General features: G+C 33.4%; 4 protein-coding genes across 10 annotated transcripts; 3 read left to right on the top strand and 1 right to left on the bottom strand.

The window, feature by feature from the left end:
- Nucleotides 1–30,114: 30,114 nt before the first annotated feature.
- On the top strand, nt 30,115–36,810 carry LOC132293387 (uncharacterized). 3 transcript variants are annotated; one of them, XM_059790849.1, is made up of 6 exons: nt 30,115–30,401; nt 33,796–33,896; nt 34,889–35,002; nt 35,087–35,188; nt 35,274–35,349; nt 36,399–36,533. In XM_059790849.1, exons 1-5 carry the CDS (start codon nt 30,155–30,157, stop codon nt 35,307–35,309), a joined length of 600 nt encoding a protein of 199 aa, XP_059646832.1. In that variant the 5' UTR covers nt 30,115–30,154; the 3' UTR covers nt 35,310–35,349; nt 36,399–36,533. The 3 variants fall into 3 exon arrangements, with proteins under 3 accessions (XP_059646832.1, XP_059646831.1, XP_059646830.1); XM_059790847.1 differs by lacking the exon at nt 35,274–35,349 and having other exon boundaries at nt 30,116–30,401; nt 36,399–36,810; XM_059790848.1 differs by lacking the exons at nt 34,889–35,002; nt 35,274–35,349 and having other exon boundaries at nt 36,399–36,810.
- A 4,822-nt stretch (nt 36,811–41,632) lies between these two features.
- On the bottom strand, nt 41,633–43,757 carry LOC132293386 (transcription factor RAX2). The gene is made up of 3 exons (XM_059790846.1): nt 43,189–43,757; nt 42,914–43,043; nt 41,633–42,600 (listed from the first exon to the last, which is right to left on the bottom strand). Exons 1-3 carry the CDS (start codon nt 43,322–43,324, stop codon nt 41,859–41,861), a joined length of 1,008 nt encoding a protein of 335 aa, XP_059646829.1. The 5' UTR covers nt 43,325–43,757; the 3' UTR covers nt 41,633–41,858.
- Nucleotides 43,758–52,825: 9,068 nt separating this feature from the next.
- On the top strand, nt 52,826–67,941 carry LOC132293384 (protein PTST homolog 3, chloroplastic). 5 transcript variants are annotated; one of them, XM_059790842.1, is made up of 13 exons: nt 52,833–53,191; nt 53,317–53,436; nt 55,284–55,435; nt 55,586–55,804; nt 57,426–57,630; nt 58,334–58,391; nt 58,490–58,540; nt 58,666–58,719; nt 60,544–60,663; nt 62,406–62,530; nt 65,257–65,317; nt 66,936–67,081; nt 67,625–67,941. In XM_059790842.1, exons 1-12 carry the CDS (start codon nt 53,049–53,051, stop codon nt 67,032–67,034), a joined length of 1,407 nt encoding a protein of 468 aa, XP_059646825.1. In that variant the 5' UTR covers nt 52,833–53,048; the 3' UTR covers nt 67,035–67,081; nt 67,625–67,941. The 5 variants fall into 5 exon arrangements, with proteins under 5 accessions (XP_059646827.1, XP_059646826.1, XP_059646825.1 ...); XM_059790840.1 differs by having other exon boundaries at nt 58,334–58,397; nt 67,650–67,941; XM_059790839.1 differs by having other exon boundaries at nt 52,834–53,191; nt 58,334–58,397.
- Nucleotides 67,942–68,968: 1,027 nt separating this feature from the next.
- LOC132293385 (uncharacterized) lies at nt 68,969–71,795 on the top strand. Its single transcript, XM_059790845.1, has 6 exons — nt 68,969–69,360; nt 70,494–70,591; nt 70,710–70,781; nt 70,875–70,999; nt 71,145–71,217; nt 71,327–71,795. Exons 1-6 carry the CDS (start codon nt 69,069–69,071, stop codon nt 71,429–71,431), a joined length of 765 nt encoding a protein of 254 aa, XP_059646828.1. The 5' UTR covers nt 68,969–69,068; the 3' UTR covers nt 71,432–71,795.
- The last annotated feature ends 294 nt before the right edge of the window (nt 71,796–72,089 follow it).

The raw sequence follows: 72,089 nt of genomic DNA, 5'->3' as shown, positions 1-72,089 counted from the left end.
ATGACTCCATTTTCTTGGTCGCTTGCAAGCGCTCATCGATATGTCAAGAACTATTGGCCTTATTGTTTTTTACCCTGTTATCTATCGAGTAAGATCTGAATCCCATTTTACCTAGTTTCCAATCAGACTAGAAAGAGTACCATTTTATGAATTGGATTCTCATTCTCTCGATGCTTTGGTTGTTGAGCAAGCTCATCCGTATACGCAACCTAATTTGAATATGGAAGTTTCCTTATGACTGCCTTATCCAAAGAGCTAGCATCTCTAAAGGAAGCAGTCTCGTACGGACCGTGGGGCAATAGGAAGGCCTATCAACAATCTGGATTCGGTTAGAGCTACAGCGAGACCTCGGCTCGTAGAATTGACAGTGTCCTTCCTTACATGACACAATGTAGGAATGGCGGGAAAGTAAAGGCGTACAATTGAATTTAGCGAGAATTTTTCGGCCAGAAAAGGGCAAGTCTCATCTTAAAACGTTCCACCACCGAATCCCATATTACCCTAACTAAACTAAAGGTAGTGCCTTCGGCCCTGACTCCATAATAAATACAGTTCCAGTGACGAAAAAGGTTTTTAGTCTGAACCGATTTGACTTTAAAAAGTTAAATATAATAGACGCAATGACATGACATATCTTAGAAAAGATTAGAGACATATAATTTATATGATCAATCTTATTAAGGCAAAAATGAAGACAATGATTCTGATATCTCAAAGGCTCGTGTAAATAAAATTAAGATGAAGAATTGAAAATTTGGACATTGTAAGTAGAATAAAAGTACTTGCAAAAATGATAAAAGAAAAGCAACAAATAGACTGAGACTTGTGGCACATAAGGTACAAGTTTGGTTGAGGGTGAGAAGACAAAATAATGTAAACAAGACTTGGTAGGGCAGTCCATTGGAGGTGAGGGAGGGTGTGGTGTCCTTAATTGAACCAAGGCGGTAGTGGGGACATGAAATGGACCCATATAGGTTTTGATGAAAGTTGACCTCCATTGGGCAAATGACAAAAAGCAGTGTGTGTTGTGTTCTAATGATGGATGCTGAATTATTACTTCGGTTTTCTATAGTGGGAGTTGGCTTCCATGTGTGCAAGTTAGTGATCATATACATGCATGTGGTTTCTTATGTGTCACCACTTTTAGTACATCTTCCATTTGTCTGGCCCCTTACCCTTTTTGTCCTTTTCAGTATTTTTGCTTTTTTCTCTTTTAAAAATATAGATGTATTTATATATATATATCAATTATTTCCCTCCTTTTTTTTTTTTTTCTCATGCTTTGTTTTTCAATATTAGTCTCACTTTTTCTTTTTGTCAAAGCATCACACACGCAACTCAAATTTGATTGTACGGATAGAAATGGTCCTGCTTTCTTCAAAGGAAAACACGCTCTGGTGATCCCCCTCACACAGCACAAATGCTTTCACTTCTGGTTTTTAGCACTTTTAGCATGATGTGGCCATTATATATCTTGGTGTACTTGAATAATTAATTAAAACACCACCATACCTACATATAAAAGCTACAATATTCGTTTTCTAGAAAATTAAATTATAATATTCAGTTTAGTACGAGACAATTATTTTTCTAAACAAAGGTAAGTTATATATGGCAATATTAAATATACAGAATAAAAATTACATAATACAAAATTCCCTTTTTAACTTGAGAATGAATAATAAATAATCAGTTGCTTTCAACGGTTAGGCTTATTGGGGTATGACCGTATGAGCCATGCCATGGATATCATGCCCTTACCTTCTCACTCATGAGCCATGTATGACCCCATTATCCATCATGTTCAAAAACATTGAATATATATATATATTTTCTTAAAAAGTTCAAGTAATTTAAGTAAATACACACCCTCACTGTATATTTAGGCTAGAACTCATTGGCCAAAAAAGTTTTTTTTTTTTTTTTTTTTTTCATTAACAAGAAATACACTTGCGCATACTTTTTCTTCTAAGGAAACTTCGACCTTCTACTTTAAAAGGTGAAACAGAAAATAAAAAATATTTAGGGCCAGTTTGACATGCGTTTTGTTTTAGGCGTTTTTTTTTTTGCTAAAATAGAAATAATGTTTTTAATGTAGGAGTGTTTTGGAAAAAATCAGAAGCACGCTTAGAAACGATATTTTAAGCGTTTTGTTTTTGGCCCATGTTGCACTACTGTTATGGTTTTGAGCTATGAACAATTGTCAAAATAAGAAAAAATAATTTTTTTGTGTTTTAGTTTTGGACTACTGTTTACGAATTATTTTAACATTGTGTAAAATAAAATGAGATCGCATCAAACATGATTTTGTTGCCAAAATTGACACTATAGTAGTCCAAAAATAAAAACACCAAAAACACTATAAATAAAACGCATGCCAAATGGGCTTTAACATTGTTTCTGATATATGAATAAAAAAACCCATAAAAAGGAGGAAACGAAAAACTATATAAATGGAAAATCAATGATAAAATAAATATATCAAAATCTTAAAAATATGTATATAAATGCAAAAACTGAAGTAGCATTGTTCCATGCATTAGGGGGGGTTCAATGTTGTGTTTTAAGATCGAACTAGGCCTGGAGGGCCAGTGTGGGCCGTTGTTGTATTGACAATTGGTCCATTGACATATTGCCACCATATTTTCTGTTATGAGATATGGGTAAATTCAATTCGGAATTAGGCATTTGTTACATCATCAGTTACCAAAAAGCAAAAACAAGACCTGGCCCTTGGCACGTGCTAAACTTGTTCTGCTACCAATCACAATTAATTGGTGAAAACTATAGATCAAACACAAACAAAAGAAGTCTTGTTTTGGTAGCAACAAAAGTAGACATCTTGCTTTTGTGATTTGATCATTTGTTTTTAAAAAACATTTTAAATTTCATATCAAGAATGCAAAACTCCGTGAAAGTAATAATAATAAAAAAAAGTGTTTCTTTTTTAAAAAATTGCCATTTGCAGCATTGAAAAAGATGGTCTCCAAATGTAGGGTTAGAGGTCAGCTCTTATGGCCATTGAAGTGATGAAGTGACAATATATTGAACTCTTAGTTAGAAGAGTATTGAATTCAAAGTCTAAAAGAAAGTGACAACAAACTTGGGAGGAAAGGATAAGAAAGAAACGTTGATTGAAAGATAATTTGTAATCGACTCATTGTCCACTAGAGGTGATGGGTGCTTACACTTCTTTGATCAACCCAAACATGATAAACTTGTTTACTAAAATTTGGCCTTTGCTGGAACTCGATCCCAATATCGTTTATTTTTTAAAAGGTCAAACATGCACACATTAAATATTTTTGTTAGGGTCAAGTATAGAAAATATCTTTAAAATATGTTTACAATGCATATCACATTTTTTACGTGTAAAAAATACTCATAAAATTTCAATTTGGGTATCAAATAGACTCCTGACAAAGTTAAACTCTAAGTTGACTAAATTACCTTACTGAATCATTTTATAAAATATATAAAAATAAATAATTTTATAAAATGACCGAAAATGACACTATTAGAAGATGCCCATCTTATGTAAAAAAACACCTTTAAAGTTTCAATCTGGTACAAATAGGTCCTTCTGACAAATTTAAACACTAAGTTGACTAAATTACACTTACGGAATCATTTTATAAAATATACAAAAATAAATAATTTTATAAAATGATCGTAAATGACAATATTGGAGGACGCCGGCAATGGACAAGTAAAGATAAAAATAGAAAATAAAAAACAAAAATAAAGTCTAAACTAAAGAAAACAAAATTTTTCCAATCTCCGAAAATAACTACACAATTATATTGCGACCTTTTTTTTTTAACAGTGTTGGTACGAAAAAAAATAAAAAAAATAAAAAAAAAAAATTAATAGAAAAGAGTAAACTGGAATCTCAAAAAATTCAAATCCTTATTCTACAAATTCTCAAAGTTTTTTTTAAAAAAATGATTAGAGATATATATAGAGAAAAAAATTTAAAAAAAATATATTTACAAGGTAATTTGCACATAACACCCTTATACTATGAGATTAGTAGCATATATATCCCTTGAGCATTTCCAAAAGTGTAAAAGGGCAAAATGGGTATTATATCACTAATTCATGTCAGAGGGGATATTTTTGCATAATGTGAAAAGATTATGGATGTTTTTTGCACATTTTTTAAAATAAAGAATAAAAATATTACGCAAGTATACTTTAGAGGTGTTTTATGAACTTTTCCATTTTTGTTCCCATCGTACTTAACATTTCCAAAGAGACATGATAACTTATACTACTATCTAAGGTAAAGTCTGTCAGCAATTTGTGGTAAATACTGCTCACTTCAATATCATAGTTTTCAAAATGTAAACTGCGATTGAATTGGATATTGAAAAAAGCGGATTAAGAAACCAACTATATTTTTGTTTATGGATGGTCCTATACAATGGAAATTAGGATTTTTTTTTATGGGCTAACTACCAATACATGGGCACAAGGGTTCTATACTACACCTTGATGATGTCAAAGTCATGAAGTTTAAATAAATGGATGGACCACCAAATTATTTTTATAAAATGAACTCCACTATATGCTTTATACCCCACAATAAATTATGTTACTATAATGACCCAAAAATAACTACTATTATATCATAAAAACCTTAAAACATGAAATAAGCTTACGAAAAGATCATTGAAAAAATTATTTAATATTTTTAAATATTTTTAAAGTGTTTCACAATAAATTAAAATATCACAATAGGTTAATATGGACTTATAAACTTCTTTAGACAAAAGATCCTATATATAAATTAAATTTAACGAAACAGTATAGGCTCTGATACCAAAATTAAATCAAATACCACCAAGATAGAAACATGCAATAACATAGAGATAAATTTAACAATTAAATCATAGTAATGACCTTCTTTAATAGATGTATTACATTATTTACAATTATAAGATGAAAAATGAAAATTGACTAAACTATATTGACATGATGGATTGCTTATAGTGTAAACGAAATCTTCCATTGAATGAATTCCTTGTTCAAAGTCTTCATCATTATCAAAGTTGCTATCTAAGCTTTCGATACTATATATATTTTCATTATCATCGTCGGAATCATAAATACTTTCTAATTCATACAAATCTTCTATCTGTTCTTCAATATCTTCAAGTATATTGATATTTTCTTGTATCCTTTTGATAGGATTATGTTTGTATCTATAAGGGCAATTTGGTCTTATATGTCATGGATCTCCACAAATAAAACATTTACATTTTCTTTCTTTTGTCAGTAATGTGTTTACTTTATTATCCTTGTTATCTTTACTATCCTTTTTATTATTATATTTATTTATTTTTTTCTTTTTATACCAAGGCCGCTTTCTGAATTGTTTAGGGTTATTTTTGAAATAGGGTTTTTTATTACGATAGTTCTTGTAGGTCTTACTTTTGCTTAGATTATATTTTTTTGGTTTATTATGCTTATAATTATAATTTTTTTGAGGCATACAACCATACTGTGGTGGAAAATCTATTTGCCTACATGTATAATAAAATTATTTTTTGATTTGTTTGGATTTTTTACGTTGTCTATATTCTGCTTTTAACATATTATACACGTGATTTACTCTATCTCCTATGGTTAACCTTTCGCGTTTGGGATTTTCTAACCATTTTCCCCATATTTTAGTTCCTACATTTTCAGGTAATTTCTGAATACCTATCGAGTAATGTTCTATCACCTGTTTTACCAGTGGCTGTGAAATACTCGAAAAACTTATTAGTATAGTCCCTTATATATCTAAAATCACAAATCTGTAATAATTCTAAATTACGTAATGCTTCATTTTGCTTTATTAAGGTTTCGTCTAATAATCTGTCTTCGCCAACTAACACCTTTCTTATTAGGCTAGTAAAACCTTGAATTGTAAAATTATCACGTAAGATGATATAATCATTGGGATAAGTAACTTTGTAAGATTGCCACCAGTCGTGGATGGTTCCCCTTAATAAAGTTTCACAATAAATTAGGGCCTAAGTTTTATTATCAAAATTGTTTAGAATGGATTGCCTAATACAATCCTGTTTCCAATTTTCGATCACTTTCACCTAATCTTGGGGATCATGTCGTGCTATGTCTAATATTGTTCCTGTTTGTTGTGCTGGTATATTATTGTAATGTTTACAATATTGTGTCCATGTGTACATATCTGGTATATTTCGATTTTTTACGTAGGTTTCTTGTGTTGGATTTAACCTTTGTCCAGTGGTATAGTCGTCATTTATGGTATTACTACATGAGGCATTAGTCCTTCTTTGGTCAGTCATTTCTTGGTCAGCTGATTGAGATGCTGATTCTTTTCCTTCTCTATGTTCTATTACATTCAATTCTTCTTTTAATGTGTTTAACTCAGATGCTATATAGAAGATTCAAATCCTATGTTTAGAATATTTTTCTTAATATCATCATTATTTCCTTATCCTAAGTAAATACTTTTTATAAGTTTGTATTTAGGTTCTGAATACTTATCTTGCAAGGCTTCTAATTCCAAATTATTAAAATCGTATATTATTTTATCTAAAATTTCATCTTTTAGTCTATCATAAAGGACATTTATTTTTTCGAGAGATTTTATTTCTACTAAAGTAATAAAATTCTTCTTCGATATCATCTGTTAAATTATCTTGTCTTTTATAGTTACTAAACCTTATACTAGTTTCTCCACTATGTTTTACATATATCATATTGTTTTCAGGAACTTTTTTTTGTTGTTTTAGTAAGATTTGGCAATTCCCAATCGGTTCCTTCATGGGTTATAATGCTTACTTTTCTAACTTCTATCATCTGGACATATTTCCTACTAAAAGGTTTAACTCTTTCACTGAATTGAGCTTTGAACTTTAAATTATATTTGATTCACTGTTTTTTCCCATGAATAAAGTATTAATTAATAAGTTTTCATACTCCTTTTGTGTATATATATCTATTTTTATATGTTTACTAAATTCTCTAATGGTCATCGTGAAATTAGGAATACATCCTACAATGGTTGCGTTGGCTGTTATATCTATTTCTACGCTAGCTATTTGTGCTTGTTGATGGTTATTCCATCGATCATCATAAATATATGCGAGTGTTTTGGTTCCTACTTCTGATCTATTTAATCCTACTATTCCGATCATTATTACACCTAAATGCATAAGCTCTAAATTACTTTTTTCCAACTCTTGACAAGCCTCTGGTGTTACGAGATCTAAAATTACCTGGTTATTTACTACACTTATCCTTTGCTGGTTAAGATGATTGTATATCTTGTTCTGGAAATTTAATAAATTATTAGAATAAAGATTAACTTTATTAGATACTTTTTTCATTCATTTTTTGATATATTTTTGAGCATCATGCTCATTATCATATAAATCTTCTATCCTCATTATTTCTTTGACTTTTCTAAGGACAATGACCATTTTCTATATGGTTGTAAAATGTTTGCACGCTTGGTTTTAGTTGGGAAGGAATTGGTTGATGTAATACCCTTAATATTTAAAGGACAGACCTGGAATTTAATTAATTATTTAATTTGTATTTTTATTTGATTAATTAATTTAAATTGTATTTTTATTTGATCAATTGCTGTTAATTTAATTATTTTGTGTGCATTTTTAATTAGTTAATTGTTTTAATTGTTTGTATGTACGTAGTTGATTAAATTGTTTCCTTTGATTGTTAATTGTTTATTTGATTTGTGGTAACTGTTTAATTAATTATTATGTTGGTTTAATTATGGAATATCTTAAGCTAGGCTTTTATGGTTGAACGTAGCCGACATATAGAAACCCTATAAATATAAGCATACGTCTGCCAAGGGTTTGTTAACCCTATTCACGTAACAGAGTCATACAGAGAGTTGTGACGGCAGAGAAATAGAGAGGGAGCTTGAGTAATTTACAGAGAGAACCTTAGGAGATTAAGGGAGGGATTCAAGGAGGAGTTCTAGATTTAACTAGGAGCGGCAGAGGTTGATAACAATAAGTTGACGTTGCCGGAGTTGATAGAGATGACAGTTAGAGATTTTAATTCAAACTCTCAAAGGCAAGTCTTTATTCTTCTCTTTCTTTTTAATTCGTATTATGTGCATACCTAGTTAGACTCCAGGGACTTAATAAAAGCTAAAACGAATGTAATCAAACATATTAACATGTCTTTGATGCAAATATAAACTCTGTTTAGTCTCGTGTATTAACTGTTGTATAACTTTTGATATTCTGTTATTTGGTCCTACTGTGGTGTTTATGTTTTAAGCTTTGATGAAATTGGGATCATAAGTATGTGTGGATGATTTGTAATTGATCTAGGTCTAAAATTAAACCCTAGAACAAGTTCAAAACCCATGTACAATACATGTTATGAATGGATATCTGTGGTTTAAGATGAACCTAGGACTAAGGTGGAACCTAGAACAAGGATTAAAAACATCACAGAGGGTCTAGGAAAACACCGGAGTTGAAGAAGATGAAGCAGGAACGGATAACGGCATGCAAGGGAGCAAGAGCAGGCTCCAAAAAGGGAAAGAGCCAGCTCTAATATTCTTAGAGCCGGCTCTTAGCTGTTTAGAGCAGGCTCTTAGAGCCATAGAGCCGGCTCAATCCATTAAAGAGCAGGCTCTACTTTGTTTTGAGCCTGCTCTAGTCCAGAACTCTCACAGTATGTTGTTTTTTGATTTTTTTGTGCGTAGTTTGAGTTGTACAGTGTATAGTATATTTTTTAAACTATTTTAATTGATGTGTTGGGACTATAATAGACTTAATCTAATATAGAAAACGTTAATCCATGACTGAGCTAAGGAATGGAGCAAAATAAATCTAAAGAAAAACGGTAGATTGCAAACTGGGTTTTTGTGCGTCGTTTTGACTATTCTGAGTATTTCTATTGTGTTTAAACTGTTTTAAATATTGGATGGAACTGTTTTAGACCTAAACTTAGTATGGAAGAGCATTAATCTATAATGGGATTAATTGAAGGAGCAATATAAGGTTTAAGAAAAACTTAGACGATGCACACCGTTTTGCTAGTTTATGTTCCGGAACTTTGCAAGGTTTTTATTATGTGATTTAATGATATATATAAATCATGTTTTTACAGTGTTTTAAGTATGGTGACTTAATGAAATATAACTATACTTAGGTTGGACTTAAATTGGTACTTAAATTGTATTTAATTGTATCAATTCATGGATTATGTTGGAGAATGTAAATGTGTGCAAATTGTATAGCAATTTACATTATTGGAGTTGGATTTTAGGTTCTATATTGAATGCCTAATATTTATATATATAGATTAACTTATCTTGTGCATATTGTGGAATGTGGTTGATGACTATTTAATATTGTTTTGTCAACTATGTTAACTGGAGGATGGTATGTACCGGTATGAGACGGTGACATACTAGGTATGGATTAGTTCAAGCACTAAATCCTACCTAATATGGAATGAGTTGGATTAACCATAAAAAGGTTAAGTTCTACCTATATGGATGTATATCAACCGGTATGGGACGGTATCATATTAGGGATGGCTTAGTTCAAAACACTAAGACCTACTTATATTGGGAATGGATTAGTTCAAAACATTACGTCCTACCTAATTTGGATTAAGGTATGGATTAACCATAAATGTTAAGTCCATCACCTACTTGTGTCATGTCAATCAAATAAATTGAATGACCTATTATGGTTTTAGGATGGATTTGTTATACATATATCAGACCACTATATAGATGGATGATATTTTGTATTAGGAGTATGGACTTTATATATTTATTATATGTGTCATGGTATGAGCTTGAGTCTCAGGACCATGGTTAGGGCGCGTATATCGCCTAGGATGGATAACTGGACATAGGTGTTGTTCCCTGGTAGGTCTAGGTACTCATGCCCACCTTCGGGTGCGTATTCACATGTTGCCTTCTATTAAGGCTGAGACGGATTTACTGGACTAGCGAGCGTCCTATAGTGTGTATTATATACATATATGGACTACTCTAGATATTATTGAGTCTTCCTAGGATGTATTTGCGTATCGGATTACTGTTTGGATTGTAATAGATCAGGACTTGCATGTGGGCCTGACCCATTCCTTTATTTTTTAGGTGTTCGTCAGTTCCAGGGTTAGAGCTTGGACGTGCAGAGCAGATACAGATATTCATTCCTCCGATTATGTAAGAACCTTCTCTATGTTAGCTTTGGATTTTATTCCTATTATTTCAGTTTTGGTTTGAGAATTTTAATAAGGGGTCAAATGGATTGATTCCCGAGTTGTAAACTTATAGAGTTTTGGATTATCGGATTTGATTAATTATGATACAAGGATTTCCTTTTAGTTTCTTTCAGCTTATTATATTATTTCGTATTTCACTTTGTATTCCGTGTTTGATTTAAAATACTTTAATTGTTCGATATCCCTCGGGTTTGGGCCTGGGCCTGATCAATCCGTGTCTCGGATCCGAGGGGTATCACAGTTGGTATCAGAGCACTTCAGGTTCAAGTGTCTCTAGGATTCTATCGTTTAAGTCTTCCGCGTAGCGTTATCTCGTGATTAGAGCTTAAGTTTAGAATTCGTTGAATTCCTTTACGATTCGTTAAGAACGTACTGAGGTCAAGTTTATTCTGTAATTTCAGAATGTTTGGCACTAGGAGAAGGATGTGGTCCGCGATGAAGGCAAAGAAGGACCTAAAGAAGATGAAGATTACTCCGACGATTCTTTTGCGAAGGCCGACCAAGAAAGCAAAGCTGGAGACCCAGGACTTGTATCCAGTCAGTGTTGTCTCAGAGTATAAGGCAAGGAAGGTTTCTTATGTGCGGGATTGGCCACTATACTGTGGACCGAACACAATTTCGGTGGTACTCGAAGCTGAGCCAAGTAGAGAGGAAGACCCCGAAGAAGTTCAGGATGGAGGAGATACCGGAGCATCCAAGGTGGAAGGCACCGGAGCTCATAGATGACTGTTCTTTTAAGAGTAATTTTGATTACTAGTAGTAGAGGAAGGATTACTTAAAGTGTAGTCTGGATTTGATCAAATACACTAGTTTTGTTAAAGAATATTTTATGAATATTCTTTTGAAAGTTTATGGTTTGGAAAAATTTTAATAAAGTAAATTGGTGGTTTTGGTTATCTCTTTTGTGGTTTATGATGGTATTGTTGGATTTATACACATATGGTTTATTTAAACTATGTTGGATTGTGTGTGAGGTGATGATTAAGGAATATCACAGTAGAGTGATTGTATTGAAGCAAGCACACAAAGCTTTGCTCATAGGTTCATTGTGTTAAAATGGTATGATTACCGAGGAGTTTATAAAAGAACTTGTGTAATCAATATGGTAGGTACGGTTTTAAAGGCGGAATTCCCAGGATAGAACAATAATCTAAAAGTGGGTCATTTTCTGATTATTTTGTTTACTTTACATGTTTTATTTTGCGGGATATTTCGCGTACCTTCTGTGTTTTGCTCTACGGAGTTTTTAGAATTTTGGTTTGGATAGTTTGGTTGGGACAATAGATTTTTGCAGACTCAGATTTCTAGCCAGTCTTTTGGTCCTAGACATGCACCTATATGATGTGATGCATGGGATGGATTGGTACCATGCCCAAGTTAACTGTTATGATAGGTCTATTCTGTTCACCATACCTGGTCAGGAGTTGTATGTTGTAGCTATGCCACGTTCTCATGGAGGCACTAGCACGTATTTGTTCTATATGGAGAAAGAAACGGAGGAGGAGGTTACTGTATCATTGGATCATATACCAATTGTACAGGATTTTTCGGATGTTTTTCAGGAGATTCCAGGGTTATTAACTAGTCATAAAATCAATTTTGTTATTGACTTAGTTCCAAGCACTACGCCTATTGCTAGGGCACCCTATAGGATGGCACCAGTGGAGATGAGGGAGTTGTGGGATCAAATTCAGCAATTACTCAGCCAGGGTTTTATTCGCATGAGTACTTCACCCTGGGGAGTACCGGTTCTGTTTGTGAAGAAGAAGGATGGTTCGCTTCGCCTGTGTATAGATTACAGGGAGTTGAATAAGGTGACTATTCGGAATAAGTACCCTTTACCTAGGATCGATGATTTGTTTGATCAGTTAAGGGGAGCCACATATTTCTCTAAGATTGATCTGCGTTCTGGGTATCATCAGCTGAGGGTTAGGGAACAGGATATTTCCTAAGTCAGCGTTTTCACGAGATATGGTTCTTATGAGTTTTGGGTCATGCCGTTTGGGACGACTAACGCACCAACAGTGTTCATGGATTTAATGAATAGAGTTTTCCGGATTTATTTGGATCAGTTTGTCATTATTTTTATTGATGATATCTTGATCTATTCTCGGTCGGAGGATGACCATGCGCGATATCTTTGAATAGTGTTGCGGACACTTCGTGCACACCAGTTATATGCCAAGTTCGAGAAATGTGTATTTTGGCTGCGGGAAGTGAAGTTTCTGGGTCACGTAGTGTCAGAAAGGGGGATCGCAGTAGATCCAGCCAAGGTTGCAGCTGTGGTTGAGTGGGGACAACTTACTTCACCTACCGAGATTTGGAGTTTCCTTGGTTTGGCGGAATATTATTGGAGATTCATTTAGGGATTTTCCAAGATAGCAGGACCACTCACTCATCTGACCAAGAAGGGTGTACAGTTCGTGCTGGATGACCATTGTCAGCGAGCTTTTGATGAGCTCAAAAGGAAGTTGACTTCTGCACCGGTTCTGGCTACTCCACAGAGCGGGATAGAGTATCTTGTCTACACAGATGCTTCGTTGCAGGGTCTTGGATGTATCTTGATACAAGAGGAGCAACCGATTTCTTATGGATCTCGGAAGCTCAAGCCTCATGAGCTTAATTATCCAACACATGATTTGGAGTTGGCAGCGGTGGTCTTTGCTTTACGCATTTGGAGGCATTATCTGTTGGGTGAGTCCTTCAAATTATTTCAAGACCACAAGAGTCTGCAGTATTTGTTCATTCAGCGGGAGCTGAATATAAGACAGCGCAGGTGGTTGGAATTCGTGAAAGACTATCACTTCTTTATACAGTATTATCCAGGGAAAGCGAATGTGGTCGCAGATGCACTCAGCCGCCGACCTGTTGGTAGTATTTCTGCTCTGTTCGCTACTGAGTGGAATGCTTTGAGGACAGTGGATGAGTTGTCGGATGCTTTCATGACTTGTATGGTAGTTACACCTTCTATCATTCAAAAGATTTTGAAGGCACAACTTACGGATCAGCAATGCATTGATAAGGTTGCAGAGATAGCTTTCGGAGAGGTTTCATTCTACTATGTTGGGGCTGATGGAGGTTTGAGGTACAAGGGACGGTTAGTGGTACCTTCTGCTGATGATTTGAGGAAGGATGTGATGACTGAGACTCACTACTCTGAGTTTTTTGGTCATCCGGGAGGCGACAAGATGTATCAGGATATGAAGCGGCAGTTTTGGTGGGCAGGTATGAAAAGGGACATTACTCTTTTTGTCTCCCGATGTAGTACTTGTTAGATGGTCAAGATTGATCATCAGAGGCCGCCAGGAGCTCTACAGCCACTACCGATACTAGAGTGGAATTAGGAGAGCATTTCTATGGATTTTGTGGAAGGATTGCCAAATTCCTTCAAGGATCACAATTCCATTTGGGTTATCGTGGAGAGACTGACGAAATCAGCTCATTTCTGGCCTATTCGCACTGACTACACTTCGGAGCAGTTGGCGAGACTTTACATTTCAGAGATTGTAAAGTTACATGGCATTTCATTGTCTATTATATCAGACATTCGTATTTTTATGCTGCTGAAATTTTCTACGAGATGAAGATCGGTATCAACATATCGATGTTAGGGAGATTGAGTTACAGTCGGATACAACTTATCTGGAGCCACCGGGTCGTATTGTCGATTGTAGGGATCAGATCCTCCGTAATAAGGTTCTCCCTTTGGTGCGTGTGATACCCCCGGATCTCCGGATGCGAGTTGGCTAGGTCCACGCCTGATTACCCGAGGATATCAAACCAATTAGCAATAATTGAACACAGAATACAATTAAGACAAATGAGATAAATAAAATTTTGCTGAAATGAAAACTAAAATGATAATCCAATAATTGAAACCTCAGAATAAATAATTCAATTGATAAATAAAACTATTTTGTTACAACTGATCCTCCATGAATACAAATCGTTCTCCAAATTATACAACTCGGGAATCCATCTAGTGGACCCCTAAAATATCCCACTGAACTCAAATGACAGGAAGTAAAACCAAAGCCTAAAACATGAAACAAAATCCTACAGCATCAGTGGAGTGAATGACTATATCTGCTCAGCACAATCTAGCTCTAAGACTGGAACTAACGAACACCTGTAAAAATAAGAGTGGGTCAGGCCCACATGCAAATTCTTCTCTAACTGCAATCCAAACAGTGACCCGATACGCAGATACACCCTAGATATCTCAACCATAGCTATCTAGTCCATACATATATATATATCCATACTAAGGGACATTCACTGGACTATAATAGTGGTCTCAACCTGAATAGAAGGCAACATGCGAAAACGCACCCAAAGGTGGGCATGAGTACCTAGACCTAACAAGGTACGCCTCAACCTATTATAACCAGCTACGCATCCACTGCATATACGCACCCTAACTAACGAGTCTAAGACTCAAGCTCATCTCGTGGTACTATAAACATATATATAAAGTCCGTCCAAAACCAGGGTATGTAATTCAAATATTTATTAAACTGACATACAATAAACCAACTAGTTAGTCACTCAACTTATTCAGTTGATATGACTTAACTACCATCCATTAATCTAGGAAGTCATCCAACTTAGTTGCAGTTGATTTGACTTAGTCACAATTAGGATTCACTATCTTTCAATCCATTCCATTAATCCATTAGGTTAGGTTTATGCATTTTGAGCTAAACCGTCCCCAATATGTCACCATCCCATACCGGTGCATACAATCCCCCATATCCATGTAAATTACAAAACATAAATGTTAAGCTAGTAATTTACAGTCTAAAACCAATATCCAAATCATTGCAGAAAAGTGTTTAAAGTTTCAGCAATTTAAATCCAAGAATTAAACCACGTAATTGCTGGAAACGGTTTAATAATTCACAACTAGCATCCAAAGCAGGCATAGATCAAATCTAATATATCAATGACTCTATCATGCATTTAAATTGAATTCTATAATCATATTATAGTCCAATAAATTGCTAAACTAATTTAAGCAACTTAGTTCTTTCTATCCGGTAACAGCGTACTAAGTTATACACTAGTTCCACTAATTTTCTACTGTTTGTACCAAGTGCTTAGAACTGACTTTTAATTAATTTAGAGTCTTAATGATACCCAAAACCACTCTTTTAATCATTCTGTACAGTCCCAAAAAAATCAGAAATCTCCATGCTCCAAACAGTAACACACAGTACGTAGAAAAACTAAAAAAAAATAAATCAGAATGTAAATTGAAGAGGGAGCCTGCTCCAAATTTTGGGAGCAGGCTCTTTTATCCTGGAGCCGGCTCTACTTGTGTGCGAGCCGGCTCCCACATCTAGGGAGCTGGCTCTCACCCCTTTTGAGAGCTTTCGGCCTCCTACTGCTCTGTTCTAGTCCGTCTGCTTCATGTCTGAACCATTCCTACCACTCTGTTAGCTTCCAAAACTCATCTTCAGAGTCTTATAACACCCTAGTAACATTCTCATGATTTGTTTCAATCATTGGAATCAATTACTGGAATTTAAGTTTGAATTAAATTTGCTACTGAACTGAAACATGCTTAAGGAACTAAACTGAAATTAATTTGCAACAACAGTTCCATTCCAACCCCTCTGTTCTTCCTCTAATTTAAATTTTTAAAGGTTTTAAATCTCATCTAGTATTAATTTAGACCTTCGTTTATAGCAGTCAAACTCAATACCACGTTAAAACAGTGACGACCTTTTTACTCTAAAACAGAGACGATGCAACTATACATGATACAACTATTACAGATAAATTTTACGGATAACAGATAATCAAACTTAACATATAATAGTCGTGCATGGTTAAATTAATGTCCAATTAATCCCTAGAGATTATCTAGGTGCACATAACACAAGCTAAAGGGAAGGAGAAAGAAAAGAACTTGCCTCTTTAAGGTTTCGATCTGAAACCTTTCACCGTCTTCTTCCTAGGTTTTTCTGGCGACCTTAGTTCCATTGAACCTCCTCTGCCACTCTTGGTTTAACCCACAAACATCCCTCAACCTTCCTCCTTGGTCCGGCCTACAATCCTTGGCCAAAACCTTAACTACTATTGTTCAATTTTCTCACGTTCAGTTTTCTCACAAGTCTCTGTTATGATGTTCTACCTTCACTGTGTCATGAATAGGGTTCTCAAACCCTAGAGACGTATAAGTTATATATTTATAACTAATTCCAAATCCTAAGTCAATAAAAACCCTAAACTTAAAACCTAATTAATTATGTCGGCAAGCCCATAAAAATACCAAAACCCTAATACTATTATTACAATTAACAATACTAATAAAAATCCAATTAATTTCATTTACTCCATTAAAAATAACAAATAAATCCTTAACAAATAAAACAAGAAATTCCAAAAATAAAAAAATGCAATTAGCATGAAAAAAATGCCATTTATCAAGTGATTTAATTAAATAAAACAATTAACTCAATAAATAATAAAACACTTAAAACAACCAATTTAATTCAATTCAAAACACATCATGAAAATCACCAATCACCTAACCACATAAGCACCCAAAAACAATAAAATAAATAATAAAATTCCACTTTTATCATTTTTTTAAAACTAGGGGTATTACAGTGCGTGTTTAGTGGAGTCATCACAATGAAGCTGAGTCCACTTGGGAACGGGAGGATGTCATTCGTTCGCAATTTCCTGAATTCAGGGACGAAGGTAAGAGCGAATTCCGAGGATGGAATTCCTTTTGTGAGGGGGGAAGAATGTAATACCCCTAATATTTAAAGGACAAACCTGGAATTTAATTAAGTATTTAATTTGTATTTGTGACACCCCCACATTTTTCACGCATAAGTTGATCAGGCTTATACATGAAAAACGAGGGATATCAAAAACAATTGGCAATATACAAGCATGGAATACAAAATGATGATAATAAAAAAATTTAGACAGGAAATGAACACTAAATAATACAACATCCATCCATCCTTTATTTAAATACAGTACTTCATTACAACTTGGAAATCCTATGTCAAGGATCCCTAAATATAAACCTGAGAGTTCAACGTCAAAAGTAAATAAAACTGAAACTGAAGTAATACGTAAAACTTCTACCCTGAACTGGATCGTAAGAGTAGATGAGTTCGGATGGTGGTCCCTCACTGCTAACCTCAACCTTGGAACGGGTACTGACCGTATCCTGAAATAACAACAATGGTAGGTCAACCCCACGAGCAAGTCCTCTCTACTATGACCCAAATCAGAGAATCAAATAAATTAATCATTTATATCCGGATGAGTACTATGTCTGTATACATCCTAAGGGAACCATCCAATGTATAACATGACCTCAACCAGAATAGACGGTGATCACTTAGACTCACACTAGGTGGTTAAGTGTCGCCTTTCCCTACCCGGGAAATCAGCTATTATACATGGTGCACGATACTGACAACACAGACTATAACGAACTACACAGTGATAACACCTCTCAAAGTACTGATGAATATACTGAGCATACAAATTAGGCAACACATGCCAATAATATTACTAAATATATTGAGCATGTCCATTAGGCAACACATGCCAATAATATTAAACCACATACCCCGACAGCCACACATCTGTCTATAGCAACGAATGCATAAGGTATAAATGAGTCTAAACTTATTAGCCAGCTCACATGGTTCTATATGGCAACACATCCATATAATATAAATGCGACATAATAAACAGTCCATTTATTCCCTGAAATGCACACAGCATAATAATCATGGTTGATATATGATTAACAGTATAAATATCCTATAATATAATGGATAATTTATATGACGATAACCGTGACATTATTATATTTGAACAGTAATAATGAATACCATTTAATAACATAATAATACCATCTATAGTAATGTGGTCAAATGAGTCACATTCATATACGTACGGTAAACGGGCCAATTAAGGTTTAGAAATATTAATCGGCCATAATAATACTTAACGGGTATTAAAATAATAATTTCGTGGCCCGTTAAACCCGTAAATACCAACGCAGTACCTAAAAATCCAAGTTTAAGGTTCTGGAATTTACAAAACAGGCCTTAGGGGTATTCTGGTAATTTCCAGCAGCTGTAGAGACCCCACACGCGCCTCCCAGAGCCTCCCCACGCGCAGCCCAACCTTCCCCACTCTCCCACGTGCCTCCACGCGCGTCTGGCATCAGCCACGCGCGCGCACGCGCTCCCACGAGCGTCTGGAGAGTTCCAAGCGCGCGCACGCGCTCCCACGCGCGCGTTGATGGCTTCCTGCTGACGTGGCGTCCTCCGGTTGGTTGGCTGCTTTCCTACATGCGGGCCACACAGGATCAATCCACCTACCTTCCCTCCATCCAACGCTCATGGATCCGGGTGTACCGCGGTAACATGGACCGCGGTGCACCGGATCAATCGCTGCTGTGTAATGGTCCAGATGTGCGCGCATACCCTCCTATGGTGCGTCGCATCACACCGGATCACTCCGGTCATCTCCCCCATTGCCGGCGACCGGAAAACTCGCCGGAAGGTCGCCGAAAATTGCAGAAAAGCCCCGGAAAAATCTAGAAAATTCTAGAAAAATCCCTAAAGCTTTATTTAATTATTTTCGGCCATTATTAATTTCATAGGATATTAAATAAATATATACCATCCTATATAATTAAAATTTCATTAATTTAATAAGATAAAATTTATAATTTAATAATCTACTAACCTTGGCTCTATGCATACAAATAAACTAAACAATTAATTTATTAATTCAAAGGGGAAAAGTAGATAATAACTTGCCTTTTTGGATTTAAAATAAATCCGCCGGTTGCGCGTAGTCGGGTAAATTTCTCCTACACCGGTCCAAGCTCCTTTCTTTCTCTCTCACCTTTCTTCTCTTTCTTTCCTCTAACAACAACTCTCTACTATTTTAAATTGGTTTCTAATTTACCTTCTCATCAAACTAACTAATATTTATACAAATTAAAATAATATAAATATTACAAATATCTAAATTTACATTAAACTCACCACATTCCCAACCATATGGCTTCAAGTCCTACCTATAAATATTAATGAAATCCTATCCTAATCTCTAATTTCATCATGACTTATGATTTAATACTATTATTATTATTATAACTATTATTATTATTATAACTATTAATAAACTATTATAATTAATATTATTATATTATTATTATTATTAATAACTATTATAATAATAATTATTATTACATAAGAATACATTATATCATCATAATACTTTATAACATAAATATAATACTTTAATTTACATGCACCATTAAATGAACTTAATATAACAATGTAGCATGCACAATAATAGGTAAAAAAATCCACACATAAATGAATTTAAATAAACTAAACTCTTTTATAAAATACGGGGTATTACAGTATTTTTATTTGATTATTTGATTAATTAATTTAAATTGTATTTTTCTTTGATCAATTGCTGTTAATTTAATTATTTTGTGTGCATTTTTAATTAGTTAATTGTTTTAATTGTTTGTATGTACATAGTTGATTAAATTGTTTCCTTTGATTGTTAATTATTTATTTGATTTGTGGTAACTGTTTAATTAATTATTATGCTGGTTTAATTATGGAATATATTAAGCTAGGGTTTTATGGTTGAACGTAGCCGACATATAGTTGGTTTAGGATTTAATTTAGGGTTTCACGTAAAACCTATAAATTTAAGCATACGTCTGCCAAGGTTTTCTTAACCCTATTCACGTAACAGAGTCATACAGAGAGTTGTGAGGGCTTAGAAACAGAGAGGGAGCTTGAGTAATTTACAGAGAGAACCTTAGGAGATTAAGGGAGGGATTGTGATACCCCCTAATTTTGGAACACGGATTGATCAAGTCCGCGCACAAAATCAAGGGATATCAAAACAATTTAAGTATTTAACAAACACAGAATACAAAGATGAATAATAAAGAATAAATAAACCGCTGAAGAAAACTAATAAATAAATATTACTTAATGATTCTCCAACAATTACAATTCGGAAATCCCATAACTCAAGGACCCCTTAAAACATTATCCAATAATCCAATACTATTTAAAAGTACACAAGATGAATAGACGAATGACAGTCTCCCAGCTGCGGATCCTCAACCTCAAGACTGGAACCTCTAATAACCTGAAAAATAAATCGTGGGTTAAACCCTACGAGCAAGTTCACTCTACCAGGCCTCTGAAAACCAATAAGCAGATCATCTCTGATCAAAACCAAACCTAATAAAGTTTTAACTTTAATAAAGCACGATATACATGTCTATATATAATTATATATACTATACTAATCACATCCATTAATAGGTTTATTAAATTTCCATACCTATTAAATAATTATTAAAATAATATTCATACCTAGACCAATCTACCATTTCATTTTATAAAAACTCCTTTGACCTTAATCCCATCCTAGTCAGTTGTTTAATCATTTAAACAACAAATTATAATAAAAGAAATACTCTATTTAATCCTAACCCGATAATGATTTTAATTGTTTAAATCACATATCCAAAATCTAAGTTTTGACAAATCATCCACGTTTTCCCTAATATTATTTTATTAATGTAAAATAATACACTAACCAGTAAGTACTAAACTATTCTCATTTAAGAATATCTAACCCTAATCCAATCCATACATACAACAACCATAGATGATATTTTAATCATCTCACACATAACAACGTAATTATGCTTTGGCAAATCAACCATGCCATTGTAAATATTTTTATTTATATATTGGCAATTCAACCATGCCTCCATAAGTATATTTATTTATACATTGGCAATTCAACCATGCCTCCGTGTATGTATATTTATACATTGGCAATTCAACCATGCCTCCACAGGTATATTTATTCATACATTTAATTAGCAATTCATCCATGCTTTCCATATATGTATTCTATTCATACAAATATTTAGGTAATATATTTAATCATTTGACAATTCATCTATGCCCACACTTTAACCATGAATTAACTTTAAAATTAACAATACGCTAAATCATACATAGCCATCACATGCATATTATACGCATATCATTAATTTAACAACCAGCCTATTAAGATATGCCAAATAAGAATGATAATATTAATCATCTTAAATGATTTATATATATATATACCTACACATATGTTATTTAATGTATATATGTGTTTAACACCTTCTTTAATAATCCTTGATTATTTAAAATCAATATACATACATACATACATATATATATATATATATATATATATATATATATATATATACACTTCCTTCCATAACAAATTATTAATTTATTATATTTACACAAATTAGTGCAACTAAATATGTCAGAAATAGTTTCCTTTAAATACTCCATATTGGTTTAAATAGTTTTCCGACACTTTCTCACTAAAACATAAATATCTCCTAGTAGGATGGGAATCTGATAATGAAATTGGTACCATTGGAAAGAAGACGAAAAATCCTTGAATTTGAGCTCAAGAATGACCCAATTTCGATTTAAAATGACTAAGTTATGACCGTTTTAATTTCTAGTGCCGAATTAGGCCAACATAGTTTCCCACGCGCGCCCACGTGCTTACTATGCACTTGCACGCGCTGGATTCAAGCCTCCTTGTGTGCTTGTATTGGCTAAGCTCTTTCAGCTACCGTGAGCTCACCATACTGAATCCATCACTTCCTTTATGCCGCATCCAATGGTCATAAATGAGTGCGCAAATGAACACGCTCACACTAGATTATTTTCTATTAACTATAATAGATCTAAGGTCCAGATCAGCGAGTGCACCATCTTCTCATGGTCTGCAATACACCAAATAATCCCATAGTTGACCAGACCACTTCTATGGTCCAGATACACATGCGCACCAAAGTTTTATGCGCCGCGATGCACCATATCAATTCACATAAGTTTAATTAATCAAATGGCCCTAATTGGCGTATACACCCTATTATCCTACACCGCGCCGCACTGGATCAATTCTTTATTGTGCCGCCGCTCCACATGCGCCAGTTACCTAGTATATATATATATAAAAAATTATTTTCCTAACAAATAATAGGAAAATAAATCCTAATAAATTCCTAAAAATATCAGAAAAATTCCAGAAAATTACAGAACAATTCTAGAAAATAAAGAAACCATAATTAACTCTCTTGGGTCACAAATCCACCTATAGATTGATTTTAAAATATACATAACACCTATATATATCAATTAAAATTCAATAATCTAAAAATCAAATATAATAGTTTATACTTTTTAATTATTCCGATCTAACTATAATTTTTAAACAAATAAATTTAATTAAAGCCTTGATACTCAAGGTGAAATCCTTATGAGTTCTAAGAGGAAAGTTAGAGAAAACTCGCCTGAAGGTTTCGAAACGAAACCGACGCTTTAAGCTTTAATTATCTCTTCCAATTCCGACGTCCTCCTTTTCAGATCCGACCTCCTCCTTGTCAGCCCTTCTTCTTCCTCTCTCTCTGTCTGTTTTATTTTTCTAACGTGTAAAACCTTTAACCCTAAAGCTTATGTGTATTTTTATACACCTTAAATTCCAAATCCTATTCCAACTAGTATTATGAATTAAAATAATAATCTTTAAATAATTTATATCTATAAACATATATATATATAAATATATATTCCTTCCATAATTAACTCATTAGTTAATTAAATCATATATACTTATAAATATCAATAAATATATATCTATATATATATCTTTCCATAACAATTATTAATTAATTATATTTATATATAATTATATATATATATATATATAAATATAATTGATACAAAAGTGATCATTTAAAAATAACCACGGACCTTCATTAATTAACCCAATAAGGTTTCATACAAGCCCAAGACCACATCTTTTGGTCCAACTTTCCTTAAGCCCAATCCAATTAATTTAAATAAATAAGATAATTAATTAAATACAGAAATTAAAATAACTAATTACATGAAGCACATAAACAAATAAGAATTTACAACTAAGTCATATAATACCAATAAAATCAACACACCAATAATTCAATCAATAATTAACCACACAAACAATCAATCATCATACATAATCACGAAATATAACTTAATTAAAATAAGATAATTAATCTAACACTCAATAAAATAAAATAAATCATTGAAAAATAAAATAAAATAATTAATCCTAATTAATAAATCTTTTAAAATTATCGGGGTATTACAGGGATTCAAGGAGGAGTTTTGGATTTAACTAGGAGCGGCAGAGGTTGATAACAACAAGTTGACGTTGCTGGAGTTGACAGAAATGACAGTTAGTGATTTTAATTCAAACTCTCAAAGGCAAGTCTCTATTCTTCTCTTTCCCTTTAATTCGTGTTCTGTGCATGCCTAGTTAGACTCCAGGAACTTAATAAAAGCTAAAACGAATGTAATCAGACATATTAACATGTCTTTGATGCAAATATAAACTCTGTTTAGTCTCGTGTATTAACTGTTGTATAACTTTTGATATTCTGTTATTTGGTCCTACTGTGGTGTTTACGTTTTAAGCTTTGATGAAATTGGGATCATAAGTATGTGTGGATGATTTGTAATTGATCTAGGTCTAAAATTAAACCCTAGAACAAGTTATTTAAAACAGTATTTAAATTCATGGAATTAATCTGTTTTGGGTTGCTCAGATTGCTAACTGTATCTCTGTAGTCGTTGCTTCAAAACCTGTGTTCAATACATGTTATGAATGGATATCTGTGGTTTAAGATGAACCTAGGACTAAGGTGGAACCTAGAACAAGGATTAAAAACATCACAGAGGGTCTAAGAAAACACCAGAGTTGAAGAAGATGAAGTCGGAACGGACAACGGCATGCAAGGGAGCAAGAGTAGGCTCCAAAAAGGGAAAGAGCCAGCTCTAATATCCTTAGAGCCGGCTCTTGGCTGTTTAGAGTAGGCTCTTAGAGCCATAGAGTGGGCTCAATCCATAAAAGAGCAAGCTCTACTTTGTTTTGAGCCTACTCTAGTCCAGAACTCTCACAGTATGTTGTTTTTTGATTTTTCTGTGCGTAGTTTGAGTTGTACAGTGTATAGCATCTTTTTAAAACTATTTTAATTGATGTGTTGGGACTATAATAGACTTAATCTACTATGGAAAACATTAATCCATGACTGAGCTAAGGAATGGAGCAAAATAAATCTAAAGAAAAACGGTAGATTGCAAACTGGGTTTTTGTGTGTCGTTTTGACTATTCTGAGTATTTCTATTGTGTTTAAACTGTTTTAAATATTGGATGGAACTGTTTTAGACCTAAACTTAGTATGAAAGAGCATTAATCCATAATGGGATTAATTGAAGGAGCAATATAAAGTTTAAGAAAAACTTAGACGACGCACATCGTTTTGCTAGTTTATGTTCCGGAACTTTGCAAGGTTTTTATTATGTGATTTAATGATATATATATTAATCATATTTTTACAGTGTTTTAAGTATGGTGACTTAATGAAATATAACTATACTTAGGTTGGACTTAAATTGGTACTTAAATTGTATTTAATTGTATCAATTCATGGATTATGTTGGAGAATGTAAATGTGTGCAAATTGTGTAGCAATTTACATTGTTGGAGTTGGATTTTAGGCTCTGTATTGAATGCCTAATATTTATGTATATAGATTAACTTATCTTGTGCATATTGTGGAATGTGGTTGATGAATATTTAATATTGTTTTGTCAACTATGTTAACTGGAGGCTGGTATGTACCGATATGGTACGGTGACATACTAGGTATGGATTAGTTTAAGCACTAAATCCTACCTAATATGGAATGAGTTGGATTAACCATAAAAAGGTTAAGTCCTACCTATATGAATGTTTATGAACCGGTATGGGACAGTGTCATATTAGGGATGGCTTAGTTCAAAACACTAAGACCTACCTATATTGAGAATGGATTAGTTCAAAACACTAAGTCCTACCTAATTTGGATTAAGGTATGGATTAACCATAAAGATTTAAATCCATCACCTACTTGTGTCATGTCAATCAAATAAATTGAATGACCTATTATGGTTTTAGGATGGATTTGTTATACATATATCAGACCACTATATAGATGCATGATATTTTGTATTAGGAGTACGGACTTTATATATTTATTATATGTGTCATGGTATGAGCTTGAGGCTCATGACCATGGTTAGGACGCGTATATCGCCTAGGATGGATAACTGGACATAGGTGTTGTTCCCTGATAGGACTAGGTACTCATGCCCACCTTCGTATTCACATATTGCATTCTATTCAGGCTGAGACAGACCTACTGGACTAGCAAGCATCCTATAGTGTGTACTATATACATATATGGACTACTCTAGATATTGTTGAGTCTTCCTAGGATATATCTGCATATCGGATTACTGTTTGGATTGTAATAGATCAGGACTTGCATGTGGGCTTGACCTACTCCTTTATTTTTCAGGTGTTCGTCAGTTGCAGGGTTAGAGCTTAGACGTGCAGAGCAGATATAGATATTCATTCCTCCGATTATGTAGGAACCTTCTTTATGTTAGTTTTGGATTTTATTCCTATTATTTCAGTTTTAGTTTGAGAATTTTAATAAGGGGTCCAATGGATGGATTCCCGAGTTATAAACTTATGGAGTTTTGGATTATCAGATTTGATTAATTATGATACAAGGATTTCCTTTTAGTTCTTTTCAGCTTATTTTATTATTTCGTATTTCACTTTGTATTCCGTGTTCGATTTAAAATACTTTAATTGTTCGATATCCTTCGGGTTTGGGCCTGGGCCTGATCAACCCGTGTCTCGAATCCGAGGGGTATCACAGTTGATAACTTTAAATCTTTTATTTTATTTGATAGTTCAGATAATTCTTTAGAGGATTCTCTAGGAATACTTTCTTGTATTACTTCTAATTTTTCTTCAAGCTTGTTAACTTTGTCAGATAACTGGAGTAATAACTGGATTAAAAAGTTATTTTGTTTAATATTTATATTAGTTGATTGTATGTCGGTCTTAAAACTTGTATATCCTATAGGGTCTTTGTCAATTTTATAAAGTTCGGTTAAAGCTGCAAGATAATCAGGATTACTAGTGCTCATAAAATTATTGTATAATCTTTGGATATCTGTTTTTAAAGATTTTAAATAATTTATGATTATTTTTTGATTTTCTGTAATATTTTTAATATCACTGTTTATGTCTTTAATTACGACTAATATTATTTTATTGTCTAGATTTAGTTTTTAATATAATTTAAATTTTCTCATAGTCGTTTTGTAGAATTATCTAAGTTATTAAATTCTATTCTACTCATAAACTTAATTAAAAACTTTGTCGTCTAGCTTCTAGAATATTCTGTATACGAATAATTCTAGATCTAAGTTTTTCTATTTTCGACGAAGGCCATGTGTTGTATTACCGGTTTCTAATGAAATATAAGAGTTTCTTAGTGCTATTTGGCGGAATTGTAGAATTTCTAAAAGTTGTTTCTTAAGTAAGTTGTGCAAAAAATAAACTTAAGGGGTGGAAATATAAAATAAGCTTACGAGAGAGGCTTAAATATAAATTGGTTAATGTATTTGTAAATATTAAAACTACGCTCACCAAATGGTAATATACTTTAGTTATATTTACTTATATGTAAAAATCTCTTTTTTTATTATTTATTTATCTTAAATAGTTTCATTTTTTTTTTTTTTTGGGTATCAAGTTTTCATCTAGGTTAAATCCTTACATTGACTACCAGAAAACACCAGACCACACATTTTTATATGCATGTGAAGTGCAAGCGGTCAATGGAAACCTGACAGTAACTGAGTTCTGAATTTGTGAATGAGTGCACCATTTTGGACTCTCTATGCTGCCATTAAAATATGGCCCTTCTCACAGTTAGGTGCCAGAAAAATACGAATGCAAGTCAACTTTATACTATATAGTATATAAGCTCAACTACACAACAATGAAGTTTATGCTTATTGTTATTGACAAACAGACATGCACATAATAAAAAATTATTTTATGGTAGGTCAAATAAATGCTAAGTAAAAATTTAGTAAGATTGGTCGTAAAGAGATTCGAATTCTTCATCTTCAGAATGTAAGTAAGCTACAAGGCGTTCGGTGATTTAAACAAAAATGTGAAATACATCGATGAAAAATCAATTTATTTGGAATTTATGATTAAAACAACATAGGACCACATCTTTAAAAAAAAAAAAATGAAATAGGTGGGCTTATGAGTTATGGTATAGCAGCTAGTGTCTTAGAGCATTCGGGGCGCAACCCACTCTAGAGTGGCTTTGTGTCAGTGCGCCGGGGGGAGGAGGGGGGGGGGGGGGCAAGTAGATGGCCTTATTTGTGGGCTCTATAATTTCTCTCTATGGAGTTATCTGCAGATAGAGAGGGCATTGGACAACTGGCTAAATTTTTTTTGGGTAAAGTACAGTTACACCCCCTGAGGTTTGACAAAAGGACACTAAGAGGAAACTTACTTGTTTTTTGGACAAAGACACCCCCTGAAGGTTCAAAAATAAACAAAGACACCCCTTTACATAAAAAATTGACCAAATTACCCATTGACCGTTTATGAGACTTTTTTAACTTTACAATTTAATAAATTGGACCACTCTATTCTCATGAACAATTTATGCATAAAAAAAAAAAAATAAAAAACTTTATATATATATATATATATATTTTTGTTATTTACTTTATAAATGTCCCAACTTTTAAAAAATGTAGACGTCTAAAATGATTTTTTGATCCAATATATATATTTCAAATAAATTATATTTTGTTATTACTTCTTTTCTTTTTTTATTTTTAAATTAAGATGCTTAATTCTTTTATCTAAAAAAATTAAACCAATCTCTTTTCCTGAAAAATAAAAAATATGGTACCGGTATAACTTTTTGCATCTTAAATTATATATAAAATATTATGCATTTTTCAACATAAAAGAGGGAAAAAAAAAAAGGGCATGCATAAAGTTATACTGGTACTATTTTCTTTTATGTTGGAAAATGCATAATATTTGATATATAATTTATGATGCATAAAATTATGCTGGTACCATATTTTTTATTTTTAAGGAAAAGAGATTGGTTTAATTTTTTAGATGAAAGAATTAAGTATCTTAATTTAAAAATAAAAAAAGAAAAAGAAAAGAAGTAATAGCAAAATATAATTTATTTGAAATATATGTATTGGATCAAAAAATCATCTTAGATGTCTACATTTTTAAGAAGTTGGGACATTTATAAAGTAAATAACAAAAAAAAAAAAAAATGTGAACAATATAATTTTTTTTTTTGGCATAAATTGTTCATGAGAGTAGATTAGTCCAATTTATTAAATTGTAAAGTTAAAAAAGTCTCCTAAAGTCTCCTAAACGGTCAAAGGGTAATTTGGTCAATTTCTCATATAAAGGAGTGTCTTTGTGCATTTTTGAACTTTCAGGGGGTGTCTAGTTTCGTCGACTTACCTGGTATTGTAGCTATGGGGCAGGCTGCCATATTCCCAGTTTGGTGCTTCAGGGTAGGATCCGTAAGGGTCGTGTCTTGGGGAGTTCTAAGTTATCAAAAAAAAAAAAAAATTTAAAAGATACGATAAAATATGCATTTTTTACTACCACCCTATACGGAATAAGAGGAGGAGTATCCAAACAAATTTAAGATGTGTTTCAAACCCACTCCTAACCTTAAAAATTGTCTACTACTCATGGGATACATGTTGAACTTCTCAATTCTAATGAAAGCTTTTTCTTCTAATATACTAATCTATTTTTATCTTGACAATTATTATTATATGCTTGTACTAATTAAGAAAAAGTAGACATGTACCAATATATCAACATGAGATCGAGTTTGAAGTTTTGAACTTTTGTTGGTCCAAGACTCCAAGTGAGACAAATGGGTTATAGAATGACCATTAGAACTTATTGTTTCATCCTTGGGCCTTTTGTCACTGAGCGCATATCCTACGTGCTTGTTTGCCTGGATGGCCCTGGGATATATGGCCCAAGTAAGCGTACCGTGAGCTCAACTATGGCCCTGACACTTGCAATTATTCAGCAGTTTTTAAGCTGTAATTGGGTAATATTGTAGTCGTCCAGAGTTTTAGGCCTAGTTAGGAAACAAATAACCGATGGAAAATATTTGTTTTTTGTAAAAAATAATTTAAGATTGCTTTTTCTCAGTTTGGTGAAGGTTAGGAAGCGAAGTACATTCTTGAATTTTTATTGATTAAGATGGAAATTTTATGTTTTTATTTTATTGTTTGGACTTTGGACTTTTGGAGTGTATGAAAGTTGCATAAGAATTTTTTTATTTACCTATTGCTTTTTTATATTAGACAAAGTCAAATGAAGCTATTTGAAATAAATAACTTTCAGATAATTTTTTTAATTGAAAAAATATATATATTTTAAATAATATGGAAAAAAAAAAGCAGTACAAATAACATATAAATTACAGATTGGAGACAAGACAATATAATAATGGTATTAAAAAAAAAACGTTCTCTCTCTTGACTTGTGATTTTGTTTCTCGGCAAAAACTAGCATAAAATTTCGTGGGAAACAAACAGGATTCATAGGACCAACCGACCAACCGTTTTAAACCCGGTTTATGGGCTTTAATTTATATGGATATTGTAATAAAACGTCTCATTAGTTGACACCAATATGTGGCGTCAAACAGTCATCCATCCATTTCCTTTCCTTTGCTCCTTCCGCCTAATACTACTACTATTTATCAGATTCCACACCTTTCCCAAATCCATCAGATTCCGGACCCCCAAGCCCACCCTCACCCCCCCCCCCTTCTCTCTCTACAATGGCAGAAACCGGTGCCCTCTGCTTCTCCACTCTTTCTTCTTCTCTCACTTCTACTTCTCGCTCTAAAGAAACCTTTCCCTCTCTCTCTCCCTCACCTCTCACTTCGCTCGTCAATTTCTCTCTTCTTCGCCCTCAATCGCTCTCTTCCTTCGTCCATTTCAGAGCAAAAGCTTCCAATTCCGGCAATTACCTCGGCGATGATCCATTTGGATTCTATCCCTGGGATTCTTCCGACGAAGACGGTGGTATGTTCTTGATTTCTTGCGTTTCTTTCTTGATGTTTTTCTTTAGACTATTTGTTTTTAATTTTTTTTAGTTTGATTGCTTAAATGACTTTTTGTTCATTTATTCTCGATCCAGTTCACGTCCGACTGAATCTGAGATCTTATTGTATCTTGTAGGATTAATTAGGTTTTGATTTATGAAATCTTGAGCCCACGATTGGTGATATGTGATATGCATACATTAGGTTAGATATTCGAAGCACTATTCGGTCCTTTAAATGCATTAAAAAAGTGTTTATCAACCATAAAGATATGAATTATTTCTTGTTCTTGGTTTCATTGTGAAGAAATTATCTGAAAATAAAAAAGAAACAAAACTTGGAATTTTGATTCTTTCCTTCCTGTCCCAACTTGTTATAAAGTTTTGAAGTTTTTGTTTATTTTACAGTATTAACTTTTGAATCCGACTGTATTAGTTATCCATATATATACACACTTATTTATTTATTTATTTTTTTGGAGGGCACGAGGAGAAGGTATAATATGTTGCTTATGCACTTTATATTTCACTATTTCAGACTCCTACAATCGTCTTAGCTTAATTAGTATGTCGTTTAGAGTAGGTCACATTAAATATGTTCTTTTCTAAATTCTAACCCATTTAAATGTGGGTTCTGAAGCCCTATTGAGCAGTTGACAACGTTTATTGTCAACTTTCCTCCCTTGCTTTCTTGTTTCTTTTGGACAGATGTTAGCTGACAAATTCGTTATAAGGTTCTTTGGGTTTATTTTTTTCCTCTTGTTTTGTGCACAATTTTAGTCTTTATATAACTTACACGCTTGCAAAAGGATCAGTTCTTCTGTGTTGCTTATAAAATGGTTTATACTTTTTAGTAGACTGAAATTTTGGATTGAGTACTCTTATGCTGAATCTATTAACATCTCTAGTGACGGGTAACCTGAATCTGTGATCATATATTCTATCAAAATATAAAACACCATTTTTGTGAAAGATTTCGTGGGGAAAAAAACTGTGGGATTCCAACCTTATTGTAACTCAATGTAGAGTGGAACCGGAAGGAGTGTTAGAGACAAACTTGATGCAGGACGGGGTAGGGGTAGGGGTGTTTCGATATCAAAATTCAAGGAGAACAAGAAAGACCAATACGCCAATTGCCTAGCGGTACTAGGCTCCTACCTCTCAAAGGGAGGTCAGGGGTTCGAGCCTCAGTGGAGGCATGTGTGTGTGAGTACTAACTAAGGAAAAAAAGAGAGAGAGAGAGAGAGTGAAAGAGAAGAGAAGAGAAGAGACTAAGGGGGAAGAATTCTCAATAATAATCTTTGTATTTAATCAATATTCATGAAAAAGTACCTCACAATGTATCAATCACCGGGCCCTATATATGGGCATCACAATAGACTCTAATAGGAAACCTAAATTCCTGAATAAATATGGAAAGTAATATATAAAAATAAAAAATAAATCATAAATCATAAATCATAAATCATCCTCTACATCTACACCTATAGCAAGCGCGTAGACCACTTGGCTCGGGATTCTGCATCACCCTCCTTCCACTCCTAATATGTCCTTGCACTTCGTTTGACCCCTCTTTTCAATCTGGTTCCCATATTTTGCTAGTTCTCATTTCTTAATTTTCATTATTCATGATAGTGGCAGCAAGTAATGTCATTATTTTTTTAAATAATGCCGCTGTTACCTTCTTTTACCTTTTTCATATTTATATTTGTGAAATACTCTGGAGAAAAGCTGAAATAGAAAGCATGTTCAAAACCTGAAATGATTTTCTTTCCTTCTTTTCTTTTTTGTGGCCTGATCAGAAGGTTTACTTATATACCCACTCGATTCTCCATTGAGGATTTTATATTTTCATTTCAAATATTATGAAGTTGAGCAGTTTTTCTCATCCATTTAGCACCTATTATTAAAGCTAGCATCTGGCATCAAACCTGTGAACTAATGCAAATCCAGTAACTAAATTTCTATACTGTGAACCTTTTGCGTTAACTAAGCGTTAGTTGTTGACCTGTTTCTTTTATATTTCACTGCTTTCCCTTACGTTCCTTATGTTAATGACAGCAGGGGCGGAGCCAGCATAGGCCCAGGGGGGCCCCATGCTGGCCCATTAGTTTTAATTACAAATTGGCCTATGATTTATAAAAGTTTTCAAAATGCCCCCCCTAAAAGAATTTTTTTCTAGAAAATGGCCATTAATTTTTATTACACATAGGCCAATAATTTATAAAAAGTGAAAAATGCCCCCTGAAATAATTATTTTCCCTTGGGCCAATTAATTTTTATTGCAAATAGGCCTATAATTTATAAAATTTTACAAAAATGCCCACTAAAATAATAATTTTTTAAAAATATCTTTAAATTTTCCTTCTTTTCATTCTTACTCCTCCTCTTCTTCTTCTTCTTCTTTTTTATATTCTCTTAAAAAATAAATGCATTCCTTTATTCAAACTATATATATATATATTTTTCCTCTTCAAAGTTTGGTAATTAAATTTGTTGCTAAAAGGACTCTTAAGGTTGGTATTTTATGTTTTCATTTTTTTTAAATAATTATTTTTCAAATTATTAAATGCTATTATTCCACCATTATTACAGTTCTATTTTTTGACTTATTGTCCGCCCCCCACCCCGAAACAAATTCCTGGCTCCGCCCTTGAATGACAGTCTGCACTTCTTTAAAGTGTTTGTATTCTCTTTTTCTTGGATACCATTTTCCAGAAAATAAGCTGACAAACCAGCTTCAGATAGCTGGTTTTTGTCACTTTTTTCAACAATATGACTTAATAGTCATAGAGTCCCAAAAATAGGCTGCCTCATCTATAAGGACCAACACATTTCTTTTTCTGATTTGTTTTCCACTGAAACAAATGAAGCGTTTGTGAAAGCTTTCGGTACGTAAGCAGACTTCAGCACTTGGAAATGCAAGAACAAACCTATGGACTTGGGTACAGTCAGTGATGGGGATGTGTCTAAGTATCGGATTAATCAACTCTTAAATCCAAGAAAAGGGGGACACAACTGAATATACATATTTTTAGATATTCTTCTTTTATATTAATTCTTGAGTGAAAAATGGTGGGTTTTTTTTATTTTATTTTATGTAATATAGTGTGTGCAATATGGGCAATTCACTTTTTTGAAGTAAATAATTTAATGAAAGGAACATTATCGCATTTCTGCATTTCTCATATGGGTGTCTTGCTTTTATGTCATGACATATTACAATTAAATTTAGGCTTATCATCATATTGTTAGATGGTCTATTTTATGTGAAGATTGATTGAGTTTTTGTGTTATTTAATAAGAACATCGTATTCTTTTCCATAAATTTCCTTGCTACTCCATGAAAGGAGGGCTTTGTTGTTGCCTTTACAGCTATTCAATGGGTTCCTGAGGAAAGGATCACATTGTTCACTGCTGACGGACTCATTCAAATTGGAGGCTCTATGGTTCCTCGGCGTATCCCTTCATCAGATGTACGTTATTTTTCATTGTACTTTATTAGACATCTTTATTCCTACAATAGGAAGGGAGGTTAGTAACTATTACTCTAAAACATTAGTTGGATATTTAAGGCTTAAAGCAAATTTTTTAGAATCCCAGCTAAACCCAAACAAAATTTTGAAGTTATGGCATTGCTTTTCAGTTATTTTTCATTCTCAAGCAGATTTTTTTGGATGTCCTTTGATAATTTTGAGAAATTTTCGAATAGAAACTTTTCTTTAACGTATGACTTGAGGAATGAAAAATAAGGTTTTTGACAATAATCACACAAATTTTAAGTAAGATGTCTAGAGTGTAAAAAGATAATAATAAGTTGTAAGAATTTTAAGACTGGTGAGGAAATTTATGAGAAAAGAGACGTGATTCGAATAGAAGTTTAAAATCCTAGGAATTGGAAAATATTTATATTTTAAATTTCTTGTTAAGGAATTGGAAAATATTAAATTTTAAGGAAAGCCTACAAGGAGAGTATATTATTGGACCTTTTCAAGTGGGGCCTAATTGCCAAGGGCTTAAGCCACCTCTGTGGATATTTGGTGCTTGTAGTGATTATTAGTCCATTTGAATTGGTTGGAAGCTGCAACACATTTTGATGTTTTGGCAGATTTATGGTGTTGCCACATCTCTATTTGAGTGACTCCAATATACCAATTCTATTTCATATCACTTTCTGGTATTTGCCTCAATTTCTTGAAACTATTTTGTTTTTGTAAAGGTTTCAGCGGGTGGTCTATTGGATGGATTGATATGCACACATAAATGAGAATGATTTCACCAATAGGTTTCTTAGTTGCATATTGGCCTCCCCTAGTTTAACAAAAAGATATATTGGAATACAATATGATCTTTTGAGCATGATAGACGTGTTCTTTTAACCTTGTATCTCATTTTCTTTTCATTAACAATGTCTCATTTCTAAACTTTAATACAATTAAATAAAGGAACATATACTTTTTGACAACAGAGGAAGCAAGGGAAGTCAAAAACTTCTCAAAGGCATCGCTTTCAGGAGAGCGATTACATGGATCCAAATCAACGCCTATGTCTGGGTGCACTTTTTGATATTGCAGCAACAAATGTAACCGTATCTTATGATATTTTTTGCATGATACTTTGATCTTTCAGCACTTTGTCTTATGGGCATGGGTATTGGTCTTTGTAGGGGCTTGATGCGAGCAGAAGATTATGTATCTTGGGGTTTTGCCGTTCCATAGAGATGCTAAGTGATGCTGTGGAAGACACTGTCTTGGAGCATGGTGGGGAGGTATTAATCAGTTTCTTTTTTGAATATTTTGGTGTATTTTGATTTTAGTGGGTCTAATATATGGCTGAACAACACAATCCAGTAGATGGTTCAGGCTCCAAAACCATCTCATGGTTTGTGATCCAACCTCAGCGTTGAGGCAGCATAGCAAAGGAGTTTCTGTGAGTCCAGACTTAACTTTGATGACTTTCGTGGGATCTTCTACTTTTTTGTTTCAATTTTTCTGAAGGATTATATCTTTTGAGGGGAACTTTGAATGGTTCAAGTTTTAGCTGGATAGTTTTCCTCGTTGGAAGACAAAATTTTGGGTAAATGTTTTCAGAATGACTTGGCTGACTATTTGTTTGGAAATTTGGGTAATCGAATTCTTTCTGGTTTTGGAATAGTTAAGAGATTTTCTAGAATAAACAAGGCTCATGAATCGACAGGACCACCACTGGTAATGGCCTATTTAATTCCAATACTCATATATATTAATAAATCGAAAAAAAAAAAAAATCGAAAGTAATTTTCTTCTATATATATTTGTTGAAGTTTTATAGTGTTCGTAAATGTGTCCATTTGGCACTTTAAGTTTATAGTCCATGTCTCGTATTTCTTACCCACTTTTCTTGTTCATGTTTACCCTCCCAATTAATTTTTGATATCTTGAGCTCCTTTATCTGTATTTTGCCGTTATGATGTCAATCGAAGTGTTAAGCTCTCAAGGTTGGGCTTGACATGCACTCTTTTTCAACATGTAATGTTGTTTCGATCGTTTTAAAGTCTAAAAATTTTCTCCCCCTTGTGTCATGACTGGTTTTAATCCTTGGGTTTTGGCCCTATTGCTTGAACACCGCCATTGGGTGCAAAAAAAGTTTCAGACTACACTTGTGCTTGTGCTGGATGTGGACATACAGATCGTACTGGGAGCCACCGGCACATTGATTGAAATCCCTATTGCCTGTGCTCCACCTTAAACATGATGAGAGTTGGCCCATCGATATCCTCCCTCCCCCCTCTTTCCATCCTCTCTCTCACACTGCTGCTGCACCATCCTCGTCCTCCTCCTCCTGTCCTTTCATGAGTGTCCATCACGAAGGATGAAACCAGCCCCACTGGTCACAGGGGGTCCACACAGGAGTGCAACGCATCTTATCCTTTATATTTTGTTCATCACCATATTAGATCCAACGTCTTGCCTTACTAGTTTTTTTTATTCAATGATCAGATTGTTGCTGCAGAAAAGGCAAGCAAGGGCGGTTTGCATGAAAAGCTAACAATGACCGTCGCAGTACCTCTACTTTGGGGGGTTCCTCCTGCTTCTGAAACACTCCACCTTGCTGTTCAGAGCGGTGGAGGCATTGTAGAGAAGGTCTATTGGCAGTGGGACTTCTTGTAGATGAATTACTCGATTCTTCTAACCATTGTTTGTGCATTTTGTACATAAATTTGTTGTGTTTCTGTGTACAAAACCATAATGCTTTTACTTATTTTCGTTGTATGCTTGATGTTAATATTCAATTGATCATACACAATTATTTGTGCCTGTGCGCACCTCAAGATGCTACTTTAAGTCTATTGGAGAAACTTTACATATTCAAGGTTTACCGTTGATCTTAAATAATTAGCAGGTTACTTCCCGCGGCATTTGTATAGAAATTCTTCTGAGAGGACACTAGTCCCCCATCTTTTCTGTTAAGCCCTGAGCATAATTCTCTCCATCCAGCTTTGTTTCTCACGTTTCACACCGCAACTAATGTTGAAGTCACAATTTACAAGTGAAGATGGGCCATTTGAATGCAATATCGACCCAATTGTTGTAATGCCAGAAAATTCAACCTCTTTTATTTGTCAGGAAATAAAGACATTGAAATTTTACTTTTTCTGTTTGTGCGTTGCATCAACATGGAACAACTAGCAGCTTTTCTTCACACCTGGTTGACAGTAAATGGATGATTATTTGAGCTAAAAGTTTGCAGGTCACATTTTCAGGATTGTTGAATATATCAGAATATTTGTTAAAGATGTAAAACGGATTCATAGTTTGTAGTAGTTTGTAGTGATTAAGATTCTTATCCTATATAAATAGCTGAATTTTAGGCTTAGGTTTAGAAATGTAGCTTATTTTGGCCTTATGTTTCAGTGGCTTACTTTTTAGAAAGTTGATTCACATGATTCATATGTTAGCCCTACTCCTTGATAAAACTATCCACTCATGTCCCATATTTGTGCATCAGCAACCTCAGAGTCCACCAGCAATCATATGGCATTCATGCATATGGTTCATATGCAAATGCTATCAATTATAGTACGAAGTTTAGACAAGCTGACATTAACACATACGACTCACGTGTTAATATTGTATTGCATGTACCATTGAACATTTTATTGCTGATTGAATTTTGCATTTCATTTGGTATCTCATGATTTTCATTTTGGAATAGTCTCATAACCAAAGCCAACTCATTATCAATAACATGATTATGCTTTATTGCGCTTTGAGCCCCTTTTCCCACCAAATCCTATATGATTATCCCCCAATTTTTATTTTTATTTTTATTTTTTCTGGGTGTATCTAAGCCAACTCAAATGTATATTGAAGACATCTACAAAGAAATTTGGTAGATAAGTGCTGCCTTTTAGTTTAGGGGAGATGCATTTTGACTTGTACTTTATTGGCCACAGTTTTTATTCTCTTTTTGCATCTTTAAAATCAACTCTTGAAGCATTTTAACATCATTCCAATTTTTTGAATTTTGGGTCTATGAAATGGGACATTGAGTCCAGATGTGCCCCATTCTCCACTAGTTTTGTTATTTATTACATGAGTGAGAGTGAGCAACCTTAGATTGTTGCTTAACATCTATTTCAAGTTTCAAATCATTTTATTTTATTTTATTTTATTTTTGCTTCCAATGCTTTTTGTCAAAGATTATCAATTGTTATAATCTTTAAGAATAGTTGATTGTCTATGTATATGGTATGGAATGAATCTATTCTATAAAGCTTGATCATATGTTATTAAGTAGTTGATGATTCAAATTAAATCACAATGTATGTTACACATGTGGTATGATCTTTTCAATGCTATTCGTTTTAAAAAAAGGTTCAGTGTTGTTATTCAACTTGGTGCGTTCTACCACAGAGGATTTAGATTCAATTGTACTGTAAATTTATATATCTAAAATTGGAATATATTGAAGGGAAAAATAAAAAGAAAAACACCCTCAAGTTTGATGTTTTTATAGGTGACCCCTTATTAAAAATTAACCTTTTAAATATGAAATTACAAAAATGACCTTGTATGTGAAAGAAAAAAGTTGTTAAGTATATAAGAAATTATTATTTTTTTAATTAGGAGAAGAAAAAAAATTTTGACTTTTGGGAAAATATAAAAAGAGGACATATAAGTCACTTCATGGCTTGAACAGTGAGGAGTTATTTATAAGTTTTTATGATTTTATCGTAGGCAAATGGAATTTTTAGAGGCATTATTATCCGGTGACCTAATTGTAGAGTGTCCAAATGAGTGTCCAAATTTAACCAGGAGAGCTCATATGAAGCTGTTGGAAAAAAAGGCAGGCTGAGGCTGCCTTTTGGGTTTTGAATCTACAAAAACAGGTTTATCCTTTGGTCATTAGAATGTTAATTATGCTCTAGAAAGGTCATTAGAATGCTAATTATGGTTTAGAAAAAGAAGTGTGGAATTTGATGGTTCCTCTTTATTTTGCTTTTACCAAGAGAAGTTGAATTTGAATGTTGTTTCTTGAAAAGACATGCATCAAAAGCCATGATTTTCAATAATCTTACAGAAAAAGTTAACCCTATAGTAATTTATATATCATAATGTTGAAACTGTACTTCCAAGTTTTTCAACTCTCTCTCTCCCTCTCATACATGGACACGTATATGCGTGTTCTCGGACTCAGACCTGATGGCTTTTGCATTGAAAAATAATGGCCGCTGTAAATTACTAAAACAGCCAAATGATCAGTTAATCAACCTCACACACTCTCTCAAACCTATCTCCTTGTAGCCTGATTGAATTGACGCAACCATGATGTTAAGGGTTCAAATATGCACGCTAAGTCCCTGCCCTTATTAGTCCAACAACTTCTCCAAGGGTTCAAATATGCACGCTGAGTCCCTGCCCTTATTAGTCCAACAACTTCTCCAATTGAATTCGATCTTAGTAACACCGAATCACTCTGCCTCTCGGTATTCGATACGGTAAGAGAATTTAATAACAAACTAGATCCAAACCAAGACACAACTCATGTGGACGCTTGACGTGACATGGATCCAAACCAAGACACCACCTGTGTGAACACTTGACGCGACGTCAATCGAATGGCCTTATTCTGATACCGCTTGTAAATAGGTTGGGCATTTGCTGTTTGACCTAAAACTCAAAAACTGTATTGCCACATATCATTTTTTTACTAGTTGATAACTTTCTCATCCAAATCTAATGTGGGATAAGAACCTCTAACACATAAACAGTACGTCTCTACAGAATCATGATCAATTGATTTGAAGATGACTGGTCTTTATAAAACCATCATATGCTTGTGCTTCCGGCATGCAATCAATTGTGGTTGCCACCACCATTACAGCATAAAAAGCTTATATCCTTGAGAGTTTAAAGACTACAATTTTCTTTTCCATTTTTTTATTTTTTTATTTATTTTCTTTTCAGAAGCAAAAGGTTTAAAGACGTACTACAATTGATTCTCATGAACAATTGTCTTAAACAACCTTGAAAATGTCATTTAGTCTTGTAATGGGTGCTTACTTTTAAAACTACCATTTAATTATGTTCATCTGTGCTTACAGTATGTATGCATGTGTGCTTTTATATATATAGCAATATTCCACTCATATATGGTGCTTTGGTGCCCCGATATATAGATCATATGCTTAGATTGCAGTTGTCATCAATTAATCACTGTTGAGCACTATATATGGACAGATATATTCATATGAATCATATGAGCCTCTCTCATTCAAATTTGGATACCCTTTTTTGATACAAACATCCAAAGCTTATCTGTTAATCATTTTGTATATATAAAGTAAAGAATACTAATCAGAAAAAACCATATGCAAAATGGTGTCTTAACAGATTTCTTGGTTCATTAGGTGCAACACCTTTTGACCTTTTGCACTCCACTAGAAAAGACATTCCTAGAAAGCTTTTTCCCCAGAGCTTTAATTTTAGTCATTTTAATCATGAAATTATTGCTATAGCTGGCAGCCCCATTAATCTATTGCTAATCACACAAGCAAACAAAAAATTTGAAGAGGTCAATGCATTCATCTTTCAAGATTTCTTTTCTTTATTTTCTTGGGATAAACTTATTAATTGACTCACTTTGTCCAAACAATACAGCAATTTAAAACATATCAACCAATGATCAAACCAGGCATCATATATACTGAGATTTATACTTTCTTGGAGCCCTTAGACTGCTTCCCTATGAGGATTCTTTCCATTTTTTAAAAACCTTTTGTTCCCCAAGTTGGACTTTGTTTATCATTAATTCATTTTCTAATATAGCCTTTTGCCCCTTCCAACCCCACAAGTCCTAATCAAAGGGTGATCAGTGATTGAAACACTGATCACATGTACAATTATACAAATCATTCACCATTATAAAATCTGAAATACATTGACTATAGCTCATCTTAAGAAATTAAATTAAATTCAATCTCATCTAGCGGTTTTCTCAAGCGAGACGCGTCATAATCAGCTGTGCCCATTTCATAAGAATGGTAGAAACAATCTGCATTAATCAATGATGCCGGTGGGATGTTGATTTTTGAGTTAAGGCCGGTCTCTAATTAGAAAAAATGTGTTAGATTAGGATTAAAATCAAGCTAATTTAATATCCACAAAAAACCAAGGTTCTTTCTGATCACCTTGGGCTTGACAAGTTTCAAATTAAAAGAAAACACTATCAGAAACTGAAGGAACATAAATGAATTAAAAAGGAAAATATAAAAAATAGTGCATGTATGTTTTCACTTTTAAGCCTTTAACCAAAAGCAACAAGAGAGACAAAACCACAAAACAAAAACAACAGGACTCAACCAGGAAGAGAAAGGATATCCTTCTCAACCACAGAGCCATATAGGCCACACCTCCCAACTGAAATCAGAAGATTTAGATTTAAGGGCATGTTTACCCAAAGCATGAGCGACACCATTACAAGACCTAGGGGTCCAAGCAAGATCAAAACCAGGAGAGACACTAAGCATATGAGAAACATCCTCAAGAACCACCGCAACAAGAGGAGCCTGAGGGGACCTTCCCATGACATTCTGACAGTCTCCTTCCACCACCACATTAAAAAATAGTGCATGTATGTTTTCACTTTGAAGTTTGATTCTTGGAAAATGATGTTTCTCTAGTTTCCATGACATTTATTTCTGAATGGTGCAGTTAAAAAAAGCTGTGCCTAACACATAACATCATTTGTCCATAAAAGAAATGCACAAAGGAAACTTTTTACCATGTACTGTCAAAAAGTGTTCCATCATCATCCAAAAAAAAAATAATAATAATAAAAAAAAAAACCCTCCACAAACTTGAGTCTGAATCTGAATCTGAATCTTTTAACCCCATGCATCCACATCTTACCTTACCCTTCAAATCTTCTGATTGTACTTACAGTAGTCAGCATCATCAGTAGTACATCACTTTTTCCCCACAAGTACTCTTGCTTTCATCAACAAAGATATTGAAGTTGTTACAGATATTAGTGCTAATAAGCTCCTTAATCTCCTCAAGCCCATAGTCTATTAATGGAGTTTGATGATCACCATACAACCCATTGGAGGCATTAGTACTACCATTAGAAATCATGAACTTCTGGTTCTCATCAACCCCACTGTAGAAACAACCATATTGATCTACAACATCCTTGCCATGGCTGATCTGGTTGTTCCAACTCCCATCAGAATTAGAACTGCAACTAGCAGCAGCTTGATCATTTCCAAACATGAGGAGGCTGCTGCTGCAGTCCTTCACTTGAAAATTATGAATGGGGCCCACATACCCCTCTTGGGTTTGAACAACTTTAGTAGTCGTAGTAGAAGTGTTCAAAAGATTTGATGGGATTGAAATGGTGGGCTGATGATCTTGATAACCTATGAAAGAGGTAGTAGTAGCAGTAGTAGTAGGGTTGGTATAGTAAGTGTTGTTGTTGCTGCATCTTGTAGAAGGTGCTGAATAGGATGATAATGATGATGATGGAGTGTGATGAAGAAATGATAATGATGATGGGTAGGTTATAGCAGCAGCTTGGTGGTGAGGTCTTTTCAGAGAGGGAGTCATCCCCAGTAGCTTCTTCTTCAGCTTGGTGTTCCAATAGTTCTTTATATCATTATCAGTCCTTCCTGGTAACTGAGCTGCTATTATTGACCACCTGAACTTTGGAAAAATGGGTATATTTATGAGATATCTAAATTTGTCATGCATATATGGAATTAAACTACCACAAAAATTGTCCAAAAATAGTAGATTCATGGAGCAAGTAACTTTATAATTAATTTCCCTTAAGCCCCAACTTTATAATTTTCAAGGAGAACCTAATTAATTTTCAAGTGGGTGTGACAAATTTAAAGGAAATATTCCAAAAACAATTTTTGGAAAGAATGATGAAAATAAGGATGAGAATTAATAGAAGCTTATTAAAGGGGAAAAGTAAAAGAAAACTGGAAAAGAAGAGATGAAAGTACCTGCTTCCAATGCTAGCAAAGAGGCTGCAAATGATTCTATCTTCATCATCAGAGAACTCTCCATGTTTAATATTGGGTCTAAGATAGTTGAGCCATCTTAATCTACAGCTTTTTCCACATCTTCTGAGGCCTGTTAATACAAACAACACCAATCATTAAAGAAATCATATAAAACACGAGAGGAACTAACAAATTGAAACCATTTCAGGAAAGAGTTTCAGTTTTCATGAATACACACACACACACACACACACACATATAATCCAAGTAATTACCAGCTTTTTGTGGGAGAGCAATCCAATTCCCTCCAGTCCCATATTTCTCTATATACTCTTTCAGCTTTGCATCTTCTTCAGGTGACCATGGCCCTTTCTTCACATTTGCCTTGTCACAACAAGGAGCTCTTCCCATCTCTCTCTCTCTCTCTCTCTCTCTCTCTCTCAATCAAGATGTGTTAATTTGATGGCTGCGGGAAGATGACTTTGTTTGTATAGAAAAGACTTTGGTTTTTGGAGAAACAATTATATATTTATTGTGAGATACAAGACTCTCTCTCTCCACACACGGGTTGTTTCAAGATGGGCTAAATATTACCTGTGTGGGGGAAGGTGGCTTTTGTTTGTTTAGAAGATGGACTTGTGTTTTTGGGCAGCAGCAGCAAGTAGTAGTATATGTTTATAGTGAGAGATGTACAAGTCAAAAGACACCCTCCCTAATTTCAATCATCAGTTGTCTAACTTTCTTATGTGATTAGCTAAGTGAACTTTCCATCATAAACAAATCCTATATATGCCATCTATATATATCTAGCTACAACAGAGACCACCTTCTAATACCTTATATGTACATAGCCTTTATTTGGTCTCTCTATTCCCTTCTATTTCACCAAAGAAAGAATCCAAAGAGTGCCCAAATAATGCCATACAATTCACAAACTGACAAGGATGGGCCATTGCTCCACATTTTCTTGCATTAGGCCAAGTCATAGGTTACACATTTGTCAACTTGGACAACCAAACGAAGACTATTCTACTTCTTCAATTAATGTGTTCAACACTAACATTTTCAATCAAAAATGCTTCACACCCTGTACTCATTAAGTTTTGTGACAACCTCTCAACATATATATATTTTTTTTAATATTGAATTTTAAACTCTGAATGTCTACTATTGAATTACAAATGTTACTTTCTCTATTTCATATTTTTTTTCTTATTGTTCATATGCTGTCGGTGCAATTATAATCCCAGATGAATTATCAGGGTATACAGACACGGACCCATTAAGGACTTAGTGGAGGTGACCACCCCCATTAATTATTTATTTATTTATTAAATTACCAATAAATTTTGTGAACTTTTAAAAAATGTTTTTATATATCTATTTTTTGTAAAAATGTTAAGAATACCCCACTCAATTTCTAATGATACCATACCATATATTGTTGTTGTTTAAAGTCATTCCCTCTTATAAGTTTTTTTTGGGTCCGTCACTATATAACGTAATAATGTTTGCAAATTTTTTGTATATATAATTGCATGCATAAAAAAGACTAGTAGGTGGTTTGGGACAATACTTGGATATCAATTAGGTGGTTTGAAGGCGATGGGGGGTTTTCTTTTATTTATATATATATACTTTTAGTTTCAGTGTACATTTAATTTCCAAAGACAGTGATGTGTGAATATGGTGGCCATGTGACATATTTTGTAATTTCATGCACTTGAAATTAATGTGAGTGTTGAATTTATGCCTCAAAGTTTAGTTAAGGTCTTAGTGTTAAATCCTCGTAATAGTCCTAAGTCATGACTATGAAGAGCGTATAACAGTATATATAATTATATGTCAAACATTGTCTACAACACACACACACACACACATATTTATCTATAGAACACACACAATAAGGGTTTAATTCATAATTTTACAAAATTAAGATCATCTGTAATAGCATCAGTCAGCTGACGTCTAAATAACGGAGAAGAAGAAATGTTGTGTGGTTATGCATGTTATGTGCATACTTTGAGTAATATAAATATAAATATATATATATATAGATGGATAACTTAGCCGTCCATTGATTAGCTTCTTCTTGGTCAAAGGACTCAGTAATTAGCCAATAAAATTCAAGCAGCACTTTTCAATCAACATATATGTGTGTGTGTATATATATATAGTCAACTTGTTTAACGGTTCAGATCAACTGATGAGGCAAATTTTATGATTATATTTAATTGGTTGGCATGTAGCTATCAACCAATCAAATACGTACCAATAGTCTCTCCCATCCATCTGGTCAATGAAAAGCTCATCACCCTACTTTTTGATCACTGGACACCCACATGCATATGTATCTATTAGTCATGTGCCATATACAATTTTTATTCTTTTTTATTTATTTTTATTTTTGATCATACACATATATATACTCCTACAAAACTTGAAACGTCAACCATCAAATTAGGTGATGTATAAACATAATTAATTTTACATACAAACTTCAAATGACTAGATTCAAACTAAATCGGTATGCCCCTAAATTCATTGTTTTTATGGAATAATTACTCCTGTTTCAGTTTCTAAAATAGAGAAAATATTTTACCAAAAAAAAAGTTATTGTGATATTAAGATTTTTATTTTTATTTTGGTGATTAATCGTGATATTAATTTGCTTTGACTATGTTCACTTAAGAATACGTAGACCGCTCTTGGACCACATATGCAACCGCCCATGCAATAATCATGGATATAAATGTTTTAGTGATGTATAAATTTTATGTTTGGATCAAATTGAATCTGGGAAACATAAAAATTATAAGATTTTAAATTTAATAAAATAAAATTGTCATTCTCTGGTGGGTCGTATGGGTCTAATCAATTTTAATTTTACAGATCAAGAATACATGGCAGAGTTTTATTGGAATGTTAAATTACCAAATGAACTTGTCAAAACCACATTGTTTTAGTGATGGGTATATTGGTAATTTTATAAAATTACGAATTGACGGCAGCACGGAGATATGATTTTATTTGCACACTTTTATAAGTAGTTTAGAAGGATTTATTTTTTATTTTTTATTTTTCCAAGTGAGGGGCTATTAGCAAAAGGTTGATGGTTTAAGAGAGTTTTTAACTTTTACATCCTTAGAATTTTTTTCATAATTTTATAGTTCCTGTCTTTACTTTTTCTTCAATCAAATAATTATTTTTTCTATTTACAAAGAAGGTGTATGAGTTTTTGTCAAAATAATTATCAATAATAATAAAAAATTTCATGGTATATGATTTTAATTTTCATAATGATTTTTTTTTTTATCATCATTAATTATTATATGTGACATATATAGTATTTATTTTATTGACAAAACATTTTCATTGCAATGAAATTTTTATGTTGATTTTTTTTTTTTCTTTTCTATTCTTGAGTATAAAAAAAAAAAAAAAAAAAAAACATTGCTATAAATTTTAACGAGTAATTTTATCATTTTATTTACTAAAAATTCAACTGAATAAAAATTTAAAATGTAGTACATGATAATATCACTCATCCCATATTAGTTGTCCATTCTTAAAATTTTGACTCATCATCACTTTTTATTTTTGAGTTATTTGAGATAATTTTTAGTCATATTTCTTTTATACAGTACTCTTAGGATTATATTATATATTAGCCGTATGATCTAATCTTATGACTATAAATGAAAGTGCGTATACTTAAAAAAAAGTATATGATTAGATCCTACGGCTAATATATAATATAATCCTTGCACTATTTATAGGGAGCAATTGAACATTACTATTCTTTTATATACTTATATATTACTTATATCTCATATTAAACGCCTATTTCGATAATATTGATTCACAAAAATTGTGAGTGAAAATTTTTTAAAAGGATAAGAACGAAAGTAATACTATTTATTTTGAAAGTCGTGTATTATAAAATAAAAAATAGTTTATTAAAACCTCTTAATTAGAGTCATTAAAACCTTGACAGATACGCAAATGATTCTCACATTTGCCATGCTTACACTAAAGTTGATTAATGTCCAACCAAAAGAAAGAACCAAATATTATTAAAAATTACGGACCACCTTTAAGATTTGTACAAAAACTATTAAATTAATGAAAATTCGTTCTAGTGTGTTACTGTCCTCCAGGCGTTTCTTCCTTCCCGCATGTAGAAGGAATTGACCACTTTGTCCTCTGTCTTTAAATGTTTTCCCTACAGTAATTAGAGTTTTTCTTTTCTTCTTTTTATTTATTTTCTCATTGTTGTCCATCTTTCTGTATAGCATTTCATAATACTAGGGAATCAATCTAATGGGGAAAAATATTTTTGAAGAGATATTTATTTGCAATTCAGTGTTTGGTTGAGACTTGAGAGTCATATATAAATGAGGAATTGAATAAATTATTAATTAACCAAACTTAAAAGAAATTAATATTCTTAATTCTGAATAAAACCCTTTGCTTGTATTATTTAGTGGATTCAATCGTGATTTGACATTATAGCTTTAATTCCAAATTACTATATTGTTTCACCACCATAATAATAAAAGATCAAGGATATATATATATATATATAATTTTTTTTAAAACGTGGTTAAGTGTAAATACAACATTTTTAAAAGGAATCTCTTTGGGATTGAGGCTTTTCCTTCTTGTTTGTATATAGATTCTCCTTTTAATAAAATTTATTTACCAGAAAAAAAAAAAAAGCATTTTACAAGGAATTAAAGGATGGGTCATGGGATTTAAGTGTTTGATTCTTGTTGATTGAATGAGAAGACAAAGAGAGGAGGAAAAAAATAATCTACTGGTGTTTTTCTTTTCCCCTTTATTTTCTTTCTTTCACACATGACAGTCTCCTTCATTGTGTGGAACATGTGAAATATTATTATTGGTCCCCAACTTCATCTACCATTAATTTATTAGTATTTAATAAGACCCTAATCCAAATGCCTAGCTAGTGTATCTAAACAAATATGCTAAGAACAATGTTTGGAAAAATAGATTAAAAGTATTTTTTTTTTTCCCGGTAAATTAAAAAGTACATTTTTCATCAATTAAATATCATTATTTTCCTTGGGACCAAGATCCTCATACTTCCTCTAAATTTGACTTGTGGGAACAATCAACGTTTCAAATTAAAGATCATTCATGAGGTGGTTGAAGGTCTCTAAACAATGGATATTTGTTGCAAATGATTGTAAAGTTTGAAAGCTTTTATATATATACACACACATTCTTATATTTTTTAAATAAGCTATCGCAATGCTACCTTACCTAACAACACATGAATCCTCTCCATATCGATTCTAATCTTTTTAAGTCAATGATTGTTTGCATTAAAACATCTTTTTCGTTGACATTTTTGTTGTAACAAGCTTCTAGTACTCCATGGATGTATGTTTGTGTATATACTATATCTGAATATATGCTTCTAGTTTTTTATTTTATTTTTCCAAATGGATATAAGTCATGGAAATATTTAATTTCTACGTTGATTAATATTTTTTAACAAAGATTATGCAAAAATATAAACATACGTTAACATAATTAAACATTTAAAGTTTTGACAAAATAATAATATAAGCTTCATTATTAGTGGCACTGTCCCCAAAATTTTCAGAAAGCAAACAGCAAACTAAACCAACATATGTTGAATTGGAAGAAACAAAGTTTGCTTGGTTTGTCACGTTCTGAAGAATTTTAAAAATAAAAATTCGAAATTTTTTTAAATAGAGTTTTTAGAGAACAGTTCTTAGAGGACTGTCTAACAAATCGGTTGTTGTACAATTTTTTTATTTCAATTATTAGAAAACAAAAACTGAAACAACCATACTAAAATTTTCCTGTAATTCATTCGAATCAAACCAAGATGCATGTATATCGTAAGTCTATCACTTTACACCTACGTGCTTACATAATGCATTTTGATTCCGATATGCTTATGAAATGATCTTTTTTAATTGTTGTACAATTTTTTTATTTCAATTATTAGAAAACAAAAACTGAAACAACCATACTAAAATTTTCTCGTAATTCATTCGAATTAAACCAAGATGCATGTATATCGTAAGTCTATCACTTTACACCTACGTGGTTACATAATGCATTTTGATTCCGATATGCTTATGACATGATCTTTTTTAAAAACTATATATATATATATATATATATATATATATATATATATACTCAAAAAATGCAATAATTATGCATACAGAGAATAATGAATTGAATATTTAAGTGAAAGAACAACCTAAAGTCAGCTCTTTTCTCTTGTCAAATATATTATAAATTAAGGATAGAATAGAGAAAGAACAATGAACACGTAAATAGAGATTCCAAAAATCTTAATTAATGAAGTTGGCTAAGTTAGGTCCTGTGAATGGACTCTCTTTTTGTTATTTTTTCTTCGTCACGGAATCTTTACTTGAAAAATCATGAAAAAACAACAATAGCCCGGAGATTCTCTCAAACAAATATTAATGTAAGTGTTACAAAATTACTAGAAGCCTAGAACCATACAATATAAGTGTGTGTGTGAGTGTGTAACGTGGCCTGATTTAATTGCATAATTAATTTTAAAAGTGAAAAATATTTGTATAGCTGGAGCTCAATTTAAATTAATTCTATATCTGGGCATGAATTGGGAAAATGTTTTATTGAATTGAGTTGGGTAATTAACTGAGTTTCGCCAAACTCTCAAGAAAAAAAGGATCAAACATTATTATCAAATGGATTATTTTGCTAGATTAAGCATTTGTAACTAGGATAATTACAAAACAAAAAATGCCAAGGTTTAGTTCATCTACACCATAACATATATATGTGCCCTACAAAGTATTTTATTATTATTATTATTTTTTGGGTAAGTTAGTGAGACCATAAGTACTCTTTAGTAGATGAAGAGAACAAAATCGGTTTAAGTAGGATCACCTAACAAAATTTGATTGGTACATAATATAGGTTTTGCTTTGCCCAAAAATATAGAGATTACTTCTTCCATAAAAAAATATTTAAAAAAAGACTATGATTATAACTTTACAACAAGGCCAAAATCAGAAATAGATGTCCCTTGCGTGGATATCATGTCATATATATAATAATTGCATCCCCACGATACACGTAAAAGTTGCAAAAAGACAATCGTCTTCACTTGCATTGACTTGAACTTAAAAGTCGACAGTGATTCATGGTCTCTATTGATATTGATATTTATTTATGTGCGTGTGGAGTGTGGGTACACACACAAATAGACACCTAGCTAATACATGATACGATTCAAATCACCTCTTTGGTTGCCCAATCGCTAATATAGCAAATGAGCTACATCACACATAGGAAGGGTGAAAGCAAAATTAAGAACGGGAGCACACAACTAAAGTGGGAACGAAATATGCACAAAATATAAAAGTGACATTTGTTCAGAAAAATTATGTGATTTAACACATAAAAATTTTATTAAATCGCAAAAGGCAAATTTAATAAATCCTAATAAACTATACTCGATGGAGATGAAAGTAATCCAATTAATTTTCCTCCTCCAAATATTGGATTATCCGTCAAGTCTAAAAGAAGCATAGCCATGTAAAATTTTGAATTAAGTCATTTTTGTTAAACCTTTTGACTTTTGTCGTACATATTTGTCATGCATGTTTTATGTGTGATATTTGTGGTGATTTTGATTTTGATTTTTTTGTTTTGTTTTTGTTTTTCTGAAGTTTTTAGTGTTAAATTTCCCACTCACGTTATATACGTGTCATATGAAAATGATTTTAATTTTAATTTTTAATTTTTTATTGATATATTTCCCATGCACGTTATATATGTGTCATTTGTTGATGAATTTGAAAAGTTTTTTTGAGATTATTTTTCACCCATTATATATATATATATCAAAGTCCAGTTTTCTCATAGGCCCACTCATGTTATTATTTCCTTTTATTTAATAAATTTGCTTAAAATTCCAAAAAAGAAAAAAAAAAAACAAATGTGATGGGCTACCAGGGTGTGGTTGATTAACTTGAGAGTATATAAAAACACAATCAAAAACTATAACTCGGTAATTTACCCCCCAAAAAAAACAAAAAAATAATAATACTATAACTTAGTAAAAAGTGATATCTGGAAAACTTTTTCTACAAAAAAAAAAAAAAAAAAAAAAAAAAAAAAAAAAAACTAGTTATTTTTTGACACCTCCAAAATAAGTTGCAGGGAATTGGTTTGATAGGAAGGAACAAAAAAGAGTGTACGTCTCTTATTCGAGAATCAGCCGGGATAACGCTAGGCTGGAGGACAAGTGGAACTTTGTTGTCGTGGTGACGTCAAAGAGTGAGATGGGACTCTTAATAGTGTTACGTGGCAAGAACTGAATGGTTAGATGTCTAGCCCTGATTTTAATCTTGATCTGTAGGACCCACAACAGTGAGATCTTGGCTGATCCTTGTAGATCATCACCGGATCCGAGTACGATCTTGATTTGACCGTTGATGTTTGTCCTTTCAAGTATAGGGCTATACACCTCATGGCACTGTACTTGTTAATGGGTTATGGGCCACAATAGCCCAGAAAAACTGAACATCAGGCCTAATATAACAAAAGTCCCTTCGCGGTGGGCTATGACCAAAATGGCAGGTGTCGATGTAACCCCCATTAATTGTTGCCTAATCTAAATTTAAAATATTGAAATTTGATGGCAGATTAAATTTCTGTACTACCTTCTGATTTACAATTTATTTTTAAATTTTAAAAACTTTTAGTGACACAAGAAGTCTATTTTGAGTAGGATTGCATTTGGACCCAACCAACCCAAATCTAACTCTAGTCTAACCCAATTTTTATCACCAGTTTGGATAATTATGTCTTTTGTTAGTTGGGCTTGAACTAAAAATACTCAACAAACTTAATTGTGATTGGATAGGGTGTGAGCAATTCGAACTAAAAATTTAATCTAACTTTTATATCTATTCCCTTTTAAGAGCATTTTTAACGGTATGTTAAAATATTTTTTTGTGTAAATACACTGTGTAATTTTTTTCTATTTTCAGCAATCTGTTGAGATACATTGCCACATCACCAATGTGTAAGGTCAGATTAACATATTTCATTTCTTATCTTTTTTTTCTCATTTTATTAAAGAATCAATCAACCATAAATTAAGTTAGTTTGTAAAAATTATGTGGGTCCTCGCATGATACATGATTAGTTGTTATTGGGGATATATTTTTATACAAAAGGTATAAAACAACTGTTGAAGTTAAAATTAAATAATTTTTTTTTTTTTTTTATAAATTCATCATTACACATCAGATTTATAAAATAAAAAAAATATAGACAACGATTGGAGATACTCTAACTTTTAAATGTATTGCATATACTTGTATTTGCAGGCAACCTTTTCTCTTTCCATTTCATTTTTTTTTATAACTTGTTTTGTTGTACATTAATCGTTTGAGAAGGTTTTTTTTTTAATTTTTTTTACTTGTTCACAATTTGTTATATACTTACCGTCATTCTTTGGCGATTTAGCAAGGATAGGAATAAGTTGAATAACCAAGTCCTTAATCATGATGTTTTGTCTCATAGTTCTTGTCATGAATTATTCTTTAAATTATTACATTTTGAACACAAAATATTAATGTATGAGCCACCTCATTTATGTTGCCACTATGTGATATTATTATATCAATAACCCAATAATAATCTCATTAAAGTTTTCGAAAAATAAAAAATAAAAAAATACTCCTTATAACTTTTCATTTGTTCACCATATCTTTTGTCCGTCCCCAAAACAATATTTGTGAAAAAGTTTTCAACCTCATTATAACTTGGGGGAAAAAAAAAAATTGTCATTATATAGGTTTTCTTTTGATTCATACCTTTGTCTCCGCAAAAAAATATTTGTGAAAAGAAACATTTACCATCCAAGAAAGGCTAAAAGGACTATATGCATTCGATAACGCAGTCTCAGTAATTTGTTGAAGTCCCACTCCCCAAATTGAAAACCAGGACAAAAATCATTGTAGGCGTTACATTTTCTGTATAATTCCATCCTCTCCGAAACCCTAAAATCCACACCTCTCAATGCTTCGAAGTCCCTCTCAAGAGCTCGCACTTATCCTTAATGGCGACCCTCTCTCACTTCCCAGGCTGCTTCTTTCTCTCTTCCCATAAGCACTTCTCTTTCCCTCTTCCCTCTCTCAACGTACGTCACTATCACTGCCCTCTCCGCCTCACAATTTCTGCTTCTTCAATCAGTAAACCCAGGTTCTTTTTTGTTTCGAATGCATTTCTACACACACACACACACACACACATATATATATATATTATATGTTTGTGTTTTGCTTCTCCTAATTATTTATGGAATTTGATAATTTGTGGTAATGTAGGGCCAGTAAGAAAGTGAGAAGCGATGCAGAGCTATGCAGTGATATCCGGCAATTTCTATCTGCGGTTGGACTTCCAGAAGATCACGTCCCTTCCATGAAGGAGCTTTCGCACCATGGAAGGTTTTGATTTTATTCACCGTCTTTTTTATTTTGGTTTCTTATCTCATATGTCTTGGTGTTTCTGGTGATTTGCTTTGATGTTAGGCGGATTAATTCTGTGAAATCTTTGATTGCTTGCGTTGTTATTGGTCATGAGTCGGATTAATGCTGTCATCAATGTCAATATAATGAGAAACTATTGAACAAATAAGCTTTGCAAAGATAGACGTAGGGACGGACCCAGGAAGGCCAGGATATTGAGTGAGGGGGGCAAAAGTGAATTTTTTTTTTTTTTTTATAATTTCAGAGGGGCAATGGTAAAATTTCAAAGGTATATAACTGAAAATAAGGAAAATTACAACCAAAAAAAATTCAATATATTAGGGTTGTTTTATTTATTTTATTTTTTTTTTAGTTGGTACTCACACACACATGTCTCCACTAAGGCTCGAACCCTAAGGGAAGTAGGGACGTAGTACTGCTAGACCACTGGCCTGTTGGTATATTAGGGGTGTTTTAGTTTCCTTACTTTTGAAATTTTTTTATTTTAGGGTTAATCTTTTACAAATTTTTTATTTAGGGTTCGCCTATATATATGGTTTTGATACATAGGAATTATTCATATTTAGTTTGCCATAATTTATTATATCCTCCTCCTTTTGCTTCTATGCTCTTGCATCAGAGTTCACCGACTCCTGCATCAATTTGGTATCAGAGTTATTTTTGTCTTCATCAAAAATGATACTTATATGACAAGGCATGTAATTAAAATAGGACTAGAAAACCTTTGGACTTTAGCCAACAATGAGCAATGGTTGGCTTACTGATAGCAATTGCTTCCAAAAGATCAAATTGAGTCAATTTGGGATGGTATTCTACTATTCTATATGCAGTGGGTTTAGGTGGTTGGTGTCCGGCATTTAGTGGCAGAAACCTCTTGTAACTTGCACTTGAACTATCAGATCTAGGTTGAAGTGTCAAACTGTTTTATGTATCACTCGACTCAAATGGACAAGGACTTAGACTTGTGGACAACTAAGAGGACTACCATGTACATTTATTGAAGAAATAAAGAGGATTGATATTTGAGGTGGCATATAATTGAAAATGATTCACAAAAAAAAAATATGAACTTTTATTTTACAAGACATAAAATCACAATCAAACTCTAATCACTGCAGTTTTAACCGGAGTACACAGCTAGAAGACCTATTATTTCGTGTATTGGCAATCAGTGGGAATGCATAAAGATGAAAATGAGTTCTCACATAGTTTCCATTGACCTAGAAAAAGCATATGGCCGAGTTCCTAGAGAGAGAATATATCAAATTGTAGAAGCAAAGTGGTATCACTTATATAAATTGGTTTAAGTAAGGAAATTAATGGTGTGGTAACAATCATTAGAACAACTAGAGGAGAGACATATGACATTTCATCAGAATAGGCTTACATCAAAAGGTTAACATTGAGCTTTTTCCTTTATTTTCCACATCCTTTATGGATAAACGCCTTTTTTTTTTATTTTTTTATTTCTCTTTTTGGATGGTTAGTTATGATAAACTTACTGTTTGTATTTAGAAAGAGAAATTTAGAGTGAGGACTGATAGTTTAATTTTAGATTATATGTCAAGATGGGGTTTCATCTTAAGTAGGATGTACACAGAATATATGAAATAGAAATAAGGTGATGTATTTGTTTATGCATCATAAATATATTATTTTATGTTTGTATGTTAATTAATTATTACAGAAAACAAATATTGTTCTTGAGCTGGAAAATTCTTATTTCGCAAATATTTCGAGTATTGGAGAAATACTTTCCAAGTTTGATTCATGTCCTTTCCTTTTCTTAACAATAAACTCTATAGGCAAGACCTTGCAAACATTGTCAGACGAAGAGGATATAAACTTATCAGAAAACTTCTTTCAGCCTCAACAAGGACAGACTCCAATGGATCTGATGTAGTAGAAGTAGCTGAAAAACCAGATGCAACCAGTGATTGTGGAGATCAACCAACAGGTCAATACACTTTTTTCAATATTTTGTGCCATTACTTATCCAAAAAAGAGAATATATATGTATATATATATATTTTGTGTCATTTAGTGGTTTGAAATAAACACATTTTTAGTAATTATTTTTATTGAGAGCCTTATACACTCGTAAAAGGTCAGGATGAGAAGGTGGAAGATATGGCTGAAGATGTTTCCTTGTCAAGTGAAGTTTCTGCCACATCAAACTATATAAAAAATGGGAATGGAGCAAATATTGATCACCCACTTAACTCCGATGGAAAAAGTTGCACGTCTCTAGAAATTTCAACCAATACATCTTTGCAAGAAAAGGTGGCAAAATTTATTCAGAATGGGGAGCTGGACATAGTTGAAGGTAAGTACATGAATAACATGTTTTATGTCTGGTTTATCAATAATTGATGTTGCCTGTACAGAAGGAGTTAGTGTTGGCTTTCCATGCAAATATGAGGTGTCTTACTCGGAAATGAAGGAACATTGTATTAAAAAAATAGTATAATTATCAAGTACTGACAAAGATGGGCAGAGTTCAAACATAGATTTTTGTTTTTACTGCCCAGAACATGGAAATAAATTAGAGGAGAGTGTAACTTTCCCATAAAAGCCTTTTTAATTTTTAGAGACTGGAACATTTTTCCCTTATACTTTTGGGTGTTGGGGAGTTGGAGAGGGGAGTGCATTAACAAGATTGCTTAAAAGGATTTTTGAATCCCAGACCTAGGTAAGTTTTGAACATGCAATGGATTATTGCTGGGCATTGAATGGCTATAGCTAAGATTTTGGTTCTATGAATCTTAGCCCTTCCTTGCTGTTAGGCTTTAATATATATATATATACTTCTCTGCATTAAAAATTAGGAGGAGGTGATAAATCCCCCCGTCTTGGTCTGTTATATTTATCTGATCGTTGTTTTCTATCTCTTAAGATTGGGTTTTCTCAAATGGTGCTGTGTATCTAGGCATTTGTTTCTTCTGCTTAAACATCTGTTATACTTATGCAGCAAAGTTAAAACTTTTTATCATTTCATTTCGTCTTTTTTTCATCGTGTCTTACCTTTTTTAATCTTAATAAATAACTACCAGTCACTATATGGGAAATATGGGCCACAGTTATGCAGATGGAGAAATGCATGCCACTATGTAAGCGGTTTATGGTTGCCAATGTACACACACTGATGCATAACAGCGGAAAAGGACATCATATGGGGTAACTGGTAAGTCCCATTAGCTTATTACAGTTGGGCAATGGGACATAAGGTGACACTAGGAAGATCTGGAGGCTTGATAGCAACATGTCATTATTCCTCATATAGTTAGGTTGTCTTAATCAGGTCTGTTAAACATCAGGAGGCATTGCTCAGTCCCACCTTACCTTCCAAATTTGAGAGAACATCATGATAAAGTTAAATTAAAATTGGAAAAGAATTGCAAGTGCTTGTAACCCCTTTATTGTTAACATGTGGACTTCACAATTCCACAGTTACTATTATTATTTTCATTCATTTTTGTTTAAATATGAGAGGAAATAATGATGCAAAGTATGAATTCCATTGTCAATATGTTGAATACTGTAAATAGTTCTTATTTGTACAACAACATATGTTCTTTCCATAAAGATTGACATTTTATTTACCATGAGTGAGTCTAGATTTTGTGGTTTGTGTATGGCTGCATTCATAATATGTGCATGGGTTTTATCCTCTATGGTGTCTGAATGGTATCTCTTACTTATCAGAAAAGATGTGTTCCCCATCCTTGGGGAAGTGAGCTTCTTATTTTTTTATAATGGTACGTTATTCCAAGCATCAGTAAATTACCTTGGTAATTTGGTATGGAACCATTTTTATACTTCCTTACTATGTCATTATTTTTTAACAAGTACATCCTTACTATGTAAATATAGATGAGCATGTTGTTATTTACATGTTGGTGCCTTAAAAATTTGAAGTTAAGCATGTACAACTACTTGATGTTCAGATAATGGATTTGGCATTTTAAATGAGACTGGTGCTGAAGAAGGCTTTATTGAGTCGGAGAATGTCACTGAATTTAAATCAAGTTCCCTTGGTGAAGAACACCCTCATCATGTGCTTGGCAGAAACGATGCTGCTAAGATACTGAAGGGAAGTACATTGATGTCCTCACGGATGATGCCTCCTGCATCAGGAAACAGAACTTTGAAGTTAGTACCTTGATATCTAACAATATTGCCCTATTTATAGCTTGATTTTTTCATTCCTTGGTCCTAAAATGAGCAACTTTCAATTTAAGCATGATTAGATAGTGCTGGTAAGGTTGCTCCATTATGACCTCGAGGTCACGGGTTTGAAACCGGAAACAACCTCTCCATGCGGAGGTCAGGTTGCATTCATCTTACCGACTGACCCTCCCCGGGCCTTGCAATGGTGGGGGCCTTGTGCATTAGGCTAGCCCTTCTAGATAGTGCTGGTATTAGTTCGCTTAAAAAAAAAATTATGATTCTAATGATACTTCACTTGTGTTTTTTACTTCATAATAATTGAATTGGGTGCCTGATGTGTGTGTAAACTTTGGTCGGTAGAACTAAGCCTTGTTCTAACTATTTAGGTAAATTACACTCTATATAGATGCTTATAGAACTATAAAAGGTTCTGTTTGGTTACCAAGAAAGAGCAGAGAGAAAATAAAACGAATCTTACCTAACAAAATTCCCAATTACTTTGTTTTGGACTTCTGTTTTCTGTTGTCCAAACAGCACATAAGTTTTGAGTTAGAGAACAATAGAATGATGGACTTATTCTTTTGTCAGTTTCATTTTCTCTCACACTCTCTGCATTTTAAAGAGTTCCCTCTCTCTCTCTCTCTCTCACCTAAGTGCATTCCTTTTGTCAATGGAATTTTTGTAGGGATGGTCACTTTTCAAGTGAAGAACTATTAGTTGCTGAGAATGATGACAATTTGGAAGTTGAGGTCATTATTGTATACTGTGTTATGAGTATTCATTTTCCATTGTTACTTGTTTTGAAATCTTAATCCCTTGCTATTGTGTTATTATAATACAGGCAAGAAAAAGGGAGAATCAAGTCGAAATTAATCATCTCAAGTTCATGCTGGTACCAATCTTCATAGAACTTGTGGCCTACTTGTGTTGAACTTCTGCCTTTGTATGGTGATATGTTAGATAATTTTTATAAATAATTAATTTTATTATTATCTTTTTATTGTTTGATGTGTTTAGCATCAGAAGGAACTGGAATTGTCTCGGTTGAAGGAACAGATCGAAAAGGAAAAGGTATTTTATCATAATTTGGACTATATCAGTCAATTCTCACCATAGAATTATATAAATAATTGCTTTATCTTTACGCTTACATGGTTTGTAATAGCAAACATGGATACTTTTGGAAACATTTTTAGAATTTTTCGTGACAATATACTTCAGCAATACATATCCTCCTCGAATAGTGGTGTTCGTTACTTACTTTTGAGCATGCATATAATATATATTGAGTTGTATATTTATATAATTACTAAATGCTATTCTATAACCTCCTTTGGAGCTGGATTCTGGTATATCTCTTTGCTTACTTGATGAATAGCATGGAACCTGACATTTCATGTGCAGTTAAAAAGTAAGATTGTTTCTTCCAAACAGTACCTGACTTGAATTTTTGGTCTTTAGCTGCAACTTTACTTTAATGGCACTGTGCTTGATCGCCAGTGGTTCACTTTCTATAGAAATGTGTGTGTCTCTTTGTATATATGTATGTAATAAATTGTTTTGATATTATTCATAGATATCTAGTGACACCCTTGTTAATGGATGGCAAATTATGTGAGGGTTTTAGATAAATGTGAAGATTGAGAGGGAGAAGAAATTATATGCAGAAATAGGGGTATAATGGTAATTTTGAAACTCCTGTTCATTCCATCATCTAAATTGGTTCTTATAAAAAGTTGGCCATTAATCGTGTTGCAATCGAACACAATTGGTTTTTGTGTGTGTGGGTGGGGGGTGCAATTTACCTTTCGTTCGGTAATATTGCATATTGCGTTCTGTAATTTTGCACAATGCACAGTACTTCCCTAAGTTAACAAATGTTCCATTGTGACCTCGGAGTCACGAGTTCAAATTAAAGGCAATAGCCTCTCCGCATGCGGAGGTAAGGCTGCGTACATTTGACCCTCGTGCACTGGGTTAGCCTTTTTATTTATTTATTTATATTGTAACAAATGTTCATTAACACCGAGTTCAGTGTTATTAAAGGCCCAAGGCGCGCGCCTGAGTGAAGTGAGGCGCACAATTGAAAATTTAAACTACCATAATAACATTCATATCTCATAAGTCATCAATATTGTTTACTTATCAAAAAAAAAAAGAAGTCATATCAATATTGTAAAAATTAATATCAAATATAAAAAAGTAAATCCATCAACTATACAAGCATCCAACAACCATAAAATAGAGCACAAATTTGTTTTCTTGAAAGGCAAAGCAAAATGTGTTTTTTTGAATGGTAAAACAAAGCACAAAAAGAAATAAATATGTTAACCAAAAAAATAAAAAAAAAATTGTTAACAAGAAAAAAAAAGAGAAAAAACATAGCCAAAAAAAAAAAAAAGAGACACAGAGAGAAGAGAACTAGACGAAGAGAGGGATGTAAACAAAGATAAGAAGAGAGGGGAGATCTACAGGAGAAGAGAGAAAAAAAGAAAGAAAGAAAGAACTGACGTGGCTTCGTCGTTCATTTCTGCAACTAGGGCTTTGTCTTCGTCTCACAATCTCATTCTATCGTTGTTCAGTTAACACTTTGACTCTTGGGCTTTTTTATTTTTTTATTCTTTTGTACAAAAGTTCCTTCTATCGTATGCTTGGGCTTTCTTTTTTGTTTATTAAGTTGCCAAAAGTACCCTTTTTGGCTTAAGAAATAGAACAATCGTATTTTTTTAAACAAATATCAGTGAGGCCTCACAAACAACAGGCGCTAAACCTGATCCTCGAGCCTGGGCGCGACTTTAACAACACTGACCGAGTTGTTCATTTATTTTTTATTTTTTATTTTTTTTGGGTTTTATAACTTTTTGGGAATAACATTCATTTTATTTTCACCTTCAGCTTGCCTTGTCAATTTTGCAAACCAAGGCAGAAACAGAGATAAGCAAAGCACAGAAACTTATTTTAGAAAAGGATTCAGAATTAATTGCTACGGAAGAAAGCCTTTCTGGACTTGAGGAGGTACGTCCTCTACTCTTCTACTTGTTACTTTTTATGTTTGCATTTTACTGTTTTTAGTTTTTACTATTGTGGCTGAAGCATCTTGGAACAGCCTAGGTTAGTCTCCAGATATGGGGAGGCCTAGATTGTCAACTTCTATATTTTATCGATACGTGGGTGCACTTAAAAAGGCCAGTGTTTAGTGTTGGTCCTGTCAATCTAAGGAGGTAATTATATATTATTAAATTTAATTGAGGAGTACATTCCCAATTCAAGTCGACAAAGCCTTGTCCTAACTACTTTGGATTGGGTACATAAATTATGTTTGATCATTCAGCTCCATCCGAGGTAATATCATTTCTTTATTATTTATCTCAACCCATGTTGGTTTTGATTTTCTCTATCCCTTAGCCTTACCCTTAGTGTGAGCTATATTATTCTTCTTCATTGGTCTTTTTATTTAAATTTTTAATACTGGTATAGTGGTATTCACAGTACATGGCCAAAGCATTTTTGTCAATTTTCCAGCATTCTATCTTTGGATGTTATTTCAACCGTTTCATGAGTGTAATTATTTGTAATTTTATCCTTTCTAGTTACAACTCATTCATTCACATTCATTTTCAATTACTCTCACGAGGAGTACTTATTATGAGGCTATAAGAACTTCGGATGGTGCATTATTTGCTTCAAGGTTTGCTTGCAAAATTTGCCTTGCTAAAACGTTGGTAGAAGAGTTCCTCGTACAGTACCAAAAACTAAATCTCTTATACTCTATGTTGAAAGAAAAATAAAAGTTGAAGAGAGACAATAAAACATAAAGAACACAAGAATATAACGTGGTTCAGCCACTGGGGCTTACATCCACGACACACAAAGCCCAGAGGGCTACATCTCTTTCATTCCATTCTCTCTTAATTTTGTTTACAATAACCACCTCCATTTATAGGTGAATTGGGCAAGACTTGTAGCTATAATAAAGGAATTACACAGAAAGTCAAATACAAATATGGCAACAACTTGTTACCCAAGTATAACAACTTAACATTCTGTCAAGGAGTGATTTAAGGGCTAAAATTACTCATATAATTATTCTCCAACAGCCCCCTCAAGTTGGTACACGGATATTTAACTCAAGTGTCCAACTTGAAAGTTGATCTAGATATCCGAGACGAGACGAGTTGATTTGAAGATCCGAGACGAGTAGAGTATAAAGTAGGGTATTATAAACCTGCTTTGATACCATGTTGAAAGAAAAATAAAAGTTGAAGAGAGAAATTAAAACATGAAGAACACATAGATATAATGTGATTCAGCCACTAGGGCTTACATCCATCACACACAAAGCCGAAAGGGCTACATCTCTTTCATTACTTTCTCTCTTAATTATGTTTACAATAACCACCTCTATTTATAGGTGAATTGGGCAAGACTTGTAGCTATAATAAAGGAATTACACAGATACTCAAATACAAATATGGCAACAACTTGTTGCCCAAGTATAGCAACTTAACATTCTGTCAAGGAGATAATTATTCTCCAACACTCTAAAATTCCTGATTCCCTACTTTTTGCCACTAATTAATTATTTAAAGTCAACAACTGGTCATGACTTGAGTTCTAGTATGGTAAACAATTACTTCTTGCAATTATTTTCTATAGCTTCTCATCACCTCTCTTTGTATAAACATTGAAACGTAGTGTTGTTTTGGACTTCCTCTATGGCATTGCGCTGAAGGTAGTAAATTTCCTAATTTTATTAGGTTAAAATTCAGTACTGGGGTGAAGGTGAAACCGTGGAGGTGGCAGGTAGCTTTAATGGTTGGCATCATCAAATTAAAATGGACCCACAGCCATCATCAAGTATCTTAGACTCTATTGGATCAAGGTTCTTTTCTTTTTTCAAACCTATCCTTTTGTTGTTTTCCTTTCTCTGTCTAGTAACTAAATCTGTCTTCAAAGTCTGTTTCTCTCAGTTTAATGAATTTTTAATTATAAATTTGTATTGGGTAAGGGCTTCTTAGTTAATATCTTATTATTCCCTTTCATTCATTTAGACAGTTTTTCAGGCCTTCTTTCCATGAATATATGGCTCTCCTACTCTCATTTGTTTATGTAATTATCTCTGTACAAACTCTTTTGTTTCTAAAGGCTCAAGATATCTTCATATTCATTTACTTAATTGTTCACCTACTAGGCTAAGTGGTACTACTCTTGTACGTCATGTTGTCAACACTATGAGATTATGTGGTTTTTTTTTTTTTTTTTTTTTGATAAGTAAGATTTTATTAAAAACGCTCAAAAGGGGAGTGAAGCCCAAAAAAACAAAAGGGCCAAAGGGCGCCTTAGACTTTCAGAGAGGCCAAGAAAACAATAATTTCTTCTATAGATCTATAATCTCTCCCTGAAACCCAACAAAAAAGAGTAGAAATAACATAGAACTTAGGCATAGAAACATGCTTCTTTTTTCCGTCAAAATATCTCCTATTTCACTCAAGCCAAATACACCACCAGATACAAAGCGGCGTAGCCCTCTAAGCGTCCTTAACGCCAGCCCCAACAGAGACGCCTCTCCAAGCCTCGCCAGCCCCAACAGAGACGCCTCTCCAAGCCTCAATCAACCCTCTAGAGGTATAAGGCATGGCCCAATGGACCCCAAATAATCGAAGCATCAAATCCCAAAAATCTCTGGCCATGCTGCAATGTAAAAGGAGGTGATCAACAGACTCCTCATTACACAAACACATGTAATAGTGATTGACCACCACCTGATTCCTCCTCCTCAGATTATCCTGGGGAGATTTTGTGGTTTTTAAGTTCACAAGTGCTTGAACCATGTCTTTGTGTTGGCTCACAGACACAATCTGAGCAAGAGAAGCGGGAATTTTATTTTTTTCTCTTTCAAATCTCTCTACACATTTTGTTTTGCATGTAAGAATAGGCATGGATGCTGTCAATTTGTCAACAAGCTTGGTAGATCAATAAAATCATTGGCTGTTGTGTGCAGGATTGTCTGTGTTTTTTATTTTCATTTTTCTATCCAACTGAATGAAGAATACCTCTCCCTAGGGACCCCTCATTGAACCTTGCACACAACCTTGTGGGTTAGATAATACTTTAGGACGAAGATCATGTGATCAAATTAATAGATAGTCCCAATCATTAGGCTTACACAGATCTAATAATTTCCACTAGTGTATAGTATTGAGTTGGTGGGATGTTAAATTTTTTTGATTCAGCATTTGTTTAGTCTAGAATATTTTATGGCAATTTAGATTTTCCGTGTTGTATATTCAATGGTCTTATGCTGCATATCTTTGAAGCCTGTACACTTACACAGGATACGAAATACGACAAATCAATAAATACTAGGGACACAAACACGGTAAATTGGTAACAAAGATACACTTAATTTTTTATGATATTCAAAATGGTTCTTCTTATTCCTACAACATATATTAGGCAGTCACCTTAAAGAGAAGTTAGCCTAAGTGCCTGTTTGAAACTGCGGGAACCTTGCTTGATGTAACCTAGATATGTATATCCTTCTGATTTAGTCTAAGTGCTACCATGGGTGCAACTTTGATGATGTTCGTTGTTTTATCAATTTTCAACCCAGAATCTATATTAATCTAAAGTTAACTAGCTAGGGGCAGCCGTAGGCCAATCTAGGCCAGCGTGTCAAACATGCTAGAATTGTGTGTGCGAGGCCAGGACAGAGCCTTATCAGGCTCAGCTTTGGCTTAAAATAGATCTGCCCAACCCTCTAGTGTGAGGGCAGGTCCAAGCACTACTGCCCAGTTTTGGGTATAAATACATTAGCCAACCCTCAAATAAACACATAAAGACAGACCCATCCTGATGACATAAAAATCATAGCTATTGGGTTGGGATAGGATTTTTACTATACCTTAGTTTGGTTCACACAGATGTATGACGGATTTTTGTAAATTTAGGAATTGCTCAGCCCCATGGGCCCAGAGTTCACAAGCATGCCTGCCCAAAAAGGTGAGCCAGAACAATTGAGTGAGACAAGTCATTTGAATCAGTAATACACTTTTCTAATTGAAATATTAGTTGCATATTTTCTGGTCAAATGTGGAGTAGATAGGTCCAAAACCAATTTCGTACTAGTATTTATGCACTGGAATGTCAGTTCTGATGACATTTTATGGACCCTGTTATCTTCTCTTATTTATTTTTTTTCATTTTTAAGTGAATGTTTTTTTTTTTTTTTTTTTTTTTTTTTCCTTCTTCTTGTTTTGGCATGAGAATGATCTGATTTTAACATCAACAATTTCTTTATTTAGATTGACTAGGGTGGGCTTATAGATTGCTGATATTGATGACTAGGACAACCTATATGAACCATTTATGCATTTATGCTCCATACAGTCAGGAAGGTTAAACTGTAGCAACTTTGTCATCTTTTTCTGTCAATAATATTTCTCTTCATAGCATTGAGTTTTCAAGCTTTCCACGGGTTAGTTGTGTTCTTTATTTTCTTTCCTTCTTTCTTTCCTTTTTATTTATTTTATTATTATTATTATTATTTTATTACTTTACAGTTTCTGTCCAGTCTTGTACTAAAATTACAAACTCATTTTGTGACAGTTATGCCAGGAAATCTGGACTTTGGACGACAGTGTTGTGGCTTTATCCTGGAACATATGAGGTGTGAAAATCTACATTCTACTAGTTATTTTATATTACCGTAAATTATTAAGCTCTACTGATAAACATTAGGTAGTTGAACAATGGCATGTTCACAACCAAACAAGGCAGATAGAGTTCTATTGGTCTCTAAAATTAAGCATCCAATATTCTTTAAATCATGAAACCATCTTTCTGGGCATTTTTCCTTGGATTGCTTTCAAGCTGGCCACAACTGTGGAAAAGATCCCTCGTTTAAAATAAACATCATGGTCTAATTTCGATGTTTGTCACTGTATTGACCAAGACAAATTGTGTTGCATATCCAGATATCAGCATTTACTGATTTGGTGCTTGCTAGTTTGCCTCAAGAAATCCCAACTACACATTCCTGTAGTTGTGAAAATCCATCTTGTAAAATACATCATGGGTCAACTTTGACTGTTCATCACTGCATTGACCATGGTTGATGTTAATGCATCACTTTTTTTTTTTTTTTTTTCTGATTTTTATACTTATCAGTTTGTCTCAGTTGTTGAATATCTGTGCAGAAAATAAAAATCTTCTCTCTCTTTCTCTCTCTTTCATTTTTAAATTCCTTTTCTCTTTGAGGAAAGGAGCACATGACGAAGGAAGAGCGGATACAGAAAATGAATATATGACCCAACATGAGTATTTTTGTTTTGTTTTTGTTTTTTTGTTCTTACCTAAGTCATCTCTTCCAAGTTCTAAGGTATAATTGGATATTTTTGTGTGTTGGTTGGGAGGTTGGTTTTGAACTTCCTGATGTTTTCATTTTTTAGGTTTTGAGAAAGAATGGAGAAGTCTCTTTGGAGTCACTGATAGAGTTAAAATGATGCAATGGTGTAAGAAGAAAGATGAACAGCACAAACTTTTTGGCTTTTATTTGTCATTGAATAGTTAACAACAATTTAAATGTCTGGCTTCCGCTCTATACTATTTTTAGATTTAATTCTATTTCCTCACGGGTATATATCAATGCTTAGACCATGAGTTACATTCCCGAGCTGTAGTATTGCCCCTGTAGTATTGCCCTTTCTTCTTTTCTTAGGAAGGAAACATCTAAAACGAGGGATGTCTTTGAGGTTTGGAGAAATAGTGGAGAAGTCTCCTTGGAAACACTGATATAACTGGAATGATGCAATAGAGTAGCAATGAAGAAGAAAGATGAACAACACCAACTTTTTGGCTTTAATTTTAGTCATTGAACAAGACAGAACAAGTTAAATGTCTGTCTTTCACTCCTATACTATTTTGGATTTGGTCCAGCCAACTGTGTATATGTGAGTGCATTTACCGACCATCCTTTATTGAGATTTATTTCTAAGGCAACCTACCGGATCAAGACCTTGCTTGTTATTTTAAACACAATACAAAATTGTCTTTCTATAGTATAATTGTACAATGGAAAGGCTAAGCAAACAAGAAATATAAATGATTGTTTGCGTGTGTGCGCACGTGTTTCGAAATATTTATGGTCATGGAAAAAGGAAAGGAAATAATAAAGCATTTATGATTTCTTAAAAATGTGTCATATCATTATAACTCTACAGTGTACTTTCCAGGATTTCATCCATTCATTAATAATATTCTGATCTTGACATGTTTTGAACTTTCAGATAAAATTCATTGTTGATGGCCATTGGAAGATTGATCCTCAGAGAGAATCGATTACCATGGGTAGCATTCAAAACAACATTCTCCGAGTTGTTAGATGATATGGCTTTGACGGAGGATATTTTGCTGCTTCTATAATACCAGTAAGGTAATTATTAAATTACTTTTCATGATTCTGACATGGATTGCAAGGTACTTAATAATAATTTACTTCTCGTGATTTTTACATGGAGTCAAAAAGCGAGCATTTGCATACCATATTTGATGGCAGTCTGTTTTATCTGGGCCACTAGATGGTTCAGAGACTTGCCAGTGCTAATATTGCAATGATTGGATATATTTGAAACGAAAAACAGAAATATTATATATTTGTATCATTGAACATGTGGACATTCTTCATGTCTTCTTCGTGACATATTTACCACTATGTAAATAACCAAAAAATAATCATTCAGACCTTGATGTTATGGCTTGATAAATCTCCCAAGTGATGTCTGTATTTTGGTTTCCTACCTTCTATTCGCAAGCCTTGTGGAAAGGATTCCATCTATTTAGGTAGGTTGGAATATTAAGTCTTTGTAACTCTTGTGCAATGTCTGCAAAATTTCAATAGGTTGTTGATAATATGATTGGTGACTTCGTATCTGTTGACCTCATTTAATGCATTCTTTTTATCTCTTGGCCATTACAGACAGCAACGTTTAATTGGTTTGCAGTCTTGGCTCTGCAGTGGAATTGATGTTGAAGCTTGAAGCCAACATTGTTGAAAGAGAGGCGAAAGGTGCAGGATCATTCATTTTTTGATTTTTCACTGCCATTTGTATAATTGAAAATAAGGGCTTTAGTCCTGTGCACTTTCGTACTCTATTTCCCATGTTCATGGAGTTGATGTGGTGAACAATGCAAAGAAGCGTTCCCACAATGTAAAGAAGTGTTCCCACAACCTTGCTACTGCTGGCCCATTCGCCTAATAATTTGAAATTTGGATTGTTGAATTTTGATTTTTTATTATTATTTTTTTTATGCTTGATATTTTTTTTTTTGACACAATTGGCATTGCAAGGACTTCCAATTTTCTATTTGCAGTTAATTGGAAATCCAGAAGGGCTCTAATTTCTGCGTTCCCTTGGATTTGGGGTGAAAAGTAAGTCCCAAACATAGACAGCATGGATGTGCATTTGGGAAAAGCAGGACAGAAAGAAGGAATGACGGCATTAATTGAGAGAGGAAAAGATATAGTTAACCTCTCAACTCGTTGTTTGGATAACGGATTAAGATAAGGAAAAAAGGGAAAGGTTATGGTATTCCTTGGTCATTTTAGGGAAAAAGATGGCGGGGAGAGAGAGAAATGTTAATTTATAGGTTGTGGGCATTTGTGGGTGTGTAAGTTATTATTATTGTTATTATTATTATTTACTTTTATTTATTCAAAAAAAAAAAAAAAAAAAAAAACCATTTTCTTCTTCTACTTCTAAGAGGAAAACAGAATCTTTTTTTGAGGGGGGCGAAAAATCTTCTCCATTTTGCCTCTTTTTCCTTTCATTTTCTTCTAACAAAAACATAATATCGTTTCAACTAACTTTACCCAAACGAGCTTAGGATAATGGTGGTTGGAAACATTAGAACAGTGCAGCACTGAACTCCTCTAGTCTGTTTGGGCCATACATAATTACTCCTACATTGGTGTTGCAGGGTTGAATTTACTATTCGATGTATTGATCATTTTGATTTGTTGAGTTATTGAGAGGAAATTTGACTGATTTAGCGAAACAAAATTGCAATTTAAGATAATTCTGTAAAATGAGAAGAAAAAGGGCCAACCATTATACAGATTCTGAGTTAGCAAGGAAGGGAAAATGAAAGTGGGTATCAAAAAGCTAATATTGGTGACATATAAGTAGTACAGAGTAGGACTGACATTCCAACATTACATGTATATAGTATATAGAACCAAACCAGGTAGGTAGGTAGCTAGGAATGAGAGCGTGTTGAGACCACGTGGAAAGGTCATATATGTGTAGGCGTGTCCCTTTTGCTGCCTTTCCCCACTTCTTCCTCTTTTTACTCTCTCTATCTGCACTTCACTTCTGTGAGGTTTTTGAAAAACACTCTTTCTTTTCTGCTGTGTTGTTCAAATGGCTATGATGAACATTTCTGCGGCTTTTCGTTTACATTTTCCTTCCTCTCCACGTTTCTCTAATTACCCAGTAACTTCCTCTAAAATGCCCTCCAACTCCTTGCCCTTTGCATTGGCCTCTAGAAGGTGCTGCGGAGCTCTTCCCCTTCCCTCTTTCGCTCTCAAGAACAGACCTTGCGAAGCTGTTGGTATAGCTGAAGACAGTGAAGAAGAAATGGAGGAGCCCAGTGAGACTCTGTTGTACTCCTTCACTCCTCTGCCTCTGCTCTTTGTTGCTGCTCTTCCTGGAGGTAATAATAATATATACGCATATATGTATTATATGTATGTGTGTAGACAGTTTTCTTGGGCTGTCTTACTAGTAACTGATAGGTTCAGCCTTTAGTGTCATATAAGAATGGTAGCTTCATTTCAATTGCATCATTCCTTTTTTTTCTTTTTAGTATTGTTGTGAACATTGTTTTTAAAATAAGTAATATTGTGTTATAATCTGTAGATTAATCCCATTGCCTGAACCCTGAAATTCTGCTGGAACTCCGAACTTTGTTTTCCAGATTTTGGCCATAAATTTTACATAAAGATAGGATGAACGTATAGCTTACAGTTATTATTGTCATAAGAAAGTAGTCGCATTGCCTGATAATTTGTCTTCTTTGATTTTCAGACATTTTAAAATGGTTTGATTATTGTTGCTACTTCTGATTTCTCCTTGTGAACAGCATTTCCTAGGAGTTGACTCATTTCTCGATCGGTAGTGGCTCTTCTGGTTGTCTTATTGTTGTGTTGCCAAGTTCATTTAGTTCCATTTTCCTTTTCACTTGACAGAGAGTCAACGTAGGATACGAGAATTTGTTAATAGGCATACTTAATGAGAGTTAGCTTAAGTGCTTTGAGAAGGTTGCTTCTGGGTGGAGAAGACATCAATCCTTATAAAATTAGGGCGTTCTGCTGCTAGTGCTAGCCATGTTACTTTGGGAGTGTGGCTTTCAGGAAGTGCTTGGTGCATTGCTTGTTTTGTGTTTGTGTGAATGCTTACTTATGACAGCTGTTGTTCATGAATTCTTGACATTATGTTTTTTAGCTCTAGGTAGGTGATTTCCTAAGTTTTGGTTTTCCTCTTCCTTGAATATTAGCTTCCAATGTGCTGAAGTCTTGAGTTTTATATATATATTTTTGGTTTTGTATTCTTCATTTACAGAACCTATTTGGTCTAGATTTTTCTTGATCTGTGTTTGTGCAACCTAAAGTTGACATCAAAGAAATTCCTACAATCCTTACCGCTTATGTAACGTTGAATGATATCCCACTAAGTCAGTCACTAGGTCTATACTTCCAGATTGACATTAGGCCTATTTTTCATTTGTTTTTGTTCCTTTCTGTTCTCTATATACGATCGTAATGAGATTAAACATCTGTATGTCAGCTGGAACTTTGAAGTCTCTATTTGGGCCTTTCGTTGAGCTCGTGAAGTCATGGAATCTTCCAGACTGGCTTGTGCATTGGGGTCACCCTGGTAACATGGTAAACTTCCTCCTTTTTAGCTTCCTGTAGCTTCTTTCTTCTGAATAGCCTCTCCATAGAATTGTTTTTTTATGAAACAGCAATTTTATAGAATTTATTCTCTCGTGTGATGCTGTAGGCTGTCGTACTCTTTGCCATGGGTGGCTATGGAACTTATCTTGGTTTCCGAATACGCTTTTCTAATGACACGGTAAGAAATCCATCTGAAATATGTATTTTGAATCATAAACAATCCCCTATTTTTTCAATAACATCATACTTGGATTACATTCTATAAATCCAGGGGGAGAAGGCGAAGGCCAAAGACTTGCACCCAAAACTTCTTGGAGGGATGTTTTTCTTCTTTGCTTTAGGAGCTACTGGTGGAATAACAGCCCTACTCACTTCAGATAAACCAATCTTTGAGAGGTACTTGTTGGAGTCCATATTTTAGTGTCTTTGAGAGGTACTTGTTGGGGTCCATATCGAGTTCATTTCCGTAATTGAAGGATTAGAGGGAACTAAACAGTTGTTACTTTGGACATCTTTGATTGATTTATATATTCGTTTACAGTCCTCATGCTATCACTGGTTTCATCGGCCTTTCCCTCTTGACCATACAGACCATATTGCCAGCATTGTTTGAGGTAAACAAATGTTGCATGCAGTGCCGGTGATTATATACTTATATGATTATTGTCTGTCCTTGTAGTCTGTTTCTTTCCTGTCTTGAAATATAAATTCGAATCGATGCAGGGGAATCCTGGATTACGGAATGTTCATGGGATCTTGGGTAGTGGAATCATGACACTCTTTCTTGTCCATGCTGCCCTTGGACTTCAATTAGGCCTCAGCTATTAATTAATTCTTTTCTTCTTGCCTAGACTTGTATCAGAGAAGTTCAGTTTTGATTGTTATGTACATTCTTTCTGGAGCTGTGGGCTTTAGCTCCCATTAAAGTAAAAAAATTCAATGTTGCATGCCCTGGAAAATAAAGAAATGATGAGCCACAGGCTAAAACAGTATTGTCAGTGTTGTTATGGTAGTAGTTTCACATTTTTTCACTCACTTGTATTATTGAGAAAGAGAACATCCATGTGAGTGAGAATGGGATACCTGTTAGTATGAGAAAATGGAATGTGGGATTGGGGATCACAAGGAAAACACAAAGCAGTGTTGATGGGGACTGCTAAATGAGAACTTATTTGCTCTATGATTATTTGTTTGAGTTCCTGCTGATAAACAACTTTGCAATGATCTGATTTGAATCAACATTTGAGATGGTTCATGAATTTGACATAAAATAGCTAGAAGGCATCCCTCACAAGAAGATTTTGGTCAATTTAAAACAAAGGATATTTTTGTAATTTCATACTATCATCATCAGGTCTTTTTTTTTTTTTTTCATTGACAGGCACACCACTCACACATCCATTTTACCATTTTAAAGATTTGAACCCTTATCAGACTTCAAGGTTGATTTGCAAGATTTTGATAAATTGAAGGAACTTTGTTACTT

The sequence above is a fragment of the Cornus florida genome, unplaced genomic scaffold (assembly GCF_030987335.1).
Source record: "Cornus florida cultivar Cherokee Brave unplaced genomic scaffold, ASM3098733v1 CherokeeBrave_3.0.0_Hap2_Chr02, whole genome shotgun sequence".
Lineage (NCBI taxonomy): Eukaryota > Viridiplantae > Streptophyta > Magnoliopsida > Cornales > Cornaceae > Cornus > Cornus florida.
Note: the sequence above shows the minus strand (reverse complement) of the source record. Positions and strands in the feature narration are given on the sequence as shown.

Coding starts and splice junctions, on each gene's coding strand:
- LOC132293384 (XM_059790840.1), top strand. CDS start 53,049: ATGGCGACCCTCTCTCACTTCCCAGGCTGCTTCTTTCTCTCTTCCCAT. Junction 58,398..58,489: donor ATGACAATTTGGAAGTTGAG/GTCATTATTGTA, acceptor ATTATAATACAG/GCAAGAAAAAGGGAGAATCA. Junction 58,720..60,543: donor AACAGATCGAAAAGGAAAAG/GTATTTTATCAT, acceptor TTTCACCTTCAG/CTTGCCTTGTCAATTTTGCA.
- LOC132293385 (XM_059790845.1), top strand. CDS start 69,069: ATGGCTATGATGAACATTTCTGCGGCTTTTCGTTTACATTTTCCTTCC. Junction 69,361..70,493: donor TGTTGCTGCTCTTCCTGGAG/GTAATAATAATA, acceptor TCTGTATGTCAG/CTGGAACTTTGAAGTCTCTA. Junction 71,218..71,326: donor TATTGCCAGCATTGTTTGAG/GTAAACAAATGT, acceptor GAATCGATGCAG/GGGAATCCTGGATTACGGAA.
- LOC132293387 (XM_059790847.1), top strand. CDS start 30,155: ATGGCAGAAACCGGTGCCCTCTGCTTCTCCACTCTTTCTTCTTCTCTC. Junction 33,897..34,888: donor GGCGTATCCCTTCATCAGAT/GTACGTTATTTT, acceptor TTTTGACAACAG/AGGAAGCAAGGGAAGTCAAA. Junction 35,003..35,086: donor TTGATATTGCAGCAACAAAT/GTAACCGTATCT, acceptor TGGTCTTTGTAG/GGGCTTGATGCGAGCAGAAG.
- LOC132293386 (XM_059790846.1), bottom strand. CDS start 43,324: ATGGGAAGAGCTCCTTGTTGTGACAAGGCAAATGTGAAGAAAGGGCCA. Junction 43,044..43,188: donor TGCTCTCCCACAAAAAGCTG/GTAATTACTTGG, acceptor TTGTATTAACAG/GCCTCAGAAGATGTGGAAAA. Junction 42,601..42,913: donor TTTGCTAGCATTGGAAGCAG/GTACTTTCATCT, acceptor TCCAAAGTTCAG/GTGGTCAATAATAGCAGCTC.